Source organism: Symphalangus syndactylus, chromosome 8 (genome assembly GCF_028878055.3).
Source record: "Symphalangus syndactylus isolate Jambi chromosome 8, NHGRI_mSymSyn1-v2.1_pri, whole genome shotgun sequence".
Taxonomy (NCBI): domain Eukaryota; kingdom Metazoa; phylum Chordata; class Mammalia; order Primates; family Hylobatidae; genus Symphalangus; species Symphalangus syndactylus.
The window spans coordinates 71,129,278-71,200,975 of NC_072430.2; the positions used below are offsets into that span (position 1 = coordinate 71,129,278).

The 71,698-nt window shown below is 40.6% G+C and overlaps 2 protein-coding genes, 1 long non-coding RNA gene and 2 pseudogenes across 3 annotated transcripts; 4 read left to right on the forward strand and 1 right to left on the reverse strand.

Moving 5' to 3' along the window:
* The first annotated feature begins 10,127 nt into the window (after nt 1–10,127).
* On the forward strand, nt 10,128–15,377 carry LOC129488756 (ribosome biogenesis protein BMS1 homolog; annotated as a pseudogene).
* A 3,626-nt stretch (nt 15,378–19,003) lies between these two features.
* On the reverse strand, nt 19,004–26,580 carry LOC129487957 (uncharacterized). The gene is made up of 4 exons (XR_008659532.1): nt 26,469–26,580; nt 24,168–24,280; nt 22,297–22,336; nt 19,004–19,481 (listed from the first exon to the last, which is right to left on the reverse strand). It is a non-coding gene; the product is annotated as an uncharacterized lncRNA (long non-coding RNA).
* An 8,981-nt stretch (nt 26,581–35,561) lies between these two features.
* On the forward strand, nt 35,562–43,695 carry LOC129488757 (mediator of RNA polymerase II transcription subunit 15-like; annotated as a pseudogene).
* LOC129488758 (neurofibromin-like) lies at nt 41,748–46,964 on the forward strand. The gene is made up of 6 exons (XM_055291309.1): nt 41,748–41,781; nt 42,224–42,343; nt 43,864–44,016; nt 45,355–45,602; nt 46,417–46,500; nt 46,913–46,964. The coding sequence occupies exons 3-6, from the start codon at nt 43,942–43,944 to the stop codon at nt 46,962–46,964; spliced, it is 459 nt and encodes a 152-aa protein (XP_055147284.1). The 5' UTR covers nt 41,748–41,781; nt 42,224–42,343; nt 43,864–43,941.
* A 1,026-nt stretch (nt 46,965–47,990) lies between these two features.
* On the forward strand, nt 47,991–51,234 carry LOC129487956 (neurofibromin-like). The gene is made up of 5 exons (XM_055289505.2): nt 47,991–48,323; nt 48,700–48,839; nt 49,127–49,249; nt 49,733–49,816; nt 51,095–51,234. Exons 1-5 carry the CDS (start codon nt 47,991–47,993, stop codon nt 51,135–51,137), a joined length of 723 nt encoding a protein of 240 aa, XP_055145480.2. The 3' UTR covers nt 51,138–51,234.
* Nucleotides 51,235–71,698: the final 20,464 nt, after the last annotated feature.

The window sequence follows — 71,698 nt, forward strand, 5'->3', positions numbered from 1 at the left end:
TGACGAAAATAATGAGAAAGCATGCACCCAAGTAACTCTTTGAGTGTATAAGGGCTGATTAAGTTGAAAGAAAATCGCCAGGCGAGGTGGCTCACGCCTGTAATCCCAGCACTTTGGGAGACTGAGGCAGGCAGATCACTTGAGGTCAGGATTTCAAGACCAGCCTCGCCAACATGGCGAAACCCCATCTCTACTAAAAATACAAAAAGTATTCGGGCATGGTAGCGCGTGCCTGTAATCCCAGGTACTTGAGAGACTGAGGCAGGAGAATCACTTGAACCCAGGAGGCAGAGGTTGCAGTGAGCTGAGATGATGCCACTGCACTCCAGCCTGGGCAGAAGAGTGAGACTCCATTAAAAAAATTGCAAAGTATCTACTGATCTAAAAAATGCACAGCCTCAGTTCTCAAAGAGTTTATGTTGTAGGATCATGTCAGTTCCATACATAATTTATCACAACTGCACACTGTTACGTAAAGGAAATGCACAACGTGAGGTATTTATTTTGGCTAGAAAACTGAGAAACATTAATAGAGGCAATTTGTGAACTGTCTTTTCAAGGAGGTCTTTAAATGGAATGTATTCATGATAATGTTAATTCAGGGCTACCTAGAGACAGAGGGAAAAATTAAACGTTTTTTTTTTTTAACTTAACTTTTGGACTCAGCTATTAAGAAAGCATTTAAAAGTGAAGTCAAATTCAAATCTTGCTATCCTGTGAGCTCTGCCTCTCATCTCTGTCAGGCTGAAACTCCATCAAAGACTGGCAGTCACATGAATGGATTGGAAAATATTCTCTAGTTTATTTGTTTGTGTATTTTTTCTTTAATGTTCCAACTCACATAATAAGCTTAACATGAAAATTAAAAGCAATCATATGTAATTCCCAATATCAGAGTAGATGAGAGTGGCTGCCTTCTCACCAATAACCAGAATGCATTGCAGCTTTCCCAGCTGCCCTTGCACCTTCTCAATAGCCATGTGACCAGCTTTGGTGACTGCTGTGTGTCAGTGAAGGGAGTATTTTCCCCTTTCCCTAGCTAACATGCAGATGTGGTGAGTAGCTCTTTTGGGCCACAAAAGCCATGCCGTAGTGATTGGATAAAAGAAAAATAGAAGATACCCAAGCACTGACCTCCCTGTAAAGCTATGCCACCTTAATAACTTGTTCTATTATGTGACTGGGAAATAGTCTCTTTTCTTCCCTAAGCCCTCTTATTTTGAACTTCTATCATAGCCACCAAACCTGTATCTTAACTAACACAAAACTTTGTACCTGGAAGAGGAGCTGAACAGAAGAGAATCTGAAATACGTGGCATTTACTCAGAATTCCCCAGCACGTGACAATGATAAAGCTGGTGAGTTTTGCTAGGCCATAGACAAATGTTTGTTAAAACCACCATCTATGATGTCATGGAAGGTAGAGCACATGGCATCTGAACCTCTAACTCCAAAGAACATGGAGGAAAACATTTCAAGTGTTTGATATAAGATGCTTGCTTGCTTCTTGCTACTTTTAGTAAAGGCTCCAAAAGAGGAACTCAAGCTAGAGCTAACCAACATAAAACAGGGCAGGAAAGGACTATAACTACACTAAGAAGACTCTCTGCCTGTGGCTTGAGATTGAAGTTGGCTAAAGTCTGGGAGGAGCTTCACAGTAAGCCTGCCAACTACTTCCCTACACTGATGCAGCTGGAAGAAGTGGATGTGAAGAGCCTGCCCTAGCAGGAGATAAAATTGTGGCCCCAAGCCAAGGCAGCCAAACAATGAATATCCCTAATCTGAAAATCTGAAATCTGAAATGCTTTAAAATCTGAAAGTGTTTAAGCACTTACATGATGCTCAAAGGAAATGTTCATTGGAGCATTTCAGATTTCAGATTTTCAAGTTAAGGATACTCAACTGGTAAGTATAAAGCAAATATTCCAAAATCTGAAAAATATCCAAAATCCAAAATACTTCTGGTCCCACGCATTTTCGATTAGGGATACTCAACAAGTATTTTAAAAGATCAAAATAAGGGTAAGAGAATATGGATATTTAAGCTTATGGTTCTTTACATGGAACAGTTGAGGCCATTAAAAAATGTCTAAGACATAGGCAGTGGAAGGCTGAATTCAAGAAAAAGTCTCAGAGCTGAGGAAACAAAGAACCTATGGGGTTAAGGTGTTGGATGAGCCAACCACATAAGTGTGAAAGGGAGGCCAAATGAGAAAATGATGTTGCTTGGGTGGAGAGGAAGTTCTGGAATAAGTGTGGCAGTTGTTAGAAGACACTATAGTTAGAAGACATTATAGTTAGATGGGTAGACAGTAAAGAAGGGGCTTTTGTATTAAAATAGAGGAATAGTGGTTGGGAATAGGAAATATGGAGCTAAAATTATGCCAACCCACTTCTATGAAATAAATTCTATGACACCTTAGCCTTTGGGAAAATGACTAGCCTTCAGTGGAGCACATGTCAAGGGAAGCAATGTCCCATAGAGATAGGTGAATTTTAATTAAAGCAAAGAAATGGAGTCGATGTCCTCTAATGAGGTTTCCAGAAGTCACACTGAAAATATTTGGGAGGGAGGGAAGATTGATTCAGAAGTAAAACACAGAGCAGTATGGAGATAAGACACTGGAGAGCATAAATGAGTCGAGTTTTCAAAAAAAATAGAACAAAATTTTTTGAAGTCAGTTTCCTATTATCTTCCCTCATAGTTCTTAGGGAGATATAACTAAAGGCCTCCAAAGAATTTGTGTCTGTCCATAGGGTAAAGAATACATTTATTTCAAAGATCTCCTCCTCCCACAGTTGATTATTTGACTTAGAGCAAAAGACGGAATGTAAATAGTAGCAAAACTGTCTCTGATATTATTGTAAGGAATAAAATAATTTTGCTTTGTAAATAAAATAGAATATTTTCTAGAGAGAACTGACCCAAACTCAATTTTAGTACTGGTCCTGAAATTCAGAAATGCCTTTCCCATATTGCCTAACTGTGCCTTTTTCACTGGAAATAAAAGTGCTGCCTTCATGGAGCATGCCTCCCCAGAGATCAGTGAAATCAATGAGAAATGCAATGTCCATTTGTCAGTAAAGACATGTGAAGTTTGATGGGTTTCTTGGGACTGGACAACTAGCTAAAGATTCTAAGGAAAAATTAAGTGGGGCACAGAAACCAAAAATCTCAAGAGATCTTTGAACAAGGAAACATGAAAAATGGGACAAATTTAGAGAAGTGTTGCTGGCATAGATGTTAACTTCCAGAAGAAGATGGAAATAGACTACCATACAAAACAAAAAAGACAGAAGAGAATGTTAGCACTCTGTTGCAAAGGAGAATAGGTATGCTCAACCGGTAAGTATAATGCAAATATTCCAATATCTGAAAAAATTCCCAAATCCAAAATACTTCTGGTTCCATGCATTTTGGATAAGGGATACTCAACAGGTATTTTAAAAGATCAAAATACAGATCAGAGAATATGGATATTGAAGATTATGAGCAAACGAGAATAAGAAAAAATGTTGGAGGACTTTTAAAAATGTATAAAGGAATTAATGAATGCAATTAGTATTATTTTTTAAATCAGTCATTAGTAGCCACTTGCCATGATTGCCAGCCCCTTTGATGAGTACTAATTTCAAAATTATTAAGGAAAGGCAAATATTCAGATTCATATAGATTAAAAGAAAATATTTTCAAAATTTCAAATTTAAACTTATAAATGTTCTAATCTACTTTTGAATGTGTATTCATGACCGAAGATTGGTTTTTCCAGGCCCCATCATTCTAATGACTTTTTTTTTTTTTAGACACAGTCATTCTCTGTTGCCCAGGCTGGAGTGCAGTGGTGCTATCTCGGCTCACTGCAACTTCCATATCCCGGGTTCAAGCAATTCTTCTGCCTCAGCCTCCCAAGTAGCTGGGACTACAGGCACGTGCCACCATGCTCGGCTAATTTTTTTTTTTTTTTTTTTTTTTTTTTTTTTTTTTTTTTTTTTTTAGTGGAGACAGGGTTTCACCATGTTAGCCAGGATGGTCTCGATCTCCTGACCTCATGATCTGCCCGCGTCGGCCTCCCAAAGTGCTGCGATTACAGGCCTGAGCCACTGCGCCCAGCCCAGAGATTTTTTTTAACAAGGTTCTTCTCAGCAATTCTAGTATCCAGATATAGCCCCAACATAGACATCACACAAGCGTGTACTTCATAATCCTGGGGAATACAGAAGTTTCCTGGACTCTTTGACGAGCTACTGCTTTCGCTCCTATATCAGTGTTTTCGGCTGATGCCATTTGTGATTGTGTTTCTGACTTTCTGTAGGCAACCTGCCAAACCTTCATTTTTTTTGCTTACATGCACGTAAATGTAAGCACTAATTCTTATATTAAACTGTTTATTTCTATAATACTTAATTGGCGGTTTTCCTGGCTGAACCAAACCAAGAGCATAAGGGATGATAACCTTCAAAATTGATTAAATTAGAGGTCAATAAATGGAGCTGTTTTAATTGTATTATTCTTCTTTCATATATTAAGTAGAAAATTTTTGTAGATAGTTTTTCTTCACTGTCTCTTTGGTTACCATGAGGTACTGATTATAGTGAAAAGGTAGAATAAATATGTGATTCTTTCCCTTTATTTACCATTTTCTATTTATCAGTTACTCTTTTATTTGCCAGTTTTCTAAGTAGTAATATGGTTTCCTAAAATCCTAGAAAGTACTTGAAGAAATTAAAAATGGATTGACTTTTTAAAAATTAATTTTGGGAATTATTCTCCTGCCTCTTCTCAGTCTGATGAAATTTTTCTGTAAGATGTTGTATTTTTAAGTACTAGAATTTTTATTTTTTTAAAGTTTTTATCTCTGCTGAGACTTCACATCTGTTTACTCAATTTTATTTTTATTTCAGTCCCTGAGCATGTTTATAATATAGTAGTATCCCCTTATTGTGGCTTTACTTTCCTCACTTTCAGTCACCCACAACCAAAAAATATTAAATATAAAACTCCAGAAGTAAACAGTTTATACATTTTAAGTCATGCGTTGTTCTGAGGAATGTGATGCAACCTTCCGCCTTTCTGCTGTATCCGGTTCAGGATCCGACACATCCCTTTGCTCGGCAGATGCACAATTCCTGCTTCCTGCTTCTTGCTCGTTAGACACTTGCAGCCGTCTAAGTTATCAGATGGACCTATCTCAGTATCGCAGGGTTTGTGTTCAAGTAACCCTTATTTTACCTAGTAATGGTCCCAATATGAAATAGTAATGATGCTGGCAATTCAGATATGCAAAAGAGAAACGTGAAAGTGCTTTCAGTGACTGAAAAGCAGAAACTTTTCCACTTAATGAGGAAAAAGATATGCTAAGATTGCTAACATCTAGGGTAAGAACTAATCTTTTATTTGTACAATTGTGGAAAAGGAAAAACAAATTCTTGCTAGTTTCACTTTTGTACCTCAAACTTCAAAAGTTACAGCCACAGTGTGTGGTAAGTGCTAATGCAGGGTTCGGTATTATCCATGGTTTAAGACATCCACTGGGGGCCTTCCAAAGTATGCCCCACAGATAAAGGAGGAATACTGTAGTCTTTTTATGCTAATTCCAATATCTGGATAATGTATTTATTCTATTGACTGCATGCTTTAATATCATTATAAACTCAACGATTTAAACATATCAGGTGTGCACCTGCTCATTGCAGTCACTGTCATCATCATCATCATCATCATCATTTTTGTTTGTTTTTGAGACAGATCTTGCTTTATGGCCCAGGCTGGAGTGCAGTGGCATAGTCACAGCTAACCGCATCCTCAGACTCCTGGGCTTAGGTGACTCTGCCACCTCAGCCTCTCAAGTAGCTGGGACTACAGACACAAGCTACTACGCCTGGCTAATTTTTTTGTTTTCTATTTTTGGTAGACAGAGGATTTTACCATGTTGCCCAGGCTTGTCTTGAACACCTGGGCTAAAGCAATCCACCTGCCTTGGCTTCCCAAAGTGTTGGGCTTACAGGTGTGAACCACCGTGCCTGGCTTGTGGTCATCAATATTATTGATGCTTATATTAGTTCATGTTTGGATAGTGGGTCCTCCTTCAAGTTGCTTCTTGGATCCTATGGACATGACCCTGGGGTGTATAAAAGTGCCCTTGCATTCCAGTATGACGAGATGCTCTAGATTGATTTTGCACATTGCCTGCCTGCAGCCAGAAAGCAGCCATTTCTCCAAGAAGCTTTGGTTCCCTTTAGTGAATGATGATATGGAGAATCCAAACTTATGGCACCAAGGTGCTTTCTGCTTCTGTTTTGTTTAATGCTTCCAGGACTTTTCAGTGGATAAGTTTAAAAGATAAGTGTATTTTTTAATAAAAATTTATAATTTTTAAAGAAACCTTTCAGTTAACAGTCTTGATTAGAGGACTTTAATTATGCTCAGAGATAGTACATCTGTATCTTCTTCTATTTCATTAGAAAAGTACCAGTTTTCAATGTGACACCCATAATGAGATGGAGTCTAGCTCTGTCACCCTGGCTGGAGTGCAGTGGTGTGATCTAGGCTCACTGCAACCTCCACCTCCCGAGTTCAAGCAATTCCCTACCTCAGCCTCCAGAGTAGCTGGAATTACAGGCAAACTCCACAACACCTGGCTAATTTTTGTATTTTTAGTAGAGACGGGGTTTCACCATGTTGGCCAGGCTGGTCTTGAACTACCAACCTCATGATCCACCCACCTCGGTCCACCAAAGTTCTGGGATTACAGGCATGAGCCACCACACCTGGCTTTTTTTTTTTTTTTTTTTTTTTGAGAAGCAGTCTCGCTCTGTTGCCCAGGCTGGAGTGCAGTGGCATGATCTCGGCTCACTGCAACCTCCGCTTCCTGAATTCAAGTGATTCTCCTGCCTCAGCCTACCGAGTAGTTGGGACTATAGGCACATGCCACCATGCCTGGCTAATTTTTTGTATTTTTAGTAGAGATGGGCTTTCACCGTATTAGCCAGGTAGGTCTTGATCTCCTGACTTCGTGATCCACCCTCCTCAGTCTCCCAAAGTGCTGGGATTATAGGCGTGAGCCACTGTGCCCAGCCAATTTTTTTGTATTTTTAGTAAAGATGGGGGTTTCATCATCTTGGCTAGGCTGGTCTTGAACTCCTGATCTCATGATCCACCCACCTTGGCCTCCCAAAGTGCTAGGATTACAGGCGTGAGCCACTGCGCCCAGCCCCACAACTACTTTTTTTTTTTTGAGACGGAGTCTCACTGTGTCACCAGGCTGGAGTGCAGTGGCACCATCTCGGCTCACTGCAACCTCCGCCTCTGGAGTTCAAGCGATTCTCCTGCCTCAGCCCCGAGTAGCTGGGACTACAGGCACGGGCCACCATGCCCAGCTAATTTTTGTATTTTTAGTAGAGAGGGGGTTTCACCATGTTGGCCAGGATGGTCTCAATCTCTTCACCTTGTGATCTGCCCGCCTCAGCCACCCAAAGTGCTGGGAACTAATCATTTTTTTAAAATCGTGCAATATAAGACAAACCAATAGCCTAAGACTAAAACTACAGCCTTCTGAAAAATAATAAGCAATCTGAGATTATTTTTGTGCATTATTTTGTTCTTAGGCTATATTTCATCATGAATATAGTCATATTATTGCTTTTTAAAGTCAGTGTAATTCTGATTGACAGATGACAGAAATATATTAATTAGAAAATAAAATATTATTTTCCAACCATTCCTAGACAGTGTTCTAATATAATTAACTTTAATTGCCAGAAGTAAAATCTTTTATTTTACATGATTACACTTCATTGTACTAGAATATATCACAATCTCTATTTCCTTGAGACAAACAATTTCCGTAATATGTTATTATAAAACTGTTTAAACATATAAAAAGTTTGTGGGAAGTGCATATTTATAGTCCAACCACTTAGATTGTACAATTATCATTTTGTTATATTTGCTTTATTACATATCTATCACTCTGTCCACCATTCTATCCAATTATCAACTCACCGTTTCTTACTTATGTCAAAGTATATATTTTTCTTATATACATATATATCATTATTGTTCAGTATTTGTGTACAGCTCATTTTTTTAAGTTACTAAGGTTTTTTATTAACACCTCAGAGTAGAGGTTATGAAAGGACCCTGAATTGTTCTAGGAATTTTCTTCAGTGAGCATTTGTGAAGACTCGGGGATCAAGGTTGGGTTAAACTTTGTGATGGGTCCATTGGCAGTCTAGTCACAAGCACCTCCTCGATCCTTGGGTCCCAGCAGAAAATGATGCCAGACTCTCAAACTGCCACAAGGTAGCCTGGAAAGAACTCTACGGTCCAGAAAGAGCCTGGAAAGTGGTTTTGTGCGATGAAATTTACTCCTGGTGAAAATGCTGTGAATATTGTTCAGGCTACAACAAAGGATTTAGAATATTGACAAACATAGTAAAACAGTGGCAGGGTGTGAGAGGACTGACTCCAATTTTGAAAGAAGTTCTACTATGGGTAAAATGCTATCAAACAATATCACATGCTACACTGAAATCTTTGGTGGAAGGAAGAGTCAGTTAATGTGGCAAATTTCATTGTTTTCTTTTAAGAAATTGTTACAACCACTTCAATATTCAGCAACCATCGCCCTTATCAGGCAGCAGCCAACAACATCAAGGCAAGACTCTTCACCAGCAAAAAGACTAAGACTCCCTGAAGGCTCAGATGATCATTAGCATTTTTAGCAATAAAGTATTTTTATATTTTTTTCTTTGTTTTAAATAACTGAGCTTCAAGTAAGGGCATCAAGTAGTTTCTCTTCTTTTTCTTTCTGTTTTTCTGTTTTTCTTTTTTCTTTTCTTTCTTTTATTTTTAAAGACGTGTTTTGTCATGTTGTCCACGCTGGTCTCGAACTCCTGAATTCAAGTAATCAACCAGTCTTGGCCTCCCAAAGTGCTGGGATTACATGCATGAGCCACCGAACCCAGCCAGCATCAAGAGTTTTAAAATTAAGGACATAACGCCATTTCACACTTTAAATAGACTACAGTGTAGTGTAAACACACCTTCTTTTTTAAAATAGATAGAGGATCTCCCTATATGCCCAGGTTGACCTCACAATTCCTGGGCTCAAGTGACCTCCAGCCTTCCTCTCCTAAAGTACTGGGATTATAGGCATGAGCCATCACACCCAGCTAATATAACTTCATATTCACAAGGAAACAAAACAATTTGTGTGACTTGCTTTATGGCAATATTTGCTTTATTGTGGTGGTCTCGAATCAAATCCACAATATCTTTGAGGTATGGCTGTACTTTCTAAGCATTTCCTGAGTCAGCCTACTTTTTCTCCATTTTTATTGTCACTATTCTATTCATTTTTTTTTGTTTTGTTTTGTTTTCTTGTTGTTGTTTGGAAACAGGAACCTGCTGTCACCCAGGCTGGAGTGCAGTAGTACGATCATAGCTCACAGCAGCCTCGATCTCCTGTGTTGAAACCATCCTCCTGCCTCAGGCTCCTGAGTAGTTGAGACTACAGGTGCATGCTACCACACCTGGCTCACAGCATTTACAATTTAAAGTTACCTAGAGCCTTGTGGGCCATTGGAAAAGACTGAATTTTACACTCTGAAATGGGAGTCCTTGGAGGGTTTTGAGCAGAGGAAAGATGTTCAGTTCATCAGATCACTCTGCCAAGAGATCAGTTGGGTGGCACAAACCAGAGGGCTGGCAGTAGAGATGACTGCCAGACTTTATTTGCAAGCTGGGTCAGTAGGATTTCCTGGTAGACTGAATGTGGAGTGTGTAAGAGGAAATGAGGATGGCGACTGGAAGTTCCTGGAAGGATGGGTTGTTTTATTAGATAGGAAACCCTCTGCGGATGCAGCTTTGGGAAGATGATGTTTGGGTCAGCTGGGTGTCATGCAGACAAGTGGAGTGTCAGGTGTCTGGCCAGGGACTTAGATGTACAGCCCTCAGCATGTAGATGCCACTTCAAGCTGTGAGGTGGCCGGGGAGTGACTGCAGAGTGAGCCAGAGGAGCAGGACTGGTGTGGGTGAGAGGGGGTGACTGCAGCCATGAGGCCTCAGCAGTGCCCAGGAGGGAGAAGCAGTGTGAGCATGCAGGCACGTGGGAGGCCAGCTGTACATGGAGGTGACATGTTGTTCAGATCCCACTGCCATGTTAACTATGGTGAAGGCAGAGTTGATCACTGGAGGAGGGGTGCGGAGGCCTTCAGTGATCTTGGCGAGCACCGATTTTCATGGATGTAGGAGAACTGGAGCAGGGGAACTGGAGGCTGTGACTGCAGAAAACTTTTGTGGGATTTTGCTGCAGAGAGCAGCACAGAAATGGAGCAATTGTTGGTGGAAGAAGTGGAATCAAAAGGTTTTGAGATAAGAGAAGTAACAGAAAAGCTGTTGGAATAAAGTCCAGGAAGAGTGGATGCTGTCTACTGAGCAAGTGATGTGTGGCCCTGAGCAGACATTGACAAATCATCTGTGCCTGAGCTGCCCACAGAACTTTCTGTGATCATGGAGATGCACGTCTGTACTTCCCAATACTGTAACCCTGGCAGCAGGTTGATATGGACCACTTCCAATGTGGCCAGTGTGATTGAGGAACTGCATTTTAAATACTACGTAATTGTAATTAATTTTAATTTAAATAGCCACACATAGCTCCCCTATGGGCCAGGTCAGAGCTCTGATAAGGCTGGATAAGGGAAGAAACCCAGGTAGAGGGTTGACTGTGAAGGTTCTTTCGGTTTGGGAGTGAATCAGGAAACAGAAATCAACTGAGTGAAGGTGAGGGAGGTGTTGGGTGTTTACAGACGGGAAAAGTGTGACAGAATTGTTTGGAGAGGAAGGAAAAAAAGGTGTGGACTGGGGACGTTTCCAGTGTTTGGGCACACAGGGCTCCACAGAGTAATCTACATTTGCTGTCCCTTGGAGCAGCAGAGAAGAAAACGGTTGGGACATATTCTGAGCAGACTGTAGAGGTAAAATGTGTAGGGTTTTTTTGTTGCTGTTGTTTGAGATGGAGTCTTGCTCTATTGCCCAGGCTGGAGTGCAGTGGCACGATCTCGACTCACTGCAACCTCCGTCTCCTGGGTTCAAGTGATTCTCTCACCTCTGCCTCCTGAGTAGCTGGAACCACAGGCACGCGCCACCACACGCAGCTAATTTTTGTATTTTTAGTAGAGATGGGGTTTCACCATGTTGGCCATGCTGGTTTCGAACTCCTGACCTCAAGTGAGCCACCTGCCTCAGCCTCCCAAAGTGCTGGGATTACAGGCATGAGCCACCGTGCCCGGCTAAATGTGTAGTATTTTTAATAGGATAAAGCCTACATAATTCTGTCCACAGTTCCTTTACTTAGAAATTGCTCATTTGTTCATATTAATCTTATGTTGATTACAGATAACGGCATATGGGTTTTTTCCTGTCATGTATAGCTGAATCGTGCAGAATTTGAAGATCAAGATGATCAAGCTAGAGTTCAGAATGAGGGTTTTCCATCTGGGATGTATGTCCCCATTGAGATTGAAAATGTTCTCTGTGAATCTGTGCATATCTTTGACCCCCATTACCCCATTATCCTGGGTGGCTTGGGCAACAGTGAAGGCAATGTTGGACACGTGCAGGTGGGTCCCTTTGCTGTGTATTTGGTGCCTGAGGCTCTGTGGATTTCCCCTCCATCAATCATCTTACCCTCTTGTCCCATCAGATGCATCTGAAGAAACATCGCTGGTATAAGAAAATCCTCAAGCCCCAAGATCCAATCATATTTTCTGTAGGGTGGAGGAGGTTTCAGACCATCCCGCTCTATTATATCAAAGACCACAATGGAAGACAAAGGCTTCTAAAGTAAACCCCATAGCACATGCATTGCAGAGCAGCCTTTTGGGGTAAAATATGATTACAATAACTTGCTTATTGCTGATACTAAGCCTTACAGGCTGCATCATTATAGCTTTGTGCTCTTCCTTTCATAAAATTCCATTCCTAACATTTTTCTCTTTTCTGGGAGCAGGGAGGTGGTTTGGAGTAAATCTATATCCAAATGTAAATGTCCCTATCCATTATGTAAAACTAGAATCTAAAATTTGTGGTTTGCTATATTTCTTTTTTTCCTTTTCCTTTAAGGCCCTATCACTTCACAGGGAACTGGTGTATTGGCAATAGACTATCAGTGGCATAATGGTAACTATCTTGGATGATTTCTTTTACAGATTGGCTTGAGAAATATATCCTGAATGTGGGTTATTACATACATGAGACTTTAAGTTGAAAGTTACTCATTTTTAGTAATATAAATTTCCCTTTGCTTTTAATCTTCCTACATCCTTTTCAGTAGGGTGTGGGAGTAGAGGAGGGGAAGTGGAAGAATTACAATGGTACTGAAGACATTTCCTATTTTTGTGCATCTTTTGGATATATTTATCTAAGCAAGTACTTAAGCAGTGCTCACCATGTGCTAACCACTATATGAGGTTGTGAGGAGCCATCGGAGACTAGCCAGACATGCGACCCCCTGCAGCCATGCTGGGGTAGCAGTTTGTTCACTACATTTTCATTTGACCAGTCAGACAGGGCAGGGTTTATTGGTCCCATTTAACAAAGAAGAAACCAGAATAATGAGCAGATGGAATCTGCCCTGGAGGTTCAAATTCTAATTTCCTAAACATTGCAACTTTTTCTTTTCCATTTCGTTCCAAATAGATCATTATAGTCAAATTATGTTCCTCTGAAATCACTCTCAGGAAAGTACTCAACACTCCCTGTTTTTTTTTTTTTTTTTTCTTTTAGACAAGGTCTCCCTCTGTCATCCAGGCTGGAGTGCAGTGGCGCAATCTTGGCTCACTGCAACCTCCACCTCCTGGGTTCAAGCAGTTCTCCTGTCTCAGCCTCCTGAGTAGCTGGGACTGTACAGGTGTGCACCACCATGCCAAGCTAATTTTTGTATTTTCAGTAGAGACAGGGTTTTGCCATGTTGGCCAGGCTTGTCTCGAACTCCTGACCTCAGGTGATCTGCCCACCTTGGCCTCCCAAAGAGCCAGGATTACAGGCATGAACCACCACATCTGGCCTCAAGTCACTCTTGTTAGTTTGGCTTACCAACTTTAAAGTTTTGGATTGCTTTTGTCAAACCACTGGGTTGCAAGTTCAGATGGTCTTTGTTTTTCTTAGCTAATTATAAGTGAAATTCACTTCGGTAATTTATTATGTCACATAGAATTGAAGTTTTTCTCTTACTGATATTATTCCTATTTTCAAATTCTGGGGTTTCTGTTAGCCTGATTTTTGGATAGCTGCCACAGGAATTGTCCTTGATCTGGATAAACCCATAAAAATTGTCAAGAAATTAAAGCTAACTGGTTTTCCATATAAAATTTTCAACAACACTTCATTTTTTAAGGTTTGCATATCTGTATCTTCTCATATTTATGAATGCCCATATTGTTTGAGAAAAGGAATGAAATACTTCTAGGATATAGGCCTCATGTTTTTACACAAGTATTTGAAATCTTTTATAAACTTCATGTTTTGTTTGCTCCCTTATGTTGTGTTGCTTAAATATGCCCAAAAAAGCAGTAGTAAAACAGAGCTATTTAGGAATTGAGGCTGTTATTCATGACTACCTATGTGAGACTGCTACAGAAACTCATATTGAAAATATGTCATTTTGGGGCTGGGCACTGTGGCTCATGTCTGTAATCCCAGTACTTTGGGAGGCCAAGGCAGGCAGATCATGAGGTCAGGAGATCAAGACCATCCTGGCCAACACGCTGAAACTCCGTCTAAAATACAAAAAAATTAGCTGGACGTGGTGGTGTGCGCCTGTAGTCCCAGCTACTTGGGAAGCTGAGGCAGGAGAATCTCTCGAACCTGGGAGGTGGAGGTTGCAGTGAGCCAAGATCGCGCCACTGCACTCCAGCCTGGCGACAGAGCAAGACTCCGTCTCAAGAAAAAAAATATATATATGTCATTTTATCCACTAGGTTTTGTTTCCTACTTTTTTGATTTGTGATAAGGGAAAAAATCACAAGTTTGTCTAACCATTCAGTAGAAAAATAAAGCATTTGCAGACAACTTGGCAAGGGTAGAAAAATGGATGTACTGTTTTTCAGTATTTGGGGAAGGTGGTTTGAGCAGTATTTATTGACAATTTCATTAGTGGGGATGTTTCTATTAAAAACACATAGTAAAATCATTAAGTGTTCTTGCAATATAATGTAATAATACCACCAGCCTTTATCTTGCTGTTTGCGTGTTCTAAGTGCATGCACCTGAATAAAAGATCTGGGCTGCAGTCTAGGCTGAGAGATGCCAGCAAAGGCTGCCTAGGCCAGTGCAGTCCAGTAAATCCCTCTTCAATCTTCTCTTCCACACAGACAGCAGTGATGAGCATGCCCATGAACCCACGATTATTTTGGGAAAAATGAAAGAGTTATATTCTTTTTGTGGTAGTAATTCCACTTTCAGGGGCAAATACATTTTGATTATTTTATCACCTTTCAGTGAGTTCTTTTTGTTCTTTAACCAAGGATGTATGTTTGGGGTAAGAAGTAAAGCATATATGATTTTGTGTGTGTGTGTTTATCTTGCTATACCCGTAGGGAATGTTTAATTCTACCTTGGAAGTGGCCAAATTTGAAGGTGCTGTGATTCAAACTGTCAGCGAGATAAGGCAGCAGATCAAGAAAGCGCTCTGGGCTCCAGAAGGAGCCTTCCAGGCCAGCTTTGAGTATAAGCTGCTGCTGAGCAGTGAGTGTCTTGAGTAGTGTTCAGGACAGTGTTACCATTCATGCTTGACTTCTAGCCAGTGTGGAGAGAGGCTGGAGTCAGGTCTCTAGAGAGTTGAGCAGCTCCAGCCTTAGATCTCCCAGTCTTATGTGGTGTGCCCATTCGCCTTGTGTCTGCAGCCCCCTGGCCACACCCAGTAACAGTTCTGGGATCTATGAGACTAGCTTCCTTAGTGAGCTTTCCCTTCAAATACTTTGCAACCAGGTAGAGAAGTTTGGAGTGAAGGTTTTGTTCTTTGTTTCTTCGCAATATGGATACAAATCTTTTGAAAATGTTAAAGTAAATTACCTCTCTTTTCAGATACTGTCTTCATGTGAACTTGGTATCCTGTTTCCATCCCAGCCTTCTATAACCCAGTAACATCTTTGTTGAAACCAGTGGGTGAGAAAGACACCTGGTCAGGAATGCAGACCACAGGACAACTCAGGCTCACCCACAGCATCAGACTAAAGGTGAACAAGGACTCTGTATAAAGTACTGGTGGTGTGTGTGTTAGTGGAGATGCAGCCTGTGCTCTGCAGACAGGGAGTCACACAGACACTTTCTATAATTTCTTAAGTGTTTTGAATGTTCAAGTATAAAGTCTAACATTAAATTTGATTGAACAAGTGTATATTCATGGAATATTTTTGGAATGGAATATGAAAAAATGGTAATAGTGGTTCTTTCTGGATTGAAGACAAACTTTTCTTCTTTAAATTTTATTTTATATATTTGAGGTTGACCACATGACCTTAAGGATACATATAGACAGTAAACTGGTTACTATAGTGAAGCAAATTAACATATCTACTGTCTCACAGTTACATTTTTTGTGTGTGACAGGAACAGCTAAAATCTACTTATTTAACAAAAATCCCAAAGACAATACGTTTTTATTAACTATAGCCCTCATGATGTACATCAGATCTCTAACTTGATCATCCTATATGTCTGCTACTTTGTATTTTTTAAATGTACATCTCCCCGTTTGCTATTGGTCATTTTCTATTTGGCCCATTTTTCAACTGGGTTGTTTTTCTGTTATTAAAAGAGTTCTTTACTGATTTTTGGATATTAACACTTTATCAGATATGTGATCTGCAAATATTTCTTCCAGTCTGTAGGTTCTCTTTTCATTTTATTGGTTGTTTCCTTTGCTGTGCAGAAGCTTTTTAGTTTGATGCACTCCTCCTTGTTTATGTTTCCATTTGTAGCCTGGCTTGTGGTGTGATATTCAAAAAATAATCGCTAAGGCCAATGTCAAGAGGCTTTCCCCCTGTGTTCTCTTCTAGGAGTTTTAAGGTTTGAGGTCTTATTTGGGTCTTGGGTTTTGTATCTGTTTTGAGATGATTTTGTGTATGGTATGATCAGGGTCCATTTTTATTCTTTTGCATGTGAAAATCCAGTTTTCCCAGAACTGTTATTAAAGAGACTTTTTCTTTCCATTGTGCTGTCCTGTTTGCCCTTGTCAAAAATTAGTTGACAGTATATGGTTGGATTTATTTCAAAGGTCTCTGTTCCATTCCATTGGTTTATGTTTCTTGTTTTTATGCCAGTATCATACTGTTTTGATTACTATAGCTTTGTAATACAATTTTAAGGTGCTGCAGTTTCATTGATTCATGTAAAAAGGACCGTTGCACCCTTTAAATAAAAACATAGACGATGTGGTATTTTTGTTTTCCAAATAGGATCACAACACACTACTAAAAATCCCGTGGGACAATGAAGTGCCCCGCATTCCCAAAACAGTTCCTACACAAAGTCGGTGGAGTGCAATCACACTCTTCCACTTTAAATTACTTCCCAAAGCTTTAGTTACCCAAGCAATTCGTGATAGGCATTAACAGAGAAACATAGGCCAACGAACACCATGAGGGTGTCCAGCAGCAAACTCTAATGAAGGTCTCAGTTAATTTAGAAAGTTTATTTTGCCAAGGTTGAGAACACACTCGTGACACAGCCTCAGGGTCATGATGACGTGCCCAAGGTGGTCAGGGCACAGCTTGGTTTTATACATTTTAGGGAGACATGAGACATCAATCAATATATGTAAGAAGTACATTGCTTTGGTCTACAAAGGTGTGACAACTTGAAGCAAATGCAGGAGGACTGGAAGCAGGGAGGGAGCTTCCAGGTCACAGATCACTGATACACAAACGGTTACATTCTTCTGAGTTTCTGATTCATCTCCAATCAGAGAGCAGAGGGGTGACTTTGAATAGAATGGGAGGCAGGTTGGCCCTAAGCAGTTTCCAGCCTGAGTTTTCCTTAGTGATTTTAGGGGCCCAAGATATTTTCCTTTCACATTTCCCCCCTTTTCTTTTTAAAAAAACTGTTTGGAAAAAGCATTTTACAAGAAAATGAGTCTCTGGTCTCGGGTTTCATCTGATCTCTCATGGCTAGGAGGGTTTATTCCTAGATAGGTAGGTCCCAAAACCTCATTTTTAGCAGGTTGTGAAGACTCACATTCTGTGAAGTTAAAATAGGGGGGAGGAAGGGAGAAAACAACAACAACAACAAAAGAACAATCCTGGAAAAATCAATGTAAGCCACATTACTCTGCAGTCCACACCTCAGTAGGCAGGTATGAAAGTGGCTTATGTATGTAAGCAGGTTGTTGTTATTTTCTTCTGAAGCTTAAGTTGTCTGGCTTCAGTTCACAAGGTTTTAAGAAAGCACAGCTTAGTTTTCAGTGACTCCATGTTAGGAATAATTGAAAAAAAAATGGAAAACATTAAAGACTTGTGGCCAAGAAAAATTAGAATTTGGTGCCAACTGTAGAAAATAATAAAAATTGAAAAAACATCAGGCAAGACTAGAACCTAAAAACAGGTCTACTGTAGTTTTGAAACATAATTTTTTCTCTCTCCAGTTTTCCATTTTTACTAAAGATAAATCATGTTAGAATGGATTAGCTTTATTATTCTTGGCCTAATTATTTGCATACAGTGCAACAATAATTATTTTTTACACAGGCTTTTAAATTGGCTTTGATGGAACTTTGTTCCATGGAAGGAATCTTAAACAAGACTTTTTTAAAGCCAAGCCCAGCCATGGATTTCTGCCATCAAATACCTATGATTTCAGTGAATTTCCTCTCCTCTTGAGGTTCCAAGATAAACCTGGGGCTTCTGCACCTGTCAGAAAGTGACATTCTTTATTTACCACAGGTCAGAAACCCTGTACAAGGACTGTGTAGACAAAATATGACGCCAGTTTTTCCAAGGGCTTTATTGGCTTCATTGGCTTCTGTAAGTCAGGTTTGATTCCTTAAAGGAAAGCACACCATTTCAGTCAAACTCTTGATAAAATAACCAAATTCTCCAACTGTGTCCTATTGCAAAATAAAACAGATTTTTATTGCACTTACACAAATAACTACATTGCCATAAATTAAGAATACCCCCCGTTTCCAAATTCTGGAGAAATTAGGTAGAGAAAAACAAATATGCTCCAAATTTTGTTCACAGGAATATACTTTATTGTTAAAAGCTGCAACTAACTTAAAGTTTTCTTAACTCTGAAAAACTAAACAAAGTATCAGCAATGTTTTAAGCAAAAAGGCAAAAAGATTACTTCAGTTTTCTATTGGTTCAGTTATTTCAATTAGCTCCTGTTCTGTTTGATAGTCAGCTCTCCATGAGAGTTCCAAAATTTTTTGCTTTATTCCAATGTAACAATTTCCAAAATTATCAGAAAACCTGAATTTAAGTGCACCTGTTAAGAGTCCTACAGCTGATTATAAACCCACCTTATAAAGAGGGTTTGAAACAAGACAAAACAACTGCCTGTGGATGAAAAAAAAAAGTAAAGGCAGCTGTAGTTAAAAGATACAATTGACAAGTGAATTTGTTACCTCCATGGCACACGATAATTTTAACATAACAATTATGATTATTATGAATAATGTACACTAAGTTATATCAGAATTACAGGAGTTTCCCATCATTTTGGAACACATACCAATAACATATTTATACAAATGGATATGAAAGAAAGCCAAACACCATTTCATATTTGACAATACTTCCTGTATAAATTTTATACCAGATAAGCCAAATTATGTCATTTTTAGACTTTAGAGAAACTAATGTTCTATTTAGGATAGAAAAAGACATAATATATAAATTTGATTTTGGAAAGTTTGTCAAATATAAAATGTTTAAAACACTTGATATTAAAAAATAGGACTACAGGTCATTGTAAAGTCATTTATTTAACCAAAGTGATAATTCAAGGATTTTTTTTAAGTGAAAACCTTCATCCTTTGAGACAGGAGACTTAATTTTCTAAACAAGAAGCCCTAATAAAAACAGCATGAAGCCAATTACATTTGTTTTTAAAAATTTTCTAAACAATCTATAAAATGTAATCTTGATTATAAAATATAACTTCCATAAGCCTTTTATAACCTGTACTAAGGAGCTGGTAAATGCTTCAAGAAAACCTTGTTAATCTGACACAGGCGTCCATTTACTGGTTTTGCATCAGTGTGCCTTTGACATTAATAATTAATGTATAGAGAAACTGAACCAACTTTATCTTTCAAAATCGGCCCTTACAATCTTATGCTCCCACCTGTTTTACAATAGTCCCTGGGTCTTGAGGAGTTGAATAGCTTTCATTTCTTGCCGCCCTGTGTCTCAGGAATGCAGCAGTTTATTTAAATTGGCGTCTTCTATCAGGCCTGAAGATGAGGCTTTAATTGCTGTGGGTGTTTAAGGTTGAGCAGGACTTGGTTTTCGTTTTTAGACATAGGAGTTAAAAAGCCCTGTAACTCAATGTTGCAAGGATTTTGAAAGCATATACAGGAAGATACATGGATGTAATAACCTCGATTTTAAAAAATCTCAGTTTTTTTCCTAAGTAAACCAAAACTTAATATGACAACTTTATTATATAAAAGTTTTTGGATTTTTTAAATATGTAAATCCTTATTGTGACTTACACTGTTCATGACATGGTCAGACTTTCTGATTTGTTCTGAACATCCCTTCTTTTTAAACAACCAGTTATTTTATTTTAGGACTAAACTTACTATACAGGATTCTTTCTTATATAATAGTATTTCTCTTTAAGATCTTTTTACCTCAAAAACTACCTCTTTACAATTTTCTTTACATTTTTTTATTTCCTGGTTCCTTTTACCTTGTTTTATACATGACTTTAAATAAGCTTTGAATTAGACAAAACTTGTTCATCTTTTTTTTTCTTTTAGAAAAAAAGACTTTTTTGGCAAGAATGTTTTCCTACAATATATGTTTATTGGAAAATACCCAAATAACAAAATATCTATTATTTAACTTAACTTTATATTCTAAATTATGACCAGTTTTTCTACAAGTATTTATCCCATTACATTTACCTATTTTAATTGTTTACCTAGATTATTTATGAAATCTGTGATAGCCATGATTTAAAGTTATGAAACTGCCATTGCAAAATTATAACTGGGACAGTGAAAAAAGATTTGGCCTAATTGGCTCCATCTTGCTCATAACCTCCAAACCGTCCTTGTTCATTCCTCCACATAGGCCGAACTGACACTGGGAGGAAACTGGTTTATAGTTTAGCTTTGAAACAAAGGCACTCACAGTCCTTTCCTTATTGTCTGTGGACTAGACTGCCAAACGCCACAGGATTAGAAGTGCTGGTAATCTTACTAAATTCAACATGCAGCTGTTTTTATTAAACTCTTATCAATGTCTTACTTATTAAAAATTACACAAGTAAAGATCATTCTGTTTTGGGCTGGGTTTATGCTTTTGAAACCCCAATGCCAAATTTTGACACCTTATAGTATTTGGCAGGAATATATATGAAATTTGTTGATAACTAAAGGTAAACAAAAATGTATGCTTCCAATTTTTAAGACATTTCTAATATTATTTTGCCAATAATTTTAAAGCTAGCTTATTAAAGATTTTGCTTAAGTTACATAAAGTTGAAAAAGGATTTGACAAGTCTTTCTTAGTATCTAACTTAAGTGTTTTTATTTTTCTTTAAGCCAATTAATTAGAGCTTTCATATATTGTTAGTAGTTTAACATTCTGTACACAATACATAAATACATCTAAAAATCTATCAGGCATATCTATGGAAGTACTGAAACCACCTTTGCAAAACTGTAACTAAGGAAATTATGACAGTGAAAGAAATCAGACCTAACCAACTATCTTGCTTCTAACCCTTAAGCTGTCCTTGTTCCTTCCTTGGCGTAAGCTCAACTAACTTTGGGAAGGAATTTAGTTCATGGTTTGACTCTGAAAGCAGACTGATAACAGCCCTTTCCTGAAAAGAATCCCTTCTTGCCTGGGGAGCAGTCTGCCTTTGCAGGACTAACATATTAGCTGCAAGATTAGAATGTACAGTTTAGAGGTCATGCAGTCTCTGGCTCTGAAAGTCTGAACCTCCCCAAACTGCTCCTGCAGATAACATCACATCACTACTGTAAAACCTAAGATCAGGGCTTGGTATGTGTTGCAGACCCTGCCCAGGACGGTAATCTGGCCCAACCAGTTGTGCCGTCATACCCATGAATAGAAGACAGCAAGAAAACCTCATTTCAACCCCCTATGATTCCATCTCCAACCTGACTAATCAGCACTCCCCACTTCCCAAGCCCCTACCCACCAAATATCTTTAAAAACTCTGATATCCCCGAATGCTTGGGGAGACCGATTTGAGTAATAAACTTTGGTCTGTCACACAGCTGGCTCTGCGTGAGTTACTCCTTCTCCACTGCAATTCCTCTATCTTGATAAATTGGTTCTCTCTAGGCAGAGGGCAAGGTGAACGCATTGGGCTGTCACAGTACATTCTATAGATTTAAAGACTTCCCCCTTTTTTTCTCTCTTAGACTTTCAGATTCTTGATAACTTGTTTCACAACCTTAGGCAGTTGTCAACTAAACAGCCTTAATTTTGAACGTTAAGGGAAACACCTCAGGTGAAAATCAAATAGCAAAATCTACTTCATAAAGCACAGAAAGAGTCTCGTGCTGCTAGAGGGAGACACTAATATTTTTCTTCGAGCCAAATTAAACATAAAATTAAACTACACTCTTCTTAAAAACCCAAGAGTAGCCTCTGTTGCAATAACTACTTTAGTCAAGAAAAATCAGGTGAAAACAGAATCCAGTCAACTGAGAAAAAAAAGACAAAAAAAAAAACACACATTTGCTCAACAACAGCAAAAAGACAAGGTCTTAGGAGAGTCAAAACAAAAAAACCAAAAACATGAAGGTCTTCCAAATACAAACACACACACATGCACACACATCTGGATGTTACCCTTTTAATTAAGCTGACTTTTACACAATTGTGCTCCTTTAAACAAACCTCTTAATCTTATTACCATATTTCAGCGAGGACAAAATGCTGCTAAACTAACAATGGTCACACAAATCATATGATTTCGGAGCACTCTAAGTGTAAGCAGAAATTAACACCAGCTGGTTGTTAAATGTTAACTTTATTCTTTAAAAGAAATTTGCAAGACAGAATCCAAAACTAGTTTCTTACCTAGTGATGGGTCTCAGGCTGCAAACTGCTCTCTACTATCCTAGAAGCAGAAACAAACAAACAAAACAAATTTGCCTATTAGAAGAAGTGAGCTCAAACTCCATAAAGTAATTACCTGCCTTCCAACATCATGGAGGTATGAAAACTTGTCTTGTTGGACACAAGTAAATCTCTAAAAAAAAAAAAAAAAAGAGGAGTTGTACAGCAAAATAAACTTTAGATCTTGACCAAAGTTTTGGAGATGAGGGATTCTCTGGAGGGGGGTGCTCTCAGACCTCAGCAAATTGTCCTATTGGTTTGGGTCATAAAGTGGGCTCACACTGGTCCCAAGCACTGACAGGAGATTTGCCAAAGGTCGGGGCATCTCCACTCAGAATCCCCCTGTGGTTACCAAAAGGTGAACCCAGAAAATCTGAAACAGGTCTCAGTTAATTTAGAAAGTTTATTTTGCCAAGGTTGAGGACACACTCATGACAAAGCCTCAGAAAGTCATGAAAACATGTGCCCAAGGTGGTCAGGGCACAGCTTGGTTTTATACATTTTAGGGAGACATGAGACAACAATCAATACATGTTAAGAAGTACATAGGTTCGTTCTGGAAAGGTGGAACAACTTTAAGCAAAGGCAAGAAGACTGGAAGCAGGGAGGGAGCTTCAAGGTCACGGATAAGTGATACACAAATAATTGCATTATTTAGAGTTTTTGGTTAGCTTCTCCAAAGGAGGCAATCAGATATGCATCTATCTCAGTGAGCAGAGGGTTGACTTTGAATAGAATGGGAGGCAGGTTGGCCCTAAGCAGTTTCCAGCCTGAGTTTTCCTTAGTGATTCTGGGGGACCAAGATATTTTCCTTTCACAACACAACAGAAAGCACATGTTTGAAAAGAACCACAAAAGTCACCCTGGGAAGGGAGAGTCTGTCCAATACAGTGTTGGGGGAACTGGATATCCCTAGGCAAAATAACACAGGGTCCTTATTGTGCGAAATTCGCAACAATTCATTAAACATGAATGAAAGACCTATGCCCATAACTTGATAAAGTCACTCTCTAAGAAGAAAGCATATGTGCAGATACCAGGGTCAACTTGGATCTATGCTCATGGTTTGCAAAAACGAAAACAAAAAAATGAAGACAAAAAAGAATGCAAACAAGCAACAACCAAAACTCACTGGCAACAGATTGATAAGCTAGTGAATTTCTTTAACATCATCAGTCACCAACGTAAGGGAAAACCAGAACACTGCACACACCTGAAACTGCATCAGACTACATGGCTTGTGGGCAAGAAAGAATGAAAAATATAAATGAATGAAAAGAAAGAAACATACAAAGAATGGTAAGAAGCGTTTGGAGAAAAACACAGCTGATGAGGCATTTTTTGGAAAACGTGTAAGTAACATTACTAACTAGCAAAAAACACCAGAAAACAGAAATTAATTACCAAACCAAAACTGGATAAAGAAACCAAAGAGGCTTTTCTGCAAATAACACATAAAACTGAAAACAAGCATGCTTGTTAACACCTGGTTAACATCACTAATCATGGCAAAAATGAAAATCAGAACAAGACTCAGATACTGTGTCTCTCTTGGTGGAATGAGTATTACAAAGACCTTCGTGTATCTTAAAAGAAGCTGCTGTGAATTTCCAGAGAGGTGAGCTTTCTTATCCACATCTGTTAACAAGTAAATTAGTATGCACACTACAGAGGCCACCTGGAGGTTCCTCAGAAAACTAAAATTACAACTACCATTTCACTGAGCTGTGCTGCTACTGCAATCATATGAAATCAGTACACAGAAGACATACCTGCCTTCCCACGCTGACAGTGGATCTAGTCGCAACAGTCAAGATAAGGAATCAACCTACCTGTCCACCCACAGAGGATGAGATCCAGAAACTGCAGTATCCAGTCACAACCAGATACTCTTCATCCAGACACGGGTACTGAAATCAGGTCATCCGTGGCAACACTGTGGAACCTGGAGAACATTATGGTAAATGAAACACACTAGGCAGAGAAAGACAAACCTCGCGTCATCTCATTCATGAGGCATCTAGAAAACTTTATCTCACACAGACCTACAAAGCACCATTGTGCTTGCCAGGGTTGGAACAGAAGGCTGGGCATCGATGGGCATAGGAAACAGGTACCAAGTGACACGTTACATAAGAGGAATGAAACCTGCTGTTCTATTCCTCAGTAGGATCATTAGCGAAAACTTTACCAAAGGGTAGTTTTCAAGAGAGCCAGAAAGGAAGGTTCTCGCTCTCCTCACTCAAAGACATGAAAACTCTACAAGGCAAAAAATGATGCTAAATACCCTGATTTCATCCCCATACGATGCATGCATGGAACCAAATGTCCCACTCTACCCTCTGGTTGTACATATTTAGGACAGGGCCAATTTTGTTTCTTAAAAACAACACAAAGAAACAATGCTAAAATTCCCGTGGGACCACAAATGCCCTGAAACTCCAAAGCCATGCTGAAACACCAAAGGTCAGATGGACAAAAGGCTCACTATGCAATGAAGGGCCCTGGGCTAGGTGGCTAGCCACATGCAGATAAACAACACTGGAGCCTTAACTCTCATTAGATGCAAAAACTAACCCAAGGTGAATGAAAGATTTCAGCAGAAGACCTCAAACTATTAAAAGTCCTACAAGGAAACCTAGGACACATCTTTCTCAATATGGGCTTTGGAAAGCATTTAGACAAAAAGCAACAGCAAGAGAAACCAAAAGGACAAGCTGGGCCTAAGAAACAATAATACTGCCAGACAGCGAAATAAATCACTGGCACAGTAAACACACAGGCTACAGGATGGGAGAAAATGTTCCCAAACTATGCTTCTCACCAAGGTCTGATAGCCAGACTCTAACACGACCTTAAAAAAATCAAGAGGCAGAAAAACAAACCATTCAAACAATGGGTAGAGAACATGAACACACACCTCAACATTACTCATCATCAGAGAAATGCAACTCTCAAACGCACACTGAGATACCATCTCACACCGGTCAGAATGGCCATTTGTCCTAAGTCCAAGCATTCACATGGTGGCAAGGCAATGGAGGAAAGCAAACACTGCTACACTCCTGGTGGGAATAAAAACGTTCTCACACTATGAGAAGTGGTTTGGAGGTTCCTCAAATAACAACTACCATCCAAATAGCAATCGCATAACTGGGTATCTACACAAAGGAAAATGAATCATAAATCCTCCTTTCAAAATGACACAGGCATGGGTATGTTCTTGGAAGTGCTATTCACATGGAAATAGAAAATAACATCGACCTATGTCCCCCCTTAACAGTTGATTACATGTTTTAAAAGTGCTGTACATAGATACCACAACATCCTACATAGCTTAAAAAAATTCATGCCCTTTCCAGCAGCAAGGATGGACCTGCAGGTCACTATGCTAAGCAAACTAACACAATCTAACAGAAAACCAAACACCACATGGTCTCACTTACAGGCAAAATACCTATACACCATACAATGACTTTGTGATCTATTTTTTCTCTCTCTGATTGGACACAGAAATCCCTGCTGACAAAAGCAAATAAAAAACTGTGAGACCAACACTTTAGAGCTTCTGCATGGGGGAGAAAACAATGAACCCAAAGAGAAAGCATCTTACCTTGGTGGAAAGGATGATTGGGTTAAAATTGTGGAAAATCGTAATTTTGGAAGGGGTTGTTATCTAACATATTCAAGCACTAAAGCTACTAAGGGGGGAAATATTAAAAAAATACACAAGCTAAAAATATACAGAGGACCTGCACAATCACTTCTACAAAGGACATGAAACTGATTCATAGGTGAAAAAAAAAAGATTTTCCACATCACTAATCACTCCAAACATGTAAGTCAGAATCACACTCCAATATCAGATACCATCAAACTCCACTGAGAATGAATATTACCCAAAACAGCAATAACATTTTTGGAAGGTAGCAGCCAGTGTAGACTTACAGAAAGGGAAACTCTTATACACTATTGATGCTAATGTGAATCAGTGAATACACTGTGAAAAAGTTGGGATGTTCCTCACACTGCATATGCATTTAAAGCAAAGGAAACCGGTACCTTAAGGAGTTACCTGCCTTCCCATGTTTCATGACAGTATTCACAATATAGAAGATATGGAATCAACCTACCTGTCCATCCACAGATGAGGGGATGAGGAAACTGCAGTATATCTGCACAACGCAATATTCTTCATCCATAACAAAGTAATGTAATTTTCATTTGGAGCCATATGGATGAACCTGGAAAATATGTTAAATAAAATAAACCAGACATAGAAAAACAAGCACAGATTCATCTCACTTACATGGAATCCAGAAAACTTTGCCTTTGATAAGTAGTGGTTTTCTGAGGAGAGGGGAAGGAGGGAATGGGAGGATTGCTTGTGGAAACAAAGCTGCAGTTAGTTGGGACAGATACATTCTTGAGCTCTATACCACAGCTCGGTGATTCTGGTTAATACTATATTTTTGAAAAAAGCTACAGGGAGCAATTCCAATGTTTTCACAGAAGAAGAATAACACCTGTATGAGAGAACAGATATGCCAAGTACCCTGATTTTATCATTACTAAAAATATATAAGAATCGAAATGTCCCAGAGGAACAACAGTCCCAGCAGACTAATTATATACTTTATGATGCACAGAAATTTAAGAAATGGAACCACAAATGGCCCTGAATGTCTAAGGAATCCTGAGAAATAGAAACTAAGTTGGAGGACTCACAATCCCTGATACGCCGCTGTGCTCTAGCCTGGGTGAGAGAATGAGACTCTCAAAAAAAAGTTACAAAATTTGAGGGAAACACAGAAGTGATAACTACAGGGACTCTGTCACTCAGGCTGGAGTGCAGTGGCATGATCATGGCTCACTGCAGTCATGACCTCTCTGGCACAAGTGATCCTCCCACCTCTGCCTCCTGAATAGCTGGAAGGAACTACAGGCACACACCACCACGCTTGGCTAATTTTTTTGTATTTTTTGTAGAGATGAAGTTTTGCCATGTTGCCTAGGCTGGTCTCAAATTCTTTGCCTCAAGTGATCTGCCCACCTTGACCTTGCAAAGTGCTTGGATTACAGGCATGAGCCATCATGCCTGGCCATAAAAAAACATGCATGGCTACATCGAAGTGAAAAGTTTTTCCAAGGAAAAGGCAACAATGAACCCAAAAAGAAAGGCTGGGAGAATGTTTTGAGGAATCACATTAATAACATAACTAAGGGGTTGTTATAGCAAATATGCAACACATTAACAGTACTAAGTAGCAACCAAAAAAACCAATGATCCACCCAAAACTGAGCAGGGACCCTGAATAGACATTTCTGCAAAGAGGACAGTAAACCACACTAAAGGTCCCTTCCCCCGGTCAGGAGGCCATGACTAGAGGGACAGAGTTAGGCAGGCACTGCAGGGAGTGGAGAAATGTGACCCCTTAGGTCCGGACGGCAGAGACACAGATTTAAAAATTCACCAGACCGGGAACAGTAGTTAATGCCTGTAATCCCAGCACTTTGGGAAGTTGAGGCACAAGGATTGCTATGAGCTCAGAAGTTTGAGACAAGCCCAAGCAACATGGCAAAGCCCTGTCGCTACCAAAAATACAAAAAAAAAAAAAAAAAAATAGCTGAGCGTGGTGGCACAGGCCCAGATACTGTTGGGGCTGAGGCTGGAGAATCCCTTGAGCCCAGAAAATGGAGGTTGCAGTGAGCTGAGATCCACCACTGCACTTCAGCCTGGGCAACAGGGCAAGACTGTATCTCTAAAAAAATAAAAACAGTTTAAAAAATCAGCAAATCCTGGAGGTTAAGCTGGATCCTTTCCTTCCATCTGAGGCTTGAAAGCAAGGCAGCCAAACTGGGGCCTGGCCCCTACACCCCACCTGGGCTGGGCTTCCCCTTCCTCCCACAGCCAGAGCTTTCCTCTCTCTCCACCTATATGGGGAGTCTCCCTCAGAAACAGCCCTAAAGCCTCCTACACGTTCCAACCTCAAAAGCCCTCAGGGAATGAGTACTACTATAAAATTAATGGTAAGATATCAAGAGAGAAAAAAGGAGTGAGAATGTAGCAGAAATACACAGAACATTCCAGAAAACGAAAGCTTCTGTACTTACCATGAAAGAAAAATGCTCCAAAGAAGCTGGGCCATGGAGAAGCCACACCAAAGCTCTGTCCTCAGCAGTCAGCACCACGGACAGGAGGTGTTTCTTCCCCAGGATGCGCCCTCAAGTTATCCTGAAGCTGCCGCAGCACCCAGTGACTCCTGATAATTCTAAAATTCATATGGAATCAAAAAAGAGCCTGCATAGCCAAAGCAAGACTAAGCAGAAAGAACAAACCTGGACGCATTACATTACCTGACTTCAATCTATACTATAAGGCCATAGTCAGCAAAACAGCATGATACTGGTATAAAAATAAGCACATAGACCAATGGAATAGAATAGAGAACACAGAAGTAAATCCAAATACTTACAGCCAACTGGTCTTTGACAAAGCAAACAAAAACAAAGTGGGGAAAGGACACCCTACTCAACATATGGTGCTTGGATAATTGGCAACCCACATCCCAAGAAATGAAACTGGATCCCCATCTCTTTCCTTATACAAAAGTCAACTTAAATCTGAGACCTGAAACCATAAGAATTCTAGAAGGTAACACTGGAAAACCCCTTCTACACATTGGCTTAGGCAGAGACTTCATGACCAAGAACCCAAAAGCAAGTGCGACTACAAAATGAAGATAAACAGGTGAGACTTAATTAAGCCAAAAAGTTTCTGCACAGCAGACGAACAATTAGCAGAATAAACAGACAACCCACGGAATGGGAGAAAATCTTCACAATCTATACATCTGAGAAAGGACTAATATCCAGAATCTACAAGGTACTCAAATTAACAGGAAAAAAAACCAATCCTTTCAAATAATGGGCTAAGGACTTGAATAGACAATTCTCAAAAGGAGATATAAAAAATGGCCAACAAACATGAAAAAATGCTCATCATCACTAATAATCAGGGAAATACAAATCAAAACCACAATGTCAGGCCGGGCGCAGTGGCTCACACCTGAAATCCCAGCAGTTTGGGAGGCTGAAGCGGGTGGATCACCAGGTCAAGAGATCGAGACTACCCTGGCCAACATGGTGAAACCCCGTCTGTCCTAAAAATACAAAAATTAGCCAGGAGTGGTGGTGGGCACCTGTAGTCCCAGCTACTCTGGAGGCTGAGGCAGGAGAATCCCTTGAACCCGGGAGGTGGAAGTTGCAGTGAGCCAAGGTTACACCACGGCACTCCAGCCTGGCAACACAGCGGACTCCGTCTCAAAAAAAAAAAAAACCCCCACAATGCCATGCCAGCTTACTCCAGCAAGAATGGCCATAATCAAAACATTGAAAAATAAAAAATATTGTGGGCATTTGGTGAAAAGGGAACACTGTTATACTGCTAATGGGAATGTAAACTAGTACAACCACTATAGTAAACAGTGTGGAGATTTCTTAAAACTAGAACTACTATTTAATCCAGCAATTCCATTACTGGGTATCTACCCAGAGGAGAAAAATCATTATATAAAAAAGATGCCTGCACACGCAAGTTTGTAACAGCACAATTCACAATAGCAAAAGTATGTAACCAGCCCAAATGCCCATCAATGAGCAGATTAAGAAATTGTGATATACATCATGGAATACTATTCAGCCATAAAAAGGGAAAAAAATAACAGGATTCACAGCAACCTGGATGGGATCAGAGACTATTATTATTCTTTTTTTTTTTCCTTGAGACAGAGTCTCGTTCTGTCGCCCAGGCTGGAGTGCAGTGGCATGATCTCAGCTCACTGCAACCTCTGCCTCTCAGGTTCATGCCATTCTCCTGCCTCAGCCTCCCAAGTAGCTGGGACTACAGGAGCCTGCCACCATGCCCAGCTAATTTTTCGTATTTTTAGTAGAGACAGGTTTTCACCATGTTAGGCAGGATGGTCTTGATCTCCTGACCTTGTGAGCCGCCTGCCTTGGCCTCCCAAAGTGCTGGGATTACAGGCATGAGCCACCGCCCCCAGCCGATCAGAGACTATCATTCTAAGTGAAGTAATGTAAGAATGTAAAAGCACGCATCGTATGCTCTCGCTAGTAAGAGGGAGCTAAGCTATGAGGATGCAAAGGCATTAGAATACTACAACGGACTTTGGGGACTTGGGAGAAAAGGTGGGGGGGGGTGAGGAATAAAAGACTACAAATTATATAGAGTGTATACTGCACAGGTGTTGGGTGCACCAAAATCTCATGAATCACCTCTAAAGAACTTACTCATATAATCAAACACCACCTGTTCCCCAAGGCAGGTGTATCACCTAAGGTCAGGTGTTCTAGACCAGCCTGACCAACATGGTGAAACCTTGTCTCTACTAAAAATACAAAAATTAGCCAGGGGTGGTGGCAGTGCAGCCTCGGGCAGTGAGCCCCAAAATGACACCCAAGCCCTGCCCCCAGAGACAGGCAGTGCAGCCCCAGAAAACTCACCTACCCAACGACATCTCTACCACTCTGGCCGAGGTGCAGCCTCCGACTTCACCACCAATCGCAGCAAAGCGAGCCACCATGGCGCAGGCTCCAGCCTCCAGCATGCGTGGGGGCCTCTCCCTTCTACTCTTCCTCCTGCCCAGCAGGAGAAGCTCCCGCTGCCGGCCACCCTCCTACCGCTCCGTCGCCACCACCAACCAGAGGCAGCCAGCGCCCGGGCTCCAGCTGGCAGCAGACGGCTGCCCCTCTCCTAGTCCTCCAAGAACACCACACAACATTGCCACCAAAGCACCCAAATGACCTGAAGCCGGCCTCACCGTGCTTTATATATGGAGGTTACGCACATGCGTTCCTGGACTACATGTTCTGATTGGATGAGAGAAAAACCTCTAGGCCTACCCTGATTGGACTTTATTTTCATGCTGTGATTGGTCGTCTTAAGACTTGCTCTCATCCAATCAGAACATGATAATAAAGTCCAATCCGAGTAACCCTGGAGGGTTTTTCTCATCCAATCAGAACATGCAGTCCAGGAACCCGCATATATATATAACCTCAGTATATGAATGATCCTGAAGGGAAGGCAGGTCTTTCCAGGTTCCCGTATCTTCCTGTAGAGCTGCTCAGTGCCCGGATTAGAGGACCAGGAATTGGTAATCACAGGCCATACGCTGGAGGCTGGAGCCACGGCAGCGTGGCTCGCCTCGCTGCGGTTGGTGGTGATGGCGACGGAGAAAGCAGTGCGGCGTCAGCGGTAGGAGGAGGAAAATAGTTTTGGGATAGATGGAGGGAGGTAAAGGGAAAAGAGAATAGCAAGCAGGAGAAGGCGTTGCAAAAAGACAGTGGGGAAAACATGGTGGGAAAGAAAGTTTTTGGGTAGATGGGGAGAAACAGGGTGGGGAGCGGGAGGGAGGGAAGGTTTTGCAGAAAGACAGTGGGTAAAAAGTTTATGGGTAGATGGAGGAGGAAAAGTGTGTCAAGGGGGACGAGGAAAGAGGGTGGGGGGAAACAAGGGTGAGCAGTAGGTAGAGAAGGTTTTGTGGAAAGACAGTGGGGAGAAAAGTTTTTGGGTAGAAGGAGAAAAGAGGGTAACAAGTGGGGGAAGGGAAAAGGGTAGCCAGCGAGAGGAAGACAAGGTTTTGCAAAAAGAAGTGGGCAGAAAAGAAAGACGGCGGAGAAAGAAAAGACGATAGGTAAAAAGTGTTTGGGTAGATGGAGGGGGGAAGAAGGGTGACGAGGAGGAGAAAAGACGGTGGCGAGAGGTATCGGGGAAAGAGGGTTGGGGAAAAAATGGAAAAATAGTTTGGGGTAGATGGAAGGCAAAAAAGAGTGGCAAGCAGGATAGGGCAAAGGAGGACGAGTGGGAAGGGGGAAAGACTATGAAAAGATGGTGGGGAAAACTTTGAGGGGTAGATGGAGGGAGAAAAGAAGGAGGTGAGCAGGAGTGGAGAGAAGGTTTTGCGAAAAGGCTATGGGGAAGTGTTTTCGGGTAGATGGAGAAGGGAGAGGGTGGCAAGGAGGAGCAGGGGGAAAAACGATGAGGAAAACAATTTTTGGGTAGATGAAGGGGGAAAAGAGTGAGCAGCAGGAGTGGGGAGAAGGCTTTGGGAAAAGATGGGGGGAAAGAGTGAGCAGCAGGAGTGGGGAGAAGGCTTTGGGAAAAGATGGGGGAAGTATTTTTGCTTAGATGAAGGAGCAAAAGATGGTGATGAGAATGGGACGGGGAAAAAGAAGGTGGCCTGGAAGAAGGGGAAAAGACGGTGGGAGAAAACTGGGGAAAGTGTTTGGGTAGATGGATGGGGAAAAGGATGGTGAGCGGGAGAGTAGAGAAGGCTTTGCGAAATGATGGTGGAGGAAGAAATGGTGGGGAAAAAGTTTCGGGGTAGATGGAGGAAGAAAATGGGTGGCAAGGGGGAGGGGGGCCAAAGGCAGTCGGGAAAAGGTGGGGAAATAATGGTGGGAGACAAAGGTTTTGGGTAGATTTTTAAAAATCAGATTATTTGTATTTTTGCTTTTGAGTAGTTTGAGTTCTTTATGTATTTTGTGTATTAACCCCTTGGCTGATGCATAGTTTGCAAATATTTTCTTCCATTCTCCGAGTTGTTTCTTCTACTGATGGCTTCCTCTGCTTTGCAGAAGGTTTTAAGTTTAATATAATTACATCTTTGCCTTTGTTGCCTATGCTTTTGACAAGTATAATGTAATTACAACTTTGCTTTTGTGGTTTGTGCTTTTGAAGTCTATTTGTCCTCAAGATTTCTATACATTATGTTCATTGTCCTTTGTCAGTAAAAGTATAGTAGAGACTGGGTTTCACCATGTTTGCCAGGCTGATCTCAGGTGATCTGCCCTCCTCAGCCTCCCAAAGTGCCGGGATTACAGGTGTGAGCCACCGTGCCCAGCAGTCACCTTCTTTCTTAGATGCAGTCTTGTGTGAAACACACCACAGAAGTCATGTTCACTTACAGCTGGGGGAGGCTGACCACCTTGTGTGACAAGGTTGGAGCCTGTCTGCCACACCTCCCTGGGTGTCTCCACATGGCCTCAGGCCTGCTGGGGCCTCCCTTGTCCTGGTCTTTCATGCAGAGGAAAGACGTGGTGTGTGTTGAGGGCCAGCCTGGTGGTGGTACGTGGTGACTGCCCAGCCAGTGGAAGCTGCTCCTCTTGCCTCTTTGGACCGTCCCTCCCCTGTCCAGGACCTCACTGCATCTAAACACCGCAGGTCGAGCCCAGCAGGAAAATGAGATGCTCTTTTCCTTTTTTCTCTTCTCTTCTCTTCTCTTCTCTTCTCTTCTCTTCTCTTCTCTTCTCTTCTTCTTTTCTTTTCTTTTCTTTCTGCAGAGTCTCATTCTGTTGTCCAGGCTGGAGTGCAGTGGCGAGATCTCGGCTCATGGCAACCCCTGCCTCCCAGGTTCAGGTGATTATTCTGCCTCAGCCTCCCAAGGAGCTGGGATTACAGGCACCTGCCACCATGTCCGGCTAATTTTTGTATTTTTAGTAGAGACAGGGTTTCACCACGTTGGCCGGGCTCGTCTCGAACTCCTGGCCTCAAGAGATCTGCTCACCTTGGCCTCTGAAAGTGCTGGGATTACAGGCGTGAGCTATTGCGCCCAGCCTAGAACTTCCCTTTTCTTTTTTCTTTTTTTCTTTTGACACAGTCTTGTTCTGTCACCCAGGCTGGAATGCAGTGGCGTGATCTCATCTCACAGCAACCTCCACCTCCCAGGCTCAAACGATTCTCCTGCCTTAGCCTCCCAAGTAGCTGCGATTACAGGCACGTGCCACTATGCCCAGCTAATTTTTCTTTTGTATTTTTAGTAGAGACAGGCCAGGCTATTCTTTAACTCCTGACCTCAACTGATCCACCTGCCTCAGCCTCCCAAAGTGCTGGGATTACAAGCATGAGCCACTGTGCCCAGCCAAACTTCCCTTTTCTTTCCATTTCTTGGTATTCGGAAAGTGAGCAGCCATGGAACAGCCGGTGTGTTCAGCTGGTGCAGACCCAGCTGGTGTGCTCGTGAGGCTTCTGGCTGAAGGAAGTGTCCACTCTGCAGTCTCGCTGCCATCCCACCACCTTCCAGAAGCAGGACACCAGCTGTTTGTGCTCTTGGCCCATGCTGAGCCTATGCTCTGGTGCTGGTCTTGCCAGTTTTCCCACCCTTTGTTTCAGGTGAGGTCCCTGCCCAGCTGGCCTGGGAAGGAGGATGGGGAGTGGTCGCCACTGTGGTTTGTTGCAGAGTGAGTTTGGTGGCTGCCCTGCCTGGGCCCAGCTCCCATGTTTCTCCTGCTTGGCTGCAGCTCCAGCCCTGCCCCGTCCCCCGTAGCTTCCTGCCCAGCCCCACACCGCAGCCTTCCCAGCACCCAGAAACAGCACAAACCCTACAGAACTCCAGTGTCCCCTCCCCTAGACCTTTACACACACCTGGTAAGCCAGGCATGGGACCCACAGCTCCATCGTGTGAGCTGTACACGGCCTGGTGGGTTGAGGTGCTAGGTCACCCCTCACCTTTACAAGGCCTCAGGTCGTACCATTCGTGCGAGCTCTGGGGCCCTCAGAGCCCAAGCTCCCCACCTGAGGGTCTAGGGCTGTGGCCTCACCTGCCCATAGTCCTGCAGTAACCCCAGCTCTGTCATGAGTCCAGCTGGCTCCAGCCGGGCGAGGAGCAGCTGTACCGGGACACGCTGAAGCAGCTGTCCAAGCGCATCAAGCCCCTGCACTGCGTGGTCAACAAGATCGAGAAGAATGAAGGTGGGCTGTGGCCAGGGTGGGGGCCAGCGCCCTGGGAATGCCACTAGGCTCATGTCTTAGGGTCCCCTCTGCTGTCCCAGACAGAAAAAAAGGGCCTGACCAAGATGAAGAGCCTTCTGGACATTGTGACAGACCTCTCCAAGTAGTGAGTTTTGCCCACAGCCAACGTAGGGTCCACAAGGGCGTGGGTCACTCAGCCATGGATGGGCATTTGGTGATGATGTGGGTTTAGCAAAGGCCCCAGGCAGCTCTTTGGGCCCTGGACAGAGGCCTCCAAGGCTCCACTCTGGTGTGTGCTGGGGCTTCGAGCCCAGGCTTCATCTTGGCCAGTGTCTAGCCTTTGCCCTACTCCTGACCACTGCTGTGGCTCTCATGCTGGCCCATCACAGCCAGGTCTCATCCAGCCAGTAGTTGGTGGCCCAGCTTGCAGTGGCCTGACCATCAGCTGGCCATGATGGGCCTGAGCATGACCTGGAGCTCTGCCCCTGACTTCCCGGTGACCATGGGCAGGCGACTGCATCTCAGTTACCCCATTTGCAGCCCATGTGTGCTGTCATGAAAATGAAACAAGATGGTGCTGGTGAGAAGCAGGTGGAAGGCAGGGCCACTGGCCACGGGCTGCTGTGAGCTCGGGCGACACCTCAGAACTGCATGGGCACTGGCCTATACTTCCCTGTCACCTAAACTCAGGCTGTCCCCCCACCCCCATCTAGAAGTGTCTCTCTGTTCTGCTTGTCCAGATAGAATGCCAGTCACTATTGTGTGGTCCTCCAGGCCTTCTTGAGTTGATTCTTCATTAGGGTTATAGGACTTAGCAGGACAGGGACTGGCCTAGGTACAACTGAGGCCTTCCCAGCCTGGTCAGGGGCCTGGCCGCGGTCCCTTCTCTTGACCCATTGCCTCACTGCCAACAGGGATGGGCACTCCTGGGGGTGAGGGCCGCCTGCCTAGACTCTGGGTCTGGGAACAGCTGGTCAGCTGAAGGGAGCTCCTGCAGAGGTTTCTGAGGGCCGAGGCCCGGTGGCAGTGGTTGGGATCCCAGATCCGAGCCTGAGACCTGCCATGTCTCCCAGCCCTGCAGCACGGAGCTCAACCCAAGTCCCCTATCTCTGCAGGTCCCCTGAAGACCTTGCCAAAGTGTGACATCACCCTAGAGAAACTCAAGAATGACATGGCGGTGGTGAGTGGGATGCTGGGGACCCCTGGGGGAACGGGGGCTCCCCCAAGAGCTCCTGGGAGCACCACTGGAGGGGCCTTCACGGTCAGGCTGGGTGGGGGCTGGGCCTGACTTGACACCCTGCCCACCAGGCCTCTTCCAGGCCAGGTTTGCTGTGCTGGGTGGGGACGTGGGAGAAGTCACCCTCTGTCTGCGGCCCCCATGGGTCACAGGGGGCAGGGACTCTGAGGAGGACAAGGCTGTGGGGGTGGGGGATTATACCCAGGATCGGCCAACATTGTCTGCACAAGGGTGGAGGCTGTGAGAGAGGCCTTGGGAATCTGGCTGTGAGTGAGGACTGGCCTGGGGTGGGAAGGCCCCCTAAACGGAGAACCCTCAGGTCCCAGGCTTCTGACCGTGCCCATCCTACCTCCAGCCCACTGCCCCTGGTGCCGCCAACCAAACAGCAGTACCTATGCCAGCAGCTCCTGGATGCTGTCCTGGCCAACATCCACTCACCCTCTTCAACCATTCCTTGTACTGCACATTTGCTCCAGCCATGACTGCCATCCACGACCCACTCATCACGTACATCCAGCTGGGCTGGGCTTTGCAGAGGGCAGCTGGCCAGCCCTGGGCCATGTGTATCCAATGTGGTCACCATGCTGCCTCCCCAAGGCCCTGGTGGTATGCACCCAGAAGCACAGGCATGAGGACGACCAGCGGCAGAGCATCCCCAGCATGCTCCAGGGCTTGGTGGCCAGGCTGGACCCCAAGTGCATGATAAACCTGGACCCTTCTCCCTGTAGCAACAATGGCACCATCTGCCTGATCTGCAAGGTGGGCGAGTGTCCAGGAGGGCCAGGCTGGCGCAGGAGAGCAAACCCCGACCGCAGCCCCAGGCCTCTGCTGTCCAAGCCGGAGGGCACAGTGCCCAGACCCCATCCTGTGTTCACGTCCCGGCAGGGTGTCTGCTCTGTCTTCACATACACCAAGCCCAGGACAGACTGGCCATTGCCTCTGCCCCCACCGCCAGAGCCCACGCACCCTCACCTCCCAACACAGATGCAGCTCTGCTTGCCTGGGGCCCTAGGGAGGTAGTAGGCAGGACCTCTGGGCACCCATCGATGCAGGGCACTCTGGGCTTCAGGTCTGGAAGTCCGAGAGTCAGAGAGACATCCAGGCTTTGCCACAAGCCTCACCAGAACCTCCCGGGGTGTGAAGAGTCCTGTTCGGGAGCAGGGCTGTGAGGCGGGGCAGGCCAGGGCTTGTCTGGGTCACAGGTACAGCCTTGTGTGTTGCAAACGACAAGGACCTCCCAAGTGTGCCACCATGTGCCCACCGACTACCCTACCCAGAGTCCACTGTGGATGGACCGGCAGTGGCTGTACAGTGGGCAGACCCAGAGGAGCTGTCTGGGGGCCCGGGGCAGGCAGGGGTCATTCTGGAAAACCAGGCTTCCAGTGCTGCAGGGACAGCCTCTGTGCCCCTCCCCGGCTCAGGCCCCTTCCTCCCTTCTTCTGGCTCCCCCTGTGCGGGCAGGAGTGGGTTTTCCACTGGTCACCTGAGAGATAGGGGTCTCTGCTCTTCTTCTGTGTCCATTTGCCCCTTCATCTTGTGTCAGGTCAGTTGTCCAGGGTGGCTGTGTTCAGTGGCTGAGAGGTGAGAAAGCCTACGGCTCAAGGACAGACCCCACCTCTCCCAGAGGCCACGAGGGAGCTCAGCGGAGCTGACAGGTCCTACCAGTAGCTTGGGCACACAAGGCCCCATCTGGGTGATGTGGCTCCAGAGAGTCATGTTGGCAGAGGTCAGTCTCCCTGAGCCCAGAGCTGACACACAGCAGAGCCAGGGCTGGGTCCCCAAGGTTGTCAGAGGCAAAGCCCTGGGCCCCAAATCCCGTTCAGATTCAGTTCTTCACTGACGATGAGGCTCTGGGAGGAGAGCCCGATGGCCAGGCAGGCAGCGTGCAGGGCTCCTCCTGGTGCTTCAGCCAGTCCTGGGGCTGCCACTTCCCAGAGCACTGCCGGGTGTGCAGGCCGTGGGTGCAGCGCCAGCTGCCTCAGGCTCATGCCCACTGTTCTGTTGCAGGCACCAACCCCTTCCTCAGGTCAATGCACCACTGTGTGACCTCCAGGCGGCCGCAGCTCCCGGACAAGCACTCGGTTACCACCTTTCTCAACACCTGTGCCCGGAGCATCCACAAGGCCTGCCTCTCGGCTGCCAAGCCAGGACTGCAGGGATGGCCCGCAGCCTCATCGAGGCCAAGGACGCCTGCCTCCTGTCAGATACTTCTAGGTGTTGGCGTCCATGGAGAGCCTGGAGTTAGGTTAGCTTTCCTCCTTTCCTCTTCTGCCTTGGGGATCTGCCAAGTGAAATCCCACACTTGTACAGACTGAGATGGGCGCAGTGGAGCGGGCTGCCTGCAGGGCGTTGGCCATCTTCTTGGAGAAGGCACTCCACGTGACTTCCTCCATGAAGCCAGACATGGTCCCCAGCCACGATCCTCGGGCTGTTCTCACCACGGCCTGTCCAGGGTCCAGGTCCATCTCAGCAGCATGAGGGTGCACTCACGGTGTTGTTAGAGCTTCTTGTGTGTGCTCGACACACCCCTGCTGCTTTCTATCGGAGAACACAGAGGACATAGGAAACCCTTCACACACACATGGGATTCTCTGCTCACAGTTTTGGGTTCAGGCTGCGCTGCTTTGGGCAAGTGGGGCACGCCCTAGGAAAGCCCCTGAGTCCAGGGCACAGGCTGCCTCTTTTAATGCTTGTTTTTTTCTCATACTCAGGATCTATACTGCAGACTTTATTAAACACTGTACCCTTAAGCTACACCAAATTTATAAAAAATTTTTTCTTTAATAATTAACTTCACTGTAGCTTTTAAAATTTATAAACTTCTAATTTTTTTAACTTTTTGACTTGTAATAACAGCTTAAAACACATTGTACAGCTAGCTGTATAAAAATATTTTTCTTTATAGCCTAAGTTTTTTCTATTTGAAAAATGTTCTATTTTAATTTTCATTTTGAAAACTCTGTTAAAAACTGTGACACAAACATATACATTAGCCCAGGCCTACATGGGGTCAAGATCATCAATGTTACTGTCTTCCACCTCCACATCTGCTCCCATTGGAAGGTTTTTAGGGGAAATAACGCGTGGATCCAGCTGTCATCTCTTGTGGTAACAATGCCTTTTTCTGGAGTACCTTCTGAGGGACCTTCTGAGGCTGTGTTTCATAGTTAACTTTTTATCTTTAAGTAGGAGTATACTCTAAAATAACAATAAGAAGTATACCATAGTAGGCTGGGCCTAGTGGCTCATGCCTGTAGTCTCAGCACTTTGGGAGGCCAAGGCAAGTGGATCACCTGAGGTCAGGAGTTGAGACCAGGCTGGCCAACATGGCAAAAGCCCTTCTCTACTAAAAATACAAAAAAAATAAGTCGGGCGTGGTGGCTTGCAGCTGTAGTCCCAGCTACTCGGGAGGCTGAGGCAGGAGAATTGCATGAACCCGGGAGGCGGAGGTTGCAGTGAGCCAAGATCACACCACTGCACTCCAGCCTGGGCAACAAAGTAAGACTCCATCTCAGAAAAAAAGTATAGCAAATACATAAACCAGTAACAGTTATTTATTCTCATTATCAAGTATACTATACATAATTGTGCTATGCTTTTTTTATATGACTAGAAGTGAAAGTTTGTTTACACCAGCATCACTACAAACAAAAAGTAATGCATTGTACTTGGACATCAAGATGGCTATGTCACTAGGTGATAGGAATTTTTCAGCTCTTTTACATATTGCCTCTCACTGACTGAAATATTGTTATGTGGCATATGACTCTATTTACTTTTTTTGGAAATGATTCTTAAATAAGGAAAAATTCTGATATCTACTACTTGTTCTCTGCTCTTGTGTTCCTGTGCAATGGCTGCATCAGGGAAAAGTCATTTGATAGTTACACTTAGTTATGTCAAAGTAAATACATTTGTATAATCAAAGTTTCAGCTTGATCTAAGGTGAAACACCTCAACTTAGAGTGAGGAAAAAATACAGTTGAAAGAGAGCAAACAGTAAAACCAGAATGTATTAAATCATTTGGTAAAACATTTGCCTAGGGGTTAAGGGGCAGTTATAAATATAAAAGCAAACTATTTGTAAGTTTTGCTATTTCTCTTCTGTAGTGACATTCTTGAGTATAAATGTGTGCATTTAAATAGCTATTCTTCCCTTCTGAGGACTACAACCCTTCAGTGTTCTTGGGTATAATAGCAAATGCATGTTTCACTTAAATGCTGAAGATGGTTCTTTTGTGTTGTAGATATGCATTCTGCTTTTTAGCTTTGAAACAGCCTGTTTACTCGGAAATTTGTAATATGGGTCCAGAGCTGGTATACAGTCTACTATTTCTATGTTATATATGTGTTTACATAAAGGCATTCATGTCAAAATCAGATAGTTTTGTGTTCTTTTAAAGAAGAAAAGGAAGGAAATATAATAGGTGATACTAGATCTAGAATATAATTGTTGGATTTTTGGTTGAAAAACATCTATGATTATTTTAATTCATCCTATGTCTCTGTAATGGAAACGTATTTTCCATATTTGCCTTTCTCAGAATTCTTTGTTTTATGAATGTTTTTCAGGCAAAATGCATGCATTCTGTAACTTGAAAGAGATGGAGTGCCATCGAAGGAAAAAGCGAATTTTACAATTAAACTAGTAAATACAGAGATTGCCTAGATAATATATTTCATTAATTCTAAGAAGCACTTATTTTTACTCTTATCTGAAATTGGGAGTGTATCTTATTTTAAATGGTGTCTTACAATTGACAGTGGGTTTTCATTCCTTTTGAGACATCAAATAATGCTGCATCTTACAACGGACAATACTGTAGAGTCTGTGAAATACTTGTGTGTATGTGTGTGGGGAATGTTTGTTAATGAGTTACCCAGTGTGGAGATTTGTGAGAACTAGAGACCAAATGTTTTTTCCCTTATGTTTTTACATTTTGGAAAATAGTTTTTTACATAGGAGGTTTTTTACAACCTGATGTTAAGCTTTTAGTATTGTAATAGATTTTCATTGTTTTATTGGATTGATTAAAAAGTAATATAAATGGTGCAAAAACAATTTCCATTTTTTTAAACTTAATAATACTGACCTTATGCTTACTATTGAGTGTTTCTGCTTGTACCACACATTTGGTAGTGTAGAAATCGCTTTTTTCAAAGCCACACATTTGGTAGCGTAGAAGTCGCTTTTTTCAAAGCCACGCATTTGGTAGTGTAGAAATCGCTTTTTTCAAAGCCACACATTTGGTAGTATAGAAATAGCTTTTTTCAAAGCTTTTTCATAATAAATTTCTTTTAAAAGGTTGGATAGCTATTATCCTGAGTCTTTTGTCTGATACCATGTTTTTGTTTGGTTTTTAGGGTCTTACATTTAAAGAAAAAGTAACGAGCCTTAAATTCAAAGAAAAACCTACAGACCTGGAGACAAGAAGCTGTAAGTATCTTCTCTTGTCCGTGGTGAAACTAATTCATGCAGACCCAAAGCTCTTGCTTTGTGTAAGTGTTTTTTTATGAAATTTCCCAAAATTACCACACTAAGTTAATTTGGTTTAACTGAAATGCCAAGACCTTGAGGGTAATTTTTAGCTCAAGAGCACTTACTGATCCTTTCTGATCACAACTGAAAACTAAGACATCTCTAAGAAACCTAATGTATAATGAATACTGATATAATTAGATCAGATTCTTAATTGCCCTTATCATTTCTTAGCATTTCTCTTTCTTCTTTAATTTCCCTGTCTTTCAACTGACATACTTAACATAACTAAGCTTCTCTAAGCTGGTATTCATTACGGGAGAATGCCATTCTTATGTCTGGTTATATCTGCATTAGGTTATTACTGATGCTTGTAACAATGAACTTTATGTTACTGCAGCTCACAAATGTATTTTTACATCTGCAAGAAATTAGTTATCAAATGCTTAATAGCACAGAAATTCTCAAGTGGTTGCAGGAAATTATGATCTGCAGGAATAAATTTCTTCTTTAAAATAAGGTAAGCAAAACGACATCTTTAAAAAACGGGAGAATATTTGGAATGGTGATGGGGAGAGATTAAGAAAGTGTTTTATAGCTGAATTAGTTTCTATTTCAGCTCCTCCTTCCCCCCAAGGTTCTCAAAAGGATATATATGTGCAGAGGACAAGGGCTGGAAAATTAGCATTTTAAAAATTATTCTGAAGCTTTGGCCTTAAAACCACACTGTTGATGAATTCTAGTTCTAGTTGAGTTAAATAGGTCTGTATGGGACAAGCCTAGGAAAAATGGGGGGCTGCTATAACCAAAGTAGCTTGAGGAGCATATTCTATCTTTACTCTCAAGTTCATACATAAGACATAATTCATCCATAAAATTTATTTTAAAATATAGCTTCTATAATTAAGAATTCTATTATGGCATAGATTTGGGAGTACTTGATTTAATGAGTTTTTTGTCCAGTTCTAGAATCATAGCTCTGAGAAATCATAAAGGCCTAGATGCCATGGCTAGACTAGTCCAGAGAATTATCTATCAAGAAGCAAAAGGGAAAAGGTTGAGGGTTCTCAATCTAGGTTTATTTCTATGCCTCCAATAAGGGTTTCTTTCACATCTTGAAAATTTCACACTTGTCGGGGTGGAGTGAAGTTTTTTGATTCTCAACTATTGAAACATGGTGAGGTTGTGGAGGATAGAGGAGTCTTACATTTCTTTTAACGTACAGTTTCTATAGTTAATCAATTTAGGAATTCTATTATGGCCTAGTTTTAGGAGTACTTGATTTGATGAGTTTTTATCTGGTACTAGAAGCATAGCTGTGAAAAACCTTAAATGTATGAAACTCATATCCTTTTCAGTATTATACAGCTTGTTATTAATAAATTGTCTCTGTTTAGAAATAGACTAATGGTGAAGTGGACTTATTCACATCTGGCTTGTTTGATGTGTTAGTGTAGCGGAATTTGGAATTATTCCAAAGATATAGAATGAGACTAGATTTCAGACTTTCATGCCCTTGCCTATGGTATAATCTCCAGAATACGAGTATGAGGAATCCAGTAATGAATTCATAGTGCCCTAGTCAGCACAGTCACTCTTGTGACATACTTGGTGTATATACCAGGGTTAATTACTGGTCCAGAAGAATTTAATCTCAAGAGTCAATTTCTAGTTATGCCAACATGGCACAGGATAAAATCTTGAGGAAAAAAAATCTTTGTCAATGAGATCAAATTATAGTTTTCATACAGTAGATATATATTGTTGATGTTTTACTTATGTTTATGTTAGACTTAATTTATATTTGTAGAATCTACTGTTTCTGATTATTTACAGAATGAGAAACTGAAAAATTTTAAAGACATTAAGTGAACATTATTTGTTCTAATGGGTTTCTAGTGAATCTCCTTCAACGTGGGGCACAGAGATTGAGAGGAGAGGTTTTCTAGGAGCGTCTCAAACAGGAAGACCACCCATGTAAGTGTTTATTCCTCTTGGTTGTCAGTGCTTCAGTAAAGCTTCTTTCTTTCTTTTTTCCAGCAGGCAGATAGAAGTTCCTGTCACTTTCTCCTTTTTTATGGAGCAGGATGTGATACTGCTAGTGGAAATACCAGTCAAATGTCCATGGGTCTTGAAGAGTCACTACAGACTCCTAGAGACTCTCTCCAGAAGGGAAAAGGGAGCTCCTCTATGGTCAGCTTCTTTTTTAATTTTCCTGTGTTATCTTGTGTGCTATATTTGTTGTCTGAATGAACTTTGATAAATTTCATCCAGGTAATATAGTGTAATAGTGAAAAACTGCTTAGACTCCAGTTCTATCACTGCTCTTTGTGGAACTTTGGGCAAGTTATTAACATCCTTGTTCCTCAATTCCTCAGTTTTAAAATGGGGACAATAATAATTCCTGCTCCAGAGTTGTTATGAAGGTTAAATAAAAAAATGTGTAATTAGCCAGACGTGGTGGAAGGCGCCTGTAGTCCCAGCTACTCCAGAGGCTGAGGCAGGAGAATGGCATGAACCAGGGAGGTGGAGCTTGCAGTGAGCCAAGATCATGCCACTGCACTCCGGTTTGGGCAAAAGAGCGAGACTCCCTCTGAAAAAAAAAAAAAAAATGTGTAAATAGCACTTGACACTTAAAAGCTGTATCTGATAACCTCCACCTCATGAAAAACCATTCATACCATAGAAGTATAGAATTTGTACCAGCTAACAAAGGTACAGACATACAGGGACAAAAACAAAGTATTTTGCTTCATTTTAAAGATAAGTGTTTCTGTGATTTGCGTTTGTGTGTATAATTTCCTTTAAATATAAATCATATTTCAAGTGAAAATATCAAATCATTAGAGAAGAGTTGATTTTCCAAACCAAAACGTTTTTCATCCCTAATTTTTAATATAACCTTGTTAAAGAAAAAAAAATCTAAGCAGTATGCTATTTATTATTGTCTGTTTTACTTGTAGAATTTGCATGTATTTTGTCAATTGTTTTCTCCATTTCATGGTTGGGGAACAGGTAATTCAGAATCAAGTCTATCTTCTACAGCAATATTTAGTTCTTGTTTATGCCCTTGTTTCAATGAGTGCCGCAGTGTACTTATTTTATTACTTCCCTGTAGCAAGTAGATAGAATTTCCTGTTACTTCCTCTGTTTTTGTCATTTCTAATTGACTGGGAAGTACAGTATATAGTTACTACAGTAGATTTATGTTACAGTGTTTTACCTGCCCATGTTACAATCAGTTTCCATTTCTGGAATCTGGAATAGGATAATACCTATTTGATTTGAAATTGGACAGATAGTAGCTTTATATTGGTCCAGATAATCTCATTTCTCATTTGGACAAGATATTTTGGGGTTTGAAAAATTCTTATAATGATTAAAGGAGAAAGCTTTTGTGAGTTATTGTATGCTGAGATAGATACGGACACACACACACACACACACACACACGCAGTTTATTGCATTGTTGGGTTTTATACATAAAATTACCCAAGTTGCAAATATATGTCTTCCACCCTTGACTCTCAGGATAGTGCAGCAGTATGCACTGGAAACCCCCCGATTTGCCGACAAGCACAGACCAAACTAGAAGTGGCCCTGTACGTGTTTCTGCGGAACCCTGGCACTGAAGCTGTTCTGGTTGCCATGTCCTGTTTCTGCCACCTCTGTGAGGAAGCAGATACCCGGTGTGGGGTGGATGAAGTGTCGGTGCATAACCTCTTGCCCAACTCTAACACATTCATGGAGTTTGCCTGTCAGCAATATGATGTCAACAGGTAAATGGGAATAGTGGTTTTTTTACTCAACCTGCCTAAAGCACATGGCATGTGATTGTGAGAATGTATTTAAGGTTACTATTCTGTAAGTTTACAGGGGAAATTCAAGTAGCTTACTTGAAATCCTTTTCTGAACAAAGTAAGATGAAAATAAAAAGCATTTGTAGTAAATTGTTAGTTTCCCACTGAGTTTTTAATATGCTATACATTTTAAAACTAACTGGCAGTATATGTTACTATCAGTTATGACTATGTAATTTACATATGGAGTTATGGATAACTCCATGAGTAAATTAGAGGTGGGAATAGCTATTTTGTGCTGTGGACATTGTAGAGTCTAAGATAAGTACCTTTCCTGTGAGGTTAGTGAACGGAAGTTTTTGGCTTTATCATTTGAGGCATTTGCTCTGCTCCTGCTACTTTTCCTTTTGGGTGGGCTTATCAGGTTCTCCATTGGCAGGCAGGGCTCTAAGTGCAGTAACTTGATTTGCTGTTGTAGTTGCTTAGGAACAGCAGCACTTCAGAAAGAGTGATGGCACTGCTGAGGCGCACTGAGCATCCCACTGCAGGAAACACTGAGGTGTGCCCTTAGCAACAGAAACACCCCTCCCAGGCACCCACCCTCAATTTTGGAAGCCTCTTGTTACACATGTGTGATGAGGAATAGCTTTTGAAGTAAATCCAAGATATGTGCATATTACAAGTATAATATCTGAGTACTTAATATATATCAAGTTTGAAGCTTAGCTGTTGCTGATTGATGTTTAGCTCTAGACTTAAAGTTGCTTTCAAGTGATAACTGTCTTCATTTTAGGCTTGGGAAGCTACACATGCAAAATGGGAACAAGCAACAAAACGAATCCTTAGCTATCCAAAAGCCCAAATGGAAGATGGCCAGGTAAGTTTGTAAAGTTGCCTTTTGTCTATTAACTGATCTGCTAAATATATGTACTTCACTTTGGTAATCGTTCACGAGTCACTCAGTAAACTAAGCATATAGTTGTCTGAAGACTGATATTTAGTTGTGGTTTATCTAGACCTGTACTTTGTAATATGATAGCCACTGGCTACATGTGACTATTTAACTTAAATTTTAACATAATTAAAATTAAATACAATTTAGTTCTTCAATCATATAGTAGCCACATTGCAAGTACCCGGTAGCCACATATGGCAATTACTTACTCTGTTGGACAGCATAGAGAGAAAATGTTTCCACATCATCACAGAAATACTGGGCAGCACTGCTAGAGACTGTTTGTTGCAGAGACCATTTCTTTATCTTTTCTTGCTCTTTCTCCCTTCATCAGGGTGTTTCACAGAATTTTCAGAAAAGGAGCAACAGAGGTAGAGGAAAATTAACATGGAAACAATTCATTTTGCTATTTTGTTAGGTATTCTCATTAAGGAATATCTTGGGCAGAAGATTGAACCCATAGATTAAATGAAATTTTAAAATGTGGACAGTTCATTCAACTGTTACTATTGACTATATTATCTATTACTTTGGAAATTGATCAGTTGGTGTTTGTGTGTATCTGATTTGTAATGTTCATATTGCTCTCATTATTAGGCAATTTATAAAAACTGTTTCTTCCCCCATGTTATTTTTCTGTCATGTTTAATTACAATAAGAAAAAAGTTATACTTTTGTGAAGCAAAATTGTGTACCTAATACCTTTATTTGGAGGGGACATGTAGCTTTAGATTACATACCATACAATTCACCCATTTAAAGTGTCCAGTTCAGTGACTGTTTTTAGCATATTCACAGAGTTGTGCAACCATCACCACAATCAGTTTTAGAACAATTTCATCAATTGAGAAAAAAAAACCCGTATCCTTTAGCTATCTCTGCCTCTAACACCCCTCCCCCACACTTTCTTGTCTCTCTTCCCCCCGCTTCTCCAACCCTAGGCAACCACGAATCTACTTTGTCTCTGTAGATTTGCCTATTCTGGATATTTTCTGTAAATGGAATTTTAGAATATGTGGGCTTTTATGATTAGCTTCTTTCACTTAGCATAATGTTCCCAAGGTTCATCCATGTGAAATCAAAGCTTTTTAAAAGAAATTTGATACTTGGGCAATTATATTAGTGTATGACAAAAATAAATCAGTAGCTCTTTAAAAATGTATATGGTAATTTGGGGGGTTGATTTTAATGTATTTTTTACATTTTTTATACTTGTCATGGAAGAAATGTTGGATAAAGAGTACTTTGTCAAGTCTCAACTAATTTAGGTTTAATGAATGCTTTGCACAAAAATTTTGTGTTTAGGGTGTTGAAAGCTTCACAAGACCATTGTTAAGAGGTGAATGTCCCATGTGAGTGGAGGAGGACCCATAGATTTGTCTGACACAGACTTCCTACAGGCATGGATCAACATGACTGGCTTCCTTTGTGCCCTTGGGGGAGTGTGCCTCCAGCAGAGAAGTAATTCTGGCCTGGAAGCCTATAGCCCACCTGTGGGTCCAGTCAGTGAACATAAGAGTTCCATGATTTCCGTGATGTCCTTGGAGGGAAATGCAGATACACCTGTCAGCAAATATATGGATCAGCTGTTGTCATTAATGGTGTGTAACCATGAGAAAGTGGTACTTCAAATACGGACCAATTATAAGGACCTGGTGGGTCTAGAATTGAGTCCTGCTCTTTATCTGATGCTATTTAACAAACTGAAGAATGCCATCAGCAAGTTTTTTGACTCCCAAGGACAGGTAAAGTGTGCTCTTTTTTATTTTTCACCTTTCCCTATGAATAGAGTGACTTGTTTGAAATAAAGAAGCCTTTTTCTTTCAGATTATTTCAATTAGGTGCTCACAGTTTTTAAAAATTGTCAAAAAATTGTAGAAAGAAGAATCATCTCAATGAACATCAGCTTGCTTCTAGGAACTCTGATGTGTATGTGTGCCTGAGGGTATACGTGCCTTGTATATGGGTATGAGTGTCTGTGTATATCTGTATGCCTGTTTGGCTGTGTGCCTGTGGGTGCATTTCTCTATTTGTGTGTTTAGATCACTCAGTTTCATCTCTCTAGGGGTCTGTCTTCTGGGCATTGATGGCAAATCATTAATATATTTGTTCTCTCTATAGGTTTTATTGACTGATACCAATACTCAATTTGTAGAGCAAACCCTAGCTATAATGAAGAACTTGCTAGATAATCATACTGAAGGCAGCTCTGAACATCTAGAGCAAGCTAGCATTGAACCAATGATGTTAAATATGGTCAGGTAAGCCTTCTACTGAAATGTAGCAGAAACATACTTTAAGAGATAAGAAAAACCTCTTACACATTGATATTGATAGTAATTGATAAAATAATTTGCCATTCTTTACTGCACACAAACTAGGGTGTGACAATAAGGTAACCAGAAATTGTGTATGCTCTCATATAAATAAATATCTTACTGTTTTCAAACTTACGTTTAGTTCATTTTATTTGATGATTAAAGTATTTTGAATGCCTTCTCTTATGTCTATATCTGATAATTTTTTTATTGTCTCTATGTCTGTATAGGTATGTTCGTGTGCTTGGGAATATGGTCCATGCAATTCAAATAAAAACGAAACTGTGTCAGTTGGTTGAAGTAACGATGGCAAGGAGAGATAACCTCTCATTTTGCCAAGAGATGAAATTTAGGTGAGTTCTCAAAAGAGCAATGTAGGGTCTTGTAAATCTTAATATGTTGAATGAAGTACAGAAATAGAGTAGATATCTGGTTATTGGTAGAAAAGAAGACATAAAAAGAGAGCAGTTTACACGTTTGTTTTTGTCTACGTCTCTCCTCAAATTTCCCTAAGCTTTGTGCCTGTGGCAAGCCTCCCTTTTTCTAAAACTGTACGGTACTTGAGCTAAGAATTTGATTCTGTTTCCAATCTGATATTATAACTAAGGGCCATGATGGAGGATAAATATCCACGTTGCTTGTTCCCTTCTGGCTTTTACATCTATGATAGCAGTATCTCTTTTATAAAGTTGTCATGTCACCTGGGTTATCTGCCAAATTATTTGCACTATAAGTAATCTTACATGACTAAAGGGGTGTGTGTGTGTGTGTGTGTGTGGGTGTGTGTGACTTCAAAAAAATTGTTTGCTGTTTCTCTTTTCTCCACCATTCTATAGGAATAAGATGGTAGAATACCTGACAGACTGGGTTATGGGAACATCAAACCAAGCAGCAGATGATGATGTAAAATGTCTTACAAGGTAAAAAAAAAAAAAATGACTTTCAAATATTAGTGGGTTTTACTGTGAGAATTATAACTACTTCATTACAGCTTTATACTTGTATTTTATGTGTATTTAAACTTCTTAGATGTGAAACTTTTGTGTTTGAAATATATAAAGACACTAATCTTTATTACTACTTTTTCTTGACCGATAGACTTTCAGGAAAAATAAATGTGTGAGAGTGGTATGTTTGGGAAGTTAGTGTTGTCAGTTTACGAAGAATAGTCTACAGTTATTGGGAAATAAGATATATAAAGCCTCAGATTGCATTTATGTTATGATTAGGTAGATAAAGGTATTATTTGAGAAACTCATTGTGTTGAGTCTAAGAAACAATTGATTTCCTGATTCAAGCATGAGAGATAGAAAAAAAAAGGAAGTAATTAAGTCTACTTTAATGATAAATACTTATTGACACATATCAGAAAGTGATTAAACATTATGGACTATATAATAAGTATTTACATACATTTCTTTGACCAAGCCTAGCTTTATAATACGGTTGTCTCTCAGTATCTGTCAGGGATTGGTTCCAGAAACCACCCCCCAAACTCCTGCCCACATCTCACTCCCATGAACACTAAAATCCACAGACTCAAGTCCCTGATACAAAATGTCATAGTATTTGCATATAAACTATGCACATCCTCCCATATATTTTAAATTATTTTTAGATTACTTATAATATCTAATACAACATAAATGTTATATAAATAGTTGTTATACCATATTGTTTAAGGAATAACAACAAAGAAAAACTGCACATGTTGAGTACAGATGAAAGCCTACTTTCTTTTTCCCGCAAATATTTTCAATCCATGGTTGGTTGAATCCATGGATACAGAACTCACTGAGACAGAGGGCCAATTGTACATGCTTGTGATTGAAGGTAGTCATTTTGCCTTGTAGAAAGTTAGTATTGCCTTCTCCCCATTAGAGATGATTTTGTATTCTGGGATCTGCATATTAATTCAAATTATTTGGGTTGTGCTAATAATTTGTTTAATGAAACATCATCCATGAGGTTTTTCTTTCCTCTGAGATTCCTTAATTGTACTTTAATATGATACAAGACTAGAATTGGGAGGAAACTTTATTTTCACATGTTTTGGGAGAAGAAAAAATAGAAATGTGTCATTCATTAGGACTGACTGATTCAGAGATTTTGTGCAAAGTTTGACCTTTGAACTCTTTGTTCCCATGTCCTTATTTTAATTCAAACCTTATGCTCAATTCTCAACTCTTTGTTTTTAGGTGGTTACCCAACGTTTCCCTCAGAACAGCATCGGAGCAGTAGGAAGTGCCATGTTCCTCAGATTATCAATCCTGCCATTGACTCACCATGTGAAGCAGGGATTTTAGATAAAAAGCCACCACCTAGAATCAAAAGGGGCTTGAAGTTAATGTCAAAAGTGAATTATTTTGATAATCTAGCTATCTTAAGTTCCCCTTCCAACTAAATTTTCAGCTTTTCTTACAGTACTTACTCTTACATTTATATTTGAAATACCCTATGGTTTTCAGTTATGTGTTTTTATTTTGTTTATATTACAAAGGATTCCTTAGTTAGGTACCTGATGGACCTTATTTTCATGAGAAAACATTTTATTATAGCAGGTGTCTTGTGTCGTGAAGATCATTTTTTCTGTAATCATTCTAGACATTCTGAAACAGACTAGAATGTAGACTATAGGATTTTTTATTTTAAAAGACATTGAACTTTTTTAATATGTATGTTTACATGTAAATATAATAATTATATTTGGGAAGAATAGAAACACTACCTAAAATAATTTATAGAATGAGGAATGATTGATTTTAACTACTAGCAGAAATTATAGCAATGAGAAAATTCATATTTTTAAAGACTATATTAATGTATAGACTTCATACAATAAATAATCTGATTATTTATAACCCTGTTTTATTGTGTAGATATTTCAGAGTATTGCCAATCATGTTCTCTTCACAAAAGAAGAGCATATGCGGCCTTTGAATGATTTTGTGAAAGCAGCTTTGATGCAGCATGAAGGTAAGCTACATGCCACTTATTCACTTACTGTGTTTGAATCACATATTTTCAGCTTCACGTAAGTCCATGTACCTGTTTTACATGAAGTTCCTGTGGAGGTTTTTCTCTTCTGCTCTAGGTCAAGACACAGCTTGTCTTATTTTCTTTTACTATAAAAGACAGTCATAAAAGGAATTAATTTTTTATAATTTGATAGTGATTTTCATGTATGAAAACCAAGAGAGATTTTGGACATGTCTAGTTAAATAAAGGATTTGTGGATGGTACAATATGGGGACAAGGAAGAAGTAGAATTCCTTTTGTTTAAAACTAAAACCAAATTGGTATCAATAACGCATAACAATGTTTAATAAGGTTTTTTTGATGTTAGAATATTTATGATACTTAAATTTGGAACTGTATCTAAACTGTTATTCTTTAAACCAAGTAATGCAAACACGTAAGATTTTGTTCATGAGTAACTGAACTTTATGATTTTAGAAAACTTTTCTGCTGGATTTCTATAACCAGGTATTTCACTTTATTTCTCTGAGTTATTGGCTTATCTGTAAAGTGGGGATAAACTCTTTGCCTCAGTTGTTTTTAGAGAAAAAAAATGAGATAATTCATAAGAAAGTCCTTTGTAAATTTATGTCTGGAATTCTGCTGTTCATCCAGTGTGAATCTAATTGATCCTCATCATCTAAGCTAGCCTTGTACAACACTCTCTTCCAGTTTATCATCATTGTAGTTGTTACCAACTTTCTTTCTGTTAGGGAAATTGGAGTTTAAAAGGTATATTATTGCTGGCTGGGCATGGTGACTCATGCCTGTAATCCCAGCACTTTGAGAGGCCGAGGTGGGTGGATCACAAGGTCAGGAGTTAGAGACCAGCCTGGTCAATCTGGTGAAACCCCGTGTCTACTAAAAATACAAAAATTAGCCGGGCACGGTGGCGGGCACCTGTAGTCCCAGCTACTAGGGAGGCTGAGGCAGGAGAATTGCTTGAACCCGGGAAGTGTAGGTTGCAGTGAGTTGAGATCACGCCACTGCACTCCAGCTTGGGCAACAGGGCAAGACTCTGTCTCAAAACAATAAATACATAAATAAATAAATAAATAAATAGAAAGGATACATTGCTGAATGACAAGCCATGTTGGAAAGAGAGTGAATGTCAGCATAGGATTCGTATTCTGGCACACTGAGTACCCACAGAAAGTTAAAAGGATCAAAGTTTTAATCCTGGCTCTGACCTAACAGGCTATATATCTTTGAGGAGGTCTTTTGTCTGGACCTTCATTTCCTTATCTGTAAAATACTAGTCTCTTTCTAAAGTTTCATCCATCTCAATTTTGTTGTTGTTTAACTTCAGAAGCTGAAGCCAGGTATCAGAAATGGAAAGCCAACTTTCTCCTTGTCCTTTTTACTTTGTCTAATGACAAATCACTTTGTGGGAACAAGCCCTCCGTATTTGTAATTATAATCTCAGTTGCTTCACAAAGTTATGTCATATAAATTGAATTCAAACTTAAGTCTGGGTGTCTCTGGTGTTGAAAATTCGAATGACTTTGCGTTTTTTAAAGTTTTTCCTTGATAGAGCATCTGATTGTCCTACAGTGATGCACTAAATCATAGTCTTTCCTTCATCAGTGATGGCAGTGTGCTCACTTTACATGTCTACTCTGGAACAATCAGGAGAAAATCGGCCAGTATCTTTCCAGCAACAGGTAAGATTTCCCAGTCATGGGGATAGTGAACACTCTCCGTTTAAATTTAGATTAATAAAATTATTGGTCATGAATTGTGCTTTTTACTTTGCTGCATCTTGGACTAAGAATTATGGTTTAGAAAGAGAAAGACTCTTTTTTTAAAAAAATACAAACAAAAGATTAAAGTCATATTAAATAATCAACAAACCTACATAGGTTCCAGTGGTTATTATTATTTTCTCAAGTTAAGAAATCACAGATTAGCTCTTTGGGTTTGTATGGCTTGCAAACTGTCACAGACCCAAAGAAGTTCAAATTAGTGCTGGCATTTGAACCTGAAGAACAGCTAATCCGTAGGAATTCAGTAATGAAAATATTGTCAGTGTTTCAATTCTATGATAAACTCATTTGTGATACTCTAAGTATATGCAAATAAAGCTTTATATAGAAACTATTGGCCTGGCATAGTGGCTCATGCCTGTAATCTCAGCACTTTGGGAGGCTGAGACAGGTGGATCACCCGAGGTCAGGAGTTCGAGACCAGCCTGGTCAACATGGTGAAACCCCGTCTCTACTAAAAATACAAAAATTAGCTAAGCATGGTGTCAGGCGCCTGTAATCCCAGCTACTTGGGAGGCTGACGCAGGAGAATTGCTTGAACCCAGGAGGTGGAGGTTGCAGTGAGCTGAGATCATGCCATTGCACTCCGGCCTGGGCCACAAGAACAAAACTCCATCTCAGGAAAAAAAATGAAAATATTTAAAAATTAAAATTATTAATTTGGGCATTGTTTCATTAGCTCTTATTAGTCTCTTGTGTAACATAAATTACTTGCTGTCCCATCTAGTTATATAAACTTGTAAAGGGACCAAATTCCTATGTATCAGGAGTTGCTTACAAAGGAAAAATGAGCCCAAATTATTTTTAAATGCCAATAAAAATGGTTAGCACGTTCACAGGAAAAGTAGTGGACTATGAAGCTAAGGGTAAGCAATTGGGAGATGGGAGTTTAAACCACAGGACATTTTAATCTTTTATGCATCATTAATGGATTGAAGTAGACATGGGCCTGAGGTCTTTTGGGTGCTGTTTACAAATCAGCAGGGACCACCAGCTGACACTAAAAGGAAAAGCAACCAGTTACAAGCTAAAGAAATGTGTACTGCTAAATGTGAACTGCTACTTTTTTTTCTAAGTAGTTTGCTATATATAAGGGTCATAAAGCTGTTGGAAGACGACATTTTGACAAGATGGCAATGCTTCTTGCTTACCTGCATCCTTAAGAGCACAAACCTGTGGCAGATATGCTGTGGTCCAGCCTTAACCTTACCAGTTCAAAGTTTGAGGAATTTATGATGAGGTAAAGTACCACCTTAAAATGTTGATTGCTTTCTTTTTGGTTGAGAAGCAGAGTTTACCACTAGGCCACTTGTTAGATGTGATAGAAGACTGTGAGGAAAGATGTATCTAATAATCACATTGCCATGTTTGGGGATCTGACTTTTCTCCTATTGTATATATTATTTATATATACAGGGTATGTTTTATTTTATATGTTGATTGTCATAACAGTAGTAACAAATCATATTTTATAATCTTGCTTTCATAAGTTTTCACATTTAGTACTTACCAGGGAGTGAAGCCAACATTATTTTCAAATGATAGATAAGGAAAATGCAACTCAATGTGAATAATTGGCTTGCATAAGCTCCCACACCTGATTCATAGGTCTTTTGGTTTTAAGTGCGGGACTTTTCTTCTACACTATAACATTTTTTGGAACCCTCATAAAGGTTAATGTTTTTTTTATTATTATACTTTAAGTTTTAGGGTACATGTGCACAATGTGCAGGTTTGTTACATATGTATCCATGTGCCATGTTGGTGTGCTGCACCCATTAACTCATCATTTAGCATTAGGTATATCTCCTAATGCTGTCCCTCCCGCCTCCCCCCATCCCACAACAGTCCCTGGAGTGTGATGTTCCCCTTCCTGTGTCCGTGTGTTCTCATTGTTCAGTTCCCACCTATGAGTGAGAACATGCGGTGTTTTAGATTAAGGTTCAGAAAATATAGTCTACTTCAGTATTGCTATAAAATTTCTGTGGACGTTTGTTTTGAATCCCATTTAGTGGGATTTAGTTTGTGAACAAAATATCCTCATTGTTAGACACTTAACTCTATGATAATACAGTGAGAGTAGTTTGCTCTATCTTTTAAAGTACATTTCACAGTACTTTATGCTTAGTAAGTGCTCCATAGTGCCTCTGAGTTGAGTGTTGTGTTCATAGTATGTGTCAAAACAAAGAAAACAACAGAATCTGATGATGAGAAGTTAAAGATTTGTATATAATATGCCTTGAATTGTAAGTGCCTGTTGTTAGTTGTATTACATATAGGTCATGGTTTTGTACACATAACTCAGAACCATGGATGCTGTTAAAAGAATATATGAATATATGAAAGAATGTATAAACATAAGAATGCATGGGTATATAATGTTCTTTCCAAATTAATTCTTATTTTTTGCTCTATTAGATTTTTCTCAGTGTAACAAATGTTTATTCCTTGTAATTAAGGGCATATTTTCTGTACAGAGTACTCACATTACATAATTGAAAATTATAGTTCTCCTTGAAGAGGTCCTTCACATCCCTTGTAAGTTGGATTCCTAGGTATTTTATTCTCTTTGAAGCAATTGTGAATGGGAGTTCACTCATGATTTGGCTCTCTGTTTGTCTGTTATTGGTGTACAAGAATGCTTGTGATTTTTGTACATTGATTTTGTATCCTGAGACTTTGCTGAAGTTGCTAATCAGCTTAAGGAGATTTTGGGCTGAGACAATGGGGTTTTCTAGATATACAATCATGTCATCTGCAAACAGGGACAATTTGACTTCCTCTTTTCCTAATTGAATACCCTTTATTTCCTTCTCCTGCCTGATTGCTCTGGCCAGAACTTCCAGCACTATGTTGAATAGGAGCGGTGAGAGAGGGCATCCCTGTCTTGTGCCAGTTTTCAGAGGGAATGCTTCCAGTTTTTGCCCATTCAGTATGATATTGGCTGTGGGTTTGTTGTAGATAGCTCTTATTATTTTGAGATACGTCCCATCAATACCTAATTTATTGAGAGTTTTTAGCATGAAGGGTTGTTGAATTTTGTCAAAGGCCTTTTCTGCATCTATTGAGATAATCATGTGGTTTTTGTCTTTGATTCTGTTTATATGCTGGATTACATTTACTGATTTGCGTATGTTGAACCAGCCTTGCATCCCAGGGATGAAGCCCACTTGATCATGGTGGATAAGCTTTTTGATGTGCTGCTGGATTCGGTTTGCCAGTATTTTATTGAGGATTTTTGCATCAATGTTCATCAAGGATATTGGTCTGAAATTCTCTTTTCTGGTTATGTCTCTGTCAGGTTTTGGTATCAGGACGATGCTGGCTTCGTAAAATGTGTTAGGGAGGATACCCTCTTTTTCTATCGATTGGAATAGTTTCAGAAGGAATGGTACCAGTTCCTCCTTGTACCTCTGGTAGAATTCAGCTGTGAATCCATCAGGTCCTGGACTCTTTTTGGTTGGTAAGCTATTGGCGATTCCTCAGGGATCTAGAACTAGAAATACCATTTGACCCAGCCATCCCATTACTGGGTATATACCCAAAGGACTATAAATCATGCTGCTATAAAGACACATGCACACGTATGTTTATTGCGGCACTATTCACAATAGCAAAGAGTTGGAACCAACCCAAATGTCCAACAACGATAGACTGGATTAAGAAAATGTGGCACATATACACCATGGAATACTATGCAGCCATAAAAAATGATGAGTTTGTGTCCTTTGTAGGGACATGGATGAAACTGGAAAACATCATTCTCAGTAAACTATCGCAAGGACAAAAAACCAAACACCGCATGTTCTCACTCATAGGTGGGAATTGAACAATGAGAACTCATGGACACAGGAAGGGGAACATCACGCTCCGGGGACTGTTGTGGGGTGGGGGGAGGGGGGAGGGACAGCATTAGGAGATACACCTAATGCTAAATGACGAGTTAATGGGTGCAGGAAATCAACATGGCACATGGATACATATGTAACAAACCTGCACATTGTGCACATGTACCCTAAAACCCTAGAGTATAAAAAAAAAAAAGAAAATTATATAATATAAAAATATAATACTATTTTTAGGCCAGGCGTGGTGGCTAATACCTGTAATCCCAACATTTTGAGAGGCCAAGGTTAGAGAATTGCTTGTGGCCAGGAGTTCAAGACCAGCCTGGGCAACATAGTGGGACCTTGTGTTTATTAAATAAATAAATAAATAAATAGGTTGGGCACAGTGGCTCATGCCTGTAATCCCAGCATTTTGGGATGCCAAGGCAGGAGGATTGCTTGGGCCCAGGAGTTTAAGACCAGCCTGGGCAACACAGCAAGACTCCATCTCTATAAATAATAAAATATTAACAAGGTGTGATGGTGCACACCTGTGGTCCCAGCTACCTGGGAGGCTGAGGTGGGAGGTTTGCTTGAGGCGGCACTGAACTGTGAATGCACCACTGTGTTCGAACCTGGGCAACAGAACGAGACCTTGTCTATAAAGAAATAAGTAAAAATATAAATAAAAATAAGTAAAAAGAAATACAAGTAAATAGAAATATAAATACATATAAAAATAAAAATGAATAATACATCAAAACACACAATTTTTAAATTTAATATCACTGAGGGCATCCTAGCCATTTTTTTATTTTTCTAGGAAAATATTTTTATTACTCCTTTTTTCCTAAAGTTCCGCCTTTCCTTACAAAGCAGTCTTTTGTGCTTTTGAAGATTAAGTGATCTGATATATATATATATATATATATATATAATATACATATATATATATAAAATATACTTAGGACAGTATCTGGTACTTGTAAAGTGTTGAATAAATGTTAGATCTCATTTTTGTTCTAAATTCCCACTGATGGTCTTGGAGACCCATTTTCTTTTTTTAAAAAATGAAGATACCTTTATAGTAATCTCAGTTATTAAAAAAATTATTAAATTACTCAACATAGAAATCTAAAGAAGAAAGTAAAAAAGATTCAAAGTGGTTTATCCTCCCTCTCAGAAATAATCCAGTTAACGTATGGTGAATAGTCTCCCAGTCATTTATCTATGCACATGTATATTTTTTTCTCCTATCAAATGATATCTAGGTTGTTTCCATTAATATTTTTAAAATGCTGACCTGGTACCAGCAGCATGATGGGCTGAGTTAATACAATCTCCTTCCCAAGACACAAGACTCATAGATACGCTAGGTGTAAAAGAAAATATGTATACTTAAAAAAATTTAGGCCAAGTACAGTGGCTCAAACCTGTAATCCCAGCACTTTGGGAGGCTGAGGTGGGTGGATCACATGAGGTCAGGAATTCGAGACAAGCCTGGCCAACATGGCGAAACCCCATCTCTACTAAAACAAAAAATAAGTACATAAGAATTAGCCAGGCATGGTGGTGGGTGCTTGTGATCCCAGCTACTTGGGAGGCTGAGGCAGGAGAATCATTTGAACCTGGGAGACAGAGGTTGCAGTTAGCCGAGATCATGCCACTGCACTCCAGCCTGGGCAACAAGAGCAAAACTCTGTCTCAAAAAAAAAATTAAATTTATTGCTGAAGGTAGTTTCTAAGCAAATTACCTAGCATACAGTCAGTACAGACAGATAAAGAAATGAAAAATATTAAAGAGGTTAAGAGATGCAGAAGACAGAATGAGAAGGTCCAAAATATGTCTAGTAGGTGTTCCCTAGAAATTGAGCTCAGTGAGAATGGGAAGAAGTAATATTTGAAAGGGTAAAGGATGAATGTTTTCTAGAGTTGATGAATGGCATGAATCTTGAGGTTAAAGAAGCATACTGAGTCTTGAGCAGACTATATAGAAATTAAACCAGGCTGTAATACATATGGGAATGTAATATATGATAAAGGTGGTATTCGAAATCAAGGAGATTAGGTTGGACATTCAATAAATGGTGTTGATAAAACTGAGTAGTGATCTGGAAAAATATCTTCATACCATTTATGAGGATAAACTCCCATAAATCAAAACAACATGGCAAAGCAAGGCCTTTTTCATCCATTCAAAATCCATTAGCTAGAAAGGAAAAGACAGATAAAATGAATTCATTCAAAAATCATAGACTTCTGTCTGGGACAAAGATGTCATGAGTGAAAACAATCCTATGGTTAATATCCTCGTGCAGTAGTTCTCTTAGAATACTCCTAAAAGTGCTGCTGTGGCTCAAAGAGCAATACCTTGAGATTTTTGGTGCATGTTGTCAGATTACCCTTTAGAATGCCTGTTGCTTTTAAAATATTTTTTTATTTTAGTATTGTTTATCCAATTATAGACTATTTTACATACTCAGTAGACAACATAAAGCCTCAGAGGTACTCTGTTCTTTGTCTTTTAGGCATCAGGTATATGAAAAAGAAGAGATCAAGGCTTTGAAAACGTTAAGTATTTTCTACCAAGCTGGGACTTCCAAAGCTGGGAATCCTATTTTTTATTATGCTGCACGGGGATAAGAAATATTATGCTTTGGTGTCTCCCAACAGAATTTTTTAAACAATAGCAATTATAGAGAGATGGCAAGTTTGGTCTTTCATATTTGACTTAACAGGAATTGAAGACAAGTTTACCTGGGAGCATACAGTGGGTTAAATAGCCTGCCTTTCCTAAAATGATGGTCAGTATCTAGTAACTGCTTTTCAGACTACCCATTTCATATTGGTTTCCCTGTCCTACATCATTTTTTAAAATACTGCCTACAATGGATTAATTACCAAGAGTTAAAAAACCAAAAGAATCTGTTGTTTTCAAGTATATTCTGATTAAATAGTACTCACAACATGATAACCGGGAACTTTTTCTAAAAGAAGAAATAAAACTGTAAGAGCCTGTTTCCGAGAACTTTTAAAAATATGCTGTGTAAGACAGCATCAGAGTGATTTAGAAAGTAGTTCAAAGGGGTAGTGGGAAATCATGAAGATGGTGCAAGGGGTGGCCTGGAAAATGGTGCTTGTTCGTGCTGCCCTCAGCCGAGGCTGGTTCCTAGAAAGCCTTTCTGGAAATGTGAGCTCTTCCTTAATAATAGATATGATGCTTGCATTGCTTTTCCTATCATTGTCTTTTTTTCTTGCCTCATTTTACCTTCCTTTTGAAAACTCTTCTGTGACATTATTTGGTCCCATTTACCATAACATATATTCATGGTAATTGAGCCTTAGAGACAACATGATACGTATAGAGACCACTGATTTTGGAATCTCAAGGATCATGTTTAGACTTATTTCTGCCACTCATTAGCTATAGACTTAATCTTTACCAGTTTCCTGGATTTCACAGTGTTTAACATCCATGACCATTAAGTTAGTAGACGTACATTGTTAGTCAACTTGCTGGCCACAGGTGGCAGTGTGTAGGAAACAAACTGAGGTTGAGAAACAGTGAAGAGGCAGTGAAGAATCAGTGGAAGATAGGAAACTTGTCTAACTGGATCATTCGGATAGCCTGAAGACCAAGAGGTCCAAGACACTGGAGCATTAGGGAATCAAGAAAGTAAGAAAATTGTGTTGAACCTCCACCTGCCCCCGCCCTTTAACAATTCTAAGTAACCCCTCCTCACCTTCCCATGAAAGGACTCTCTGCAGCTCTCACCTCAGTTGCCATTTCTAAATTGCCTAAGATAATTTTTTTTTTTGGATTTTAGCATTCTAATTTTTTTTATTATACTTTTAAGTTTTAAGGTACATGTGAACAACGTGCAGGTTTGTTACATATGTATACATGTGCCATGTTGGTGTGCTGCACCCATTAACTCGTCATTTAACATTAGCTATATCTCCTAATGCTATCCCTCCCCCCTCCCCCGACCCCACAACAGGCCCCAGTGTGTAATGTTCCCCTTCCTGTGTCCATGTGTTCTCATTGTTCAATTCCACATGAGGTGTTTGGTTTTTTGTCCTTGTGATAGTTTGCTGAGAATGCTGGTTTCCAGCTTCATCCATATCCCTAGAAAGGACATGAACTCATCATTTTTTATGGCTGCATAGTATTCCATGATGTGTATGTGCCACATTTTCTTTTTTTTCTTTTATTATACTTTAGGTTTTAGGGTACATGTGCACAATGTGCAGGTTTGTTACATATGTATCCATGTGCCATGTTGATTTCCTGCACCCATTAACTTCTCATTTAGCATTAGGTATATCTCCTAATGCTGTCCCTCCCCCCTCCCCCCACCCCACAACAGTCCCCGGAGTGTGATGTTCCCCTTCCTGTGTCCATGAGTTCTCATTGTTCAGTTCCCACCTATGAGTGAGAACATGCGGTGTTTGGTTTTTTGTCTTTGCGATAGTTTACTGAGAATGATGTTTTCCAGTTTCATCCATGTCCCTACAAAGGACATGAACTCATCATTTTTTATGGCTGCATAGTATTCCATGGTGTATATGTGCCACATTTTCTTAATCTAGTCTATCGTTGTTGGACATTTGGGTTGGTTCCAACTCTTTGCTATTGTGAGTAGTGCCGCAATAAACATACGTGTGCATGTGTCTTTATAGCAGCATGATTTATAGTCCTTTGGGTATATACCCAGTAATGGGATGGCTGGATCAAATCGTATTTCTAGTTCTAGATCCCTGAGGAATCGCCACACTGACTTCCACAATGGTTGAACTAGTTTACAGTCTCACCAACAGTGTAAAAGTGTTCCTATTTCTCCACATCCTCTCCAGCACCTGTTGTTTCCTGATTTTTTAATGATGGCCATTCTAACTGCTGTGAGATGGTATCTCACTGTTTTTTTTGATTTGCATTTCTCTGATGGCCAGTGATGATGAGCATTTTTTCATGTGTTTTTTGACTGCATAAATGTCTTCTTTTGAGAAGTGTCTGTTCATGTCCTCTGCCCACTTTTTGATGGGGTTGTTTGTTTTTTTCTTGTAAATTTGTTTGAGTTCATTGTAGATTCTGGATATTAGCCCTTTGTCAGATGAGTAGGTTGCAAAAATTTTCTCCCATTCTGTAGGTTGCCTGTTCACTCTGATGGTAGTTTCTTTTGCTGTGCAGAAGCTCTTTAGTTTAATTAGATCCCATTTGTCAATTTTGGCTTTTGTTGCCACTGCTTTTGGTGTTTTAGACATGAAGTCCTTGCCCACGCCTATGTCCTGAATGGTATTGCCTAGGTTTTCTTGTAGGATTTTAATGGTTTTAGGTCTAACATTTAAGTCTTTAATCCATCTTGAATTAATTTTTGTATAAGGTGTAAGGAAGGGATCCAGTTGCAGCTTTCTACATATGGCTAGCCAGTTTTCCCAGCACCATTTATTAAATAGGGAATCTTTTCCCCATTTCTTGTTTTTGTCAGGTTTGTTAAAGATCAGATAGTTGTAGATATGCGGCATCATTTCTGAGGGCTCTATTCTGTTCCATTGATCTATGTCTCTGTTGTGGTACCAGTACCATGCTGTTTTGGTTACTGCAGCCTTGTAGGATAGTTTAAAGTCCGGTAGCATGATGCTTCCAGCTTTGTTCTTTTGGCTTAGGATTGACTTGGCGACGCGGGCTCTTTTTTGGTTCCATGTGAACTTTAAAGTAGTGTTTTCCAATTCTGTGAAGAAAGTCATTGGTAGCTTGATGGGGATGGCATTGAATCTATAAATTACCTTGGGCAGTATGGCCATTTTCACGATATTGATTCTTCCAACCCATGAGCATGGAATGTTCTTCCATTTGTTTGTATCCTCTTTGATTTCATTGAGCAGTGGTTTGTAGTTCTCTTGTAAGTTGGATTCCTAGGTATTTTATTCTCTTTGAAGCAATTGTGAATGGGAGTTCACTCATGATTTGGCTCTCTGTTTGTCTGTTATTGGTGTACAAGAATGCTTGTGATTTTTGTACATTGATTTTGTATCCTGAGACTTTGCTGAAGTTGCTAATCAGCTTAAGGAGATTTTGGGCTGAGACAATGGGGTTTTCTAGATATACAGTCATGTCATCTGCAAACAGGGACAATTCGACTTCCTCTTTTCCTAATTGAATACCCTTTATTTCCTTCTCCTGCCTGATTGCTCTGGCCAGAACTTCCAGCACTATGTTGAATAGGAGCGGTGAGAGAGGGCATCCCTGTCTTGTGCCAGTTTTCAGAGGGAATGCTTCCAGTTTTTGCCCATTCAATATGATATTGGCTGTGGGTTTGTCATAGATAGCTCTTATTATTTTGAGATACGTCCCATCAATACCTAATTTATTGAGAGTTTTTAGCATGAAGGGTTGTTGAATTTTGTCAAAGGCCTTTTCTGCATCTATTGAGATAATCATGTGGTTTTTGTCTTTGGTTCTGTTTATATGCTGGATTACATTTATTGATTTGCGTATGTTGAACCAGCCTTGCATCCCAGGGATGAAGCCCACTTGATCGTGGTGGATAAGCTTTTTGATGTGCTGCTGGATTCGGTTTGCCAGTATTTTATTGAGGATTTTTGCATCAATGTTCATCAAGGATATTGGTCTGAAATTCTCTTTTCTGGTTATGTCTCTCTGCCAGGTTTTGGTATCAGGACGATGCTGGCTTCGTAAAATGTGTTAGGGAGGATACCCTCTTTTTCTATCGATTGGAATAGTTTCAGAAGGAATGGTACCAGTTCCTCCTTGTACCTCTGGTAGAATTCAGCTGTGAATCCCTCAGGTCTTGGACTCTTTTTGGTTGGTAAGCTATTGATTATTGCCACAATTTCAAAACCTGTTATTGGTCTATTCAGAGATTCAACTTCTTCCTGGTTTAGTCTTGGGAGGGTGTATTTGTCGAGGAATTTATCCATTTCTTCTAGATTTTCTAGTTTATTTGCATAGAGGTGTCTGTAGTATTCTCTGATGGTAGATTGTATTTCTGTGGGATCGGTGGTGATATCCCCTTTTTCGTTTTTTATTGCATCTATTTGATTCTTCTCTCTTTTCTTCTTTATTAGTCTTGCTAGCAGTCCATCAATTTTGTTGATCTTTTCAAAAAACCAGCTCCTGGATTCATTAATTTTTTGAAGGGTTTTTTGTGTGTCTATTTCCTTCAGTTCTGCTCTGATTTTAGTTATTTCTAGCCTTCTGCTAGCTTTTGAATGTGTTTGCTCTTGCTTTTCTAGTTCTTTTAATTGTGATGTTAGGGTGTCAATTTTGGATCTTTCCTGCTTTCTCTTGTGGGCATTTAGTGCTATAAATTTCCCTCTACACACTGCTTTGAACGTGTCCCAGAGATTCTGGTATGTTGTGTCTTTGTTCTCGTTGGTTTCAAAGAACATCTTTATTTCTGCCTTCATTTCATTATGTACCCAATAGTCATTCAGGAGCAGGTTGTTCAGTTTCCATGTAGTTGAGCGGTTTTGAGTGAGTTTCTTAATCCTGAGTTCTAGTTTGATTGCACTGTGGTCTGAGAGACTGTTTGTTATAATTTCTGTTCTTTTACATTTGCTGAGGAGAGCTTTACTTCCAACTATGTGGTCAATTTTGGAATAGGTGTGGTGTGGTGCTGAAAAAAATGTATATTCTGTTGATTTGGGGTGGAGAGTTCTGTAGATGTCTATTAGGTCCACTTTATGTAGAGCTGAGTTCAATTCCTGGGTATCCTTGTTAACTTTCTGTCTGATTGATCTGTCTAATGTTGACAGTGGGGTGTTAAAATCTCCCATTATTATTCTGTGGGAGTTTAAGTCCCTTTGTAGGTCACTCAGGACTTGCTTTATGAATCTGGGTGCTCCTGTGTTGGGTGCATATATATTTAGGATAGTTAGCTCTTCTTGTTGAATTGATCCCATTACCATTATGTAATGGCCTTCTTTCTCTCTTTTGATCTTTGTTGGTTTAAAGCCTATTTTATCAGAGACTAGGATTGCAACCCCTGCCTTTTTGTGTTTTCCAGTTGCTTGATAGATCTTCCTCCATCCCTTTATTTTGAGTCTATGTGTGTCTCTGCACGTGAGATGGGTTTCCTGAATACAGCACACTGATGGGTCCTGACTCCTTATCCAGTTTGCCAGTCTGTGTCTTTTAATTGGAGCATTTAGCCCATTTACATTTAACGTTAATATTGTTATATGTGAATCTGATCCTGTCATTATGATGTTAGTTGGTTATTTTGCTCGTTAGTTGATGCAGTTTCTTCCTAGCCTCGATGGTCTTTACAATTTGGCATGTTTTTGCAGTGGCTGGTACCGGTTGTTCCTTTCCATGTTTAGTGCTTCCTTCAGGAGCTCTTTTAGGGCAGGCCTGGTGGTGACAAAATCACTCAGCGTTTGCTTGTCTGTAAAGTATTTTATTTCTCCTTCACTTATGAAGCTTAGTTTGGCGGGATAGCAAATTCTGGGTTGAAAATTCTTTTCTTTAGGAATGTTGAATATTGGCCCCCACTCTCTTCTGGCTTGTAGAGTTTCTGCCGAGAGATCAGCTGTTAGTCTGATGGGCTTCCCTTTGTGGGTAACCCGACCTTTCTCTCTGGCTGCCCTTAACATTTTTTCCTTCATTTCAACTTTGGTGAATCTGACAATTATGTGTCTTGGAGTTGCTCTTCTCGAGGAGTATCTTTGTGGTGTTCTCTGTATTTCCTGAATCTGAACGTTGGCCTGCCTTGCTAGATTGGGGAAGTTCTCCTGGATAATATCTTGCAGAGTGTTTTCCAACTTGGTTCCATTCTCCCCGTCATTTTCAGGTACACCAATCAGACGTAGGTTTGGTCTTTTCACATAGTCCCATATTTCTTGGAGGCTTTGTTCATTTCTTTTTATTCTTTTTTCTCTAAACTTCCCTTCTCTCTTCATTTCATTCATTTCATCTTCCATCAGCGATACCCTTTCTTCCAGTTGATCGCATCTGCTACTGAGGCTTCTGCAATCTTTGCGTAGTTCTCGAAACTTGGCTTTCAGCTCCATCAGCTCCTTTAAGCCCTTCTCTCCATTGGTTATTCTAGTTACCCATTCTTCTAATTTTTTTTTCAAAGTTTTCAACTTCTTTGCTATTGTTTTGAATTTCCTCTCGTAGCTCAGAGTAGTTTGATTGTCTGAAGCCTTCTCTCAACTAGTCAAAGTCATCCTCCATCCAGCTTTGTTCCATTGCTGGTGAGGAACTGCGTTCCTTTGGAGGAGGAGAGGTGCTCTGCTTTTTAGAGTTTCCAGTTTTTCTGCTCTGTTTTTTCCCCATCTTTGTGGTTTTATCTACTTTTTGTCTTTGATGATGGTGATGTACAGATGGGTTTTTGGTGTGGATGTCCTTTCTGTTTGTTAGTTTTCCTTCTACCAGACAGGACCCTCAGCTGCAGGTCTGTTGGAGTTTACTAGAGGTCCACTCCAGACCCTGTTTGGCTGGGTGTCAGCAGCGGTAGCTGCAGAACAGCGGATTTTCGTGAGACCACAAATTCAGCTGTCTGATAGTTCCTCTGAAAGTTTTGTCTCAGAGGAGTACCCGGCTGAATGAGGTGTCAGTCTGTCCCTACTGGGGGGGTGGTGCCTCCCAGTTAGGCTGCTCAGGGGTGAGGGACCCACTTTAGGAGGCAGTCTGTCCGTTCTCAGATCTCCAGCTGCGTGCTGGGAGAACCACTAGTCTCTTCAAAGCTGTCAGTCAGACAGGGACATTTAAGTATGTGGAGGTTCCTGCTGAGTTTTTGTTTGTCTGTGCCCTGCCCCCAGAGGTGGAGCCTACAGAGGCAGGCAGGCCTCCTTGAGCTGTGGTGGGCTCCACCCAGTTCGAGCTTCCTGGCTGCTTTGTTTACCTAAGCAAGCCTGGGCAATGGCGGGCGCCCCTCCCCCAGCCTCGCTGCTGCCTTGCAGCTTGATCTCAGACTGCTGTGCTAGCAATCAGTGAGACTCCGTGGGCATAGGACCCTCCGAGCCAGGTGCGGGACACAATCTCCTAGTGTGCCGTTTTCCAGGCCCGTTGGAAAAGCGCAGTATTAGGATGGGACTGACCCGATATTCCAGGTGCCGTCTGTTTCCCCTTTCTTTGACTAGGAAAGGGAACTCCCTGACCCCTTGCGCTTCCCGATTGAGGCAATGCCTCGCCCTGCTTCAGCTCGTGCACAGTGCGCTTCACCGACTGTCCTGCACCCACTGTTATGCACTCCCTAGTGAGATGAAACCGGTACCTCAAGCAGAAAAGCAGAAATCACCCGTCTTCTGTGTCGCTGGGGCTGGGAGCTGGAGACCGGAGCTGTTCCTATTCAGCCATCTTGGCTCCACTGATGTGCCACATTTTCTTAATCCAGTCTATCGTTGTTGGACATTTGGGTTGGTTCCAACTCTTTGCTATTGTGAATAGTGCCACAATAAACATACATGTGCATGTGTCTTTATAGCAGCATGATTTATAGTCCTTTGGGTATATACCCAGTAATGGGATGGCTGGATCAAATCGTATTTCTAGTTCTAGATCCCTGAGGAATCGCCACACTGACTTCCACAATGGTTGAACTAGTTTACAGTCCCACCAACAGTGTAAAAGTGTTCCTATTTCTCCACATCCTCTCCAGCACCTGTTGTTTCCTGACTTTTTAATGATGGCCATTCTAACTGGTGTGAGATGGTATCTCACTGTGGTTTTGATTTGCATTTCTCTGATGGCCAGTGATGATGAGCATTTCTTCATGTGTTTTTTGACTGCATAAATGTCTTCTTTTGAGAAGTGTCTGTTCATGTCCTCTGCCCACTTTTTGATGGGGTTGTTTGTTTTTTTCTTGTAAATTTGTTTGAGTTCATTGTAGATTCTGGATATTAGCCCTTTGTCAGATGAGTAGGTTGCAAAAATTTTCTCCCATTCTGTAGGTTGCCTGTTCACTCTGATGGTTGTTTCTTTTGCTGTGCAGAAGCTCTTTAGTTTAATTAGATCCCATTTGTCAATTTTGGCTTTTGTTGCCATTGCTTTTGGTGTTTTAGACATGAAGTCCTTGCCCACGCCTATGTCCTGAATGATATTGCCTAGGATTTCTTGTAGGATTTTAATGGTTTTAGGTCTAACATTTAAGTCTTTAATCCATCTTGAATTAATTTTTGTATAAGGTGTAAGGAAGGGATCCAGTTTCAGCTTTCTACATATGGCTAGCCAGTTTTCCCAGCACCATTTATTAAATAGGGAATCCTTTCCCCATTGCTTGTTTTTGTCAGGTTTGTCAAAGATCAGATAGTTGTAGATATGCGGCATTATTTCTGAGGGCTCTGTTCTGTTCCATTGATCTATGTCTCTCTTGTGGTACCAGTACCATGCTGTTTTGGTTACTGTAGCCTTGTAGTATAGTTTGAAGTCAGGTAGCGTGATGCCTCCAGCTTTGTTCTTTTGGCTTAGGATTGACTTGGCGATGGGGGCTCTTTTTTGGTTTCATATGAACTTTAAAGTAGTTTTTTCCAATTCTGTGAAGAAAGTCATTGGTAGCTTGATGGGGATGGCATTGAATCTATAAATTACCTTGGGCAGTATGGCCATTTTCACGATATTGATTCTTCCAACCCATGAGCATGGAATGTTCTTCCATTTGTTTGTATCCTCTTATTTCGTTGAGCAGTGGTTTGTAGTTCTGCTTGAAGAAGCCCTTCACGTCCCTTGTAAGTTGGATTCCTAGGTATTTTATTCTCTTTGAAGCAATTGTGAATGGGAGTTCACTCATGATTTGGCTCTCTGTTTGTCTGTGATTGGTGTACAAGAATGCTTGTGATTTTTGTACATTAATTTTGTATCCTGAGACTTTGCTGAAGTTGCCTATCAGCTTAAGGAGATTTTGGGCTGAGACGATAGGGTTTTCTAGATATACAATCATGTCATCTGCAAACAGGGACAATTTGACTTCCTCTTTTCCTAATTGAATGTCTTTTATTTCCTTCCCCTGCCTGATTGCCCTGGCCAGAACTTCCGGCACTATGTTGAATAGGAGTGGTGAGAGAGGGCATCCCTGTCTTGTGCCAGTTTTCAAAGGGAATGCTTCCAATTTTTGCCCATTCAATATGATATTGGCTGTGGGTTTGTCATAGCTCTTATTATTTTGAGATACGTCCCATCAATACCTAATTTATTGAGAGTTTTTAGCATGAAGCGTTGTTGAATTTTGTCAAAGGCCTTTTCTACATCTATTGAGTTAATCATGTGGTTTTTGTCTTTGGTTCTGTTTATATTCTGGATTACATTTATTGATTTGCATATGTTGAACCAGCCTTGCATCCCAGAGATGAAGCCCACTTGATCATGGTGGATAAGCTTTTTGATGTGCTGCTGGATTAGTTTTGCCAGTATTTCATTGAGGATTTTTGTATCGATGTTCATCACTGACATTGGTCTAAAATTATCTTTTTTTGTTGTGTCTCTGCCAGGCTTTGGTATCAGGATGATGCTGGCCTCATAAAATGAGTTAGGGAGGATTCCCTCTTTTTCTATTGATTGGAATAGTTTCAGAAGGAATGGTACCAGTTCCTCCTTGTACCTCTGGTAGAAGTCGCCTGTGAATCTATCTGGTCCTGGACTGTTTTTGGTTGGTAGTCTAATTATTGCCTCAATTTCAGACCCTGTTATTGGTCTATTCAGGGATTCAACTTCTTCCTGGTTTAGTCTTGAGAGGGTGTATATGTCCAAATTATTACGTGAACATTCTATTGTTAAAAAGTGACAGTGGCTGGGCACGGTGGCTCATGCCTGTTATCCCAGCACTTTGGGAGGCTGAGGCAGGTGTATCTCCTGAGGTCAGGAGTTTCAGACCAGTGTGGGCAACATGGTGAAACTCTGTCTCTACTGAAAATACAAAAATTAGCTGAGCATCATGGCGCATGCCTGAAGTCTCAGCTACTCAGGAGGCTGAGGCAGGAGAATCACTTGAACCAGGAAAGCATAGGTTGCAGTGAGCCGAGATTGTGTCACTGCACTCCAGCATGGGCAACAGAGCGAGACTCTGCCTCAAAAAAATAAAATTAAATAAATCGTGATTGTTTCCAAAAGTGCCTAATATAATAAATATGTTGAATTTACACAGAATATTAAAAACCTGAAGTTTAGTACTGATAAGGCCACGGGGTATAATGTGGAATGCTGGGTGGTTAGATTGCAAGGTCTACTAAACTTTGGCCAGACTGTCTCATGCCAGCAGACATCAGCCTGACAGGCTAAAGGGACTCCTTCACACTGAGGTCAATTCCAGCTGAACCAGTCATCAGATTTTTTGTGCTTGTTTTAGGCAGCTTGTTTTGGTTTATGCTACCCCAGTCCTATGTCTTCCCAGCTAACCCAATCATGTGCCTTGTAAATAGATGATCCAGAAGTCTTCTCATGGCAGACACAGGACTATTACATATGTTACTGTGAGCAGTTAGAAATATTCTGTACACTAATAGCATTGCCATGAGCCACAATTAACATCACTCTAGAATCCTAAAAATAGTGAGAAATGTGCTCAAGATAGTTATGATCTCACTGATCCTTTTCATGCTATATTGGTAGAGCTAAGCTGGTTTCTAAAGTGCTAGATCAAAAATAATTAATTTAGAATGTTTAATGTGTTCTTAAATATGATAGCTAAAAAATCACATAAAGAACATCAAAACTCTTTTTAAACAGTCTCTCCTTCCTTTATTTTTGAATAAAATGGTTTGCTTTCATTTGTAAAAAAAAAAAAAAAAAAAAAAATCTTTTTCAGTTTATAAATGCCTGTCAGGAGTAATTAATGAAAATAATACAGAATGAAGCAGCTTTACCCAGAGGTGATATATGAAATCCTAGTCTTTGGAGTGAAGTGGAATAAGGAACTGTTACATTTATGATGGCTGCAGACTGTCCAGATTTTAGAGCTGAGTTCCACAGATACACATGTGAAACATGGGAAAGGGAGGCAACAACTGAAAACATCTAAAGCAACAGTGAGGTTTTCACAAGGTACGGGGCTCATAGGCACCTTGAAAAGTATCTTTGAAAGAAGTAATTGGTACCTAGAGAGTGGTGTTATTTTAACATTTTGAAAATGTGAGCTTATTATTAACGTGCTTCATGTTCTGACTCGATGAAATGTCACCAAGCAGCCAGCATACATGAGCAAGGTACAAGAGAGCAGAGAGAGACGGGAGG

What these genes read in the sequence shown, in the direction of transcription:
- LOC129488758 (XM_055291309.1), top strand. Translation starts at nt 43,942, where the DNA reads ATGTCCATGGGTCTTGAAGAGTCACTACAGACTCCTAGAGACTCTCTC. An exon ending in GAAAAGGGAGCTCCTCTATG is followed by an intron (nt 44,017 to 45,354) that starts GTCAGCTTCTTT and finishes CTTGACTCTCAG; the next exon opens with GATAGTGCAGCAGTATGCAC. An exon ending in CAGCAATATGATGTCAACAG is followed by an intron (nt 45,603 to 46,416) that starts GTAAATGGGAAT and finishes TCTTCATTTTAG; the next exon opens with GCTTGGGAAGCTACACATGC.
- LOC129487956 (XM_055289505.2), top strand. Translation starts at nt 47,991, where the DNA reads ATGACTGGCTTCCTTTGTGCCCTTGGGGGAGTGTGCCTCCAGCAGAGA. An exon ending in TGCCAAGAGATGAAATTTAG is followed by an intron (nt 49,250 to 49,732) that starts GTGAGTTCTCAA and finishes ACCATTCTATAG; the next exon opens with GAATAAGATGGTAGAATACC. An exon ending in GATGTAAAATGTCTTACAAG is followed by an intron (nt 49,817 to 51,094) that starts GTAAAAAAAAAA and finishes CTTTGTTTTTAG; the next exon opens with GTGGTTACCCAACGTTTCCC.